Source organism: Liolophura sinensis, chromosome 8 (genome assembly GCF_032854445.1).
Source record: "Liolophura sinensis isolate JHLJ2023 chromosome 8, CUHK_Ljap_v2, whole genome shotgun sequence".
Taxonomy (NCBI): domain Eukaryota; kingdom Metazoa; phylum Mollusca; class Polyplacophora; order Chitonida; family Chitonidae; genus Liolophura; species Liolophura sinensis.
In genome coordinates this window covers 21,490,122-21,551,069 of record NC_088302.1, presented here as the reverse complement: position 1 = coordinate 21,551,069, position 60,948 = coordinate 21,490,122, and the positions used below count along the sequence as shown (strand labels likewise).

General features: G+C 39.2%; 2 protein-coding genes across 2 annotated transcripts; both read left to right on the top strand.

Moving 5' to 3' along the window:
- The first annotated feature begins 533 nt into the window (after window positions 1–533).
- On the top strand, window positions 534–9,313 carry LOC135472880 (uncharacterized). Its single transcript, XM_064752588.1, has 3 exons — window positions 534–736; window positions 2,635–2,671; window positions 9,002–9,313. The coding sequence occupies exons 1-3, from the start codon at window positions 592–594 to the stop codon at window positions 9,144–9,146; spliced, it is 327 nt and encodes a 108-aa protein (XP_064608658.1). The 5' UTR covers window positions 534–591; the 3' UTR covers window positions 9,147–9,313.
- A 13,105-nt stretch (window positions 9,314–22,418) lies between these two features.
- LOC135472879 (Krueppel-like factor 12) lies at window positions 22,419–44,341 on the top strand. The gene is made up of 6 exons (XM_064752587.1): window positions 22,419–23,220; window positions 36,023–36,131; window positions 39,696–39,792; window positions 40,437–40,600; window positions 41,474–41,671; window positions 42,687–44,341. Exons 1-5 carry the CDS (start codon window positions 23,032–23,034, stop codon window positions 41,644–41,646), a joined length of 732 nt encoding a protein of 243 aa, XP_064608657.1. The 5' UTR covers window positions 22,419–23,031; the 3' UTR covers window positions 41,647–41,671; window positions 42,687–44,341.
- The last annotated feature ends 16,607 nt before the right edge of the window (window positions 44,342–60,948 follow it).

The window sequence follows — 60,948 nt, the reverse complement described above, 5'->3', positions numbered from 1 at the left end:
GCGGTACGCCAAGCAATGAAGATAGGAGTGATTGGAGATTCAGCCATGTGGAGGGTCGAGTCTTGCGCTATCTGAGTGCCTCCAATAGTTAAATTACACACACATATGTGGTGACATATGCAGGCCTTCTTTACAGCTTACACTATGTAAGCCTACTGAATATATGGCCGCGTTTACCTAGACATTATAGCACCGACCCTGCAAATGCACGAACGTGCCATAGGCCTATAAACAAATAACATATTTCATACATATACGTACGAATTATTTGTTATCCTAACTCTACAGGCCTATACATACGTACATGTCTAAAGATGTAATTCATGTACACCCTACATGTACAGTACATGTATAGCTTTGGCCTCCAATCCAATAAAAACCGTTAACAATGTAAAACTCAAGCCTCACAAAGAAGAACAAACTTCACACAACAGTTATGGTTGTAAAACGCGCGCTTCTGTTCATAATAAAACAGGATAAGACTACCGTGGGCCTCGCAGGATAGCGCGTGCCTTGGCCTTGTTTAGAACACAAGCCCTGTTCGCTTCTCTCCCCGCTTGCCTGGTGGGTGTGTCTAGCCACAGAGCCCGGATGTTGGGTGTGGTATACATCATCAATATGGCGGATGGAGAGGCAAGGAGAAGGGAGTCTGCAAAGAATTCCGACTCTTCTTGCGCAGCTCCCTTTCTCCGAACGAGAAGAAAGTCCTCCAAATACCAAGGGGACAAGAGTACAGGTAAGGGACTTTCCTCTGGGTTCTTTGTGACCGGGGAGGCCTGCGTCCCCTCGCCGTGACGTCGAGTCGCGTACAGTACGACTGTCCGAGGTTACACCGACGGCTGCGGAGTCGACATATGTTTAGAGGGCGGAGGTGTGGCTGTCACGGCGGAGTGGTAGGTGTAGGCTTAACATGGCCTACTCCAGCCTAGATCTCAGCCAGCCCTTTCTGGTGTCTGTTACGATCATAACCCTGATGATCGACCTATACAATGGCCCCATTTATTTATCCTATCTATTGCTGTGGAATCGAGCCGATCACTTTCATTTTTAGCTCAGGCGTGTCATTCACTCGGTAGGAGTACAATGCAAAATGCATGCATCAGCTGGCGACAGCCTGACAGTTGGAAATGTAGGGTCATTGTGTGTGCCTTATTTTAGGACAGTGTTAGTGATTTGTATGTGCTGCTGCAGTTAAAAAAAGACTTACACACGCTATTATCAAAAAGGAGAAAATTACTTTTGATTGTCAGAAAAAGTGATAATTATTTCTTGGGTATATAAGGGGCATAAAGATGGGATTTCACTGTTGGTTGAGTTGAAAGATAGGTAGGGGGAGTTGCATTTGACTGCCCCAAGAGTTAAATAATGATTTCGGTTCTTTCTTGCCCTCTGGGTGCACTGGGAAAAAGCAAAGTTCTGATTTTGTCACTCACTCAGGTGACATTATTCTGTTACTAGGTAAGAGCCAAAGTAGACACCACTTTTGGACAGCAGCCATTGTTTAGAAAGGACTTATGAATTGGTGTATGGCTTACCATTGGTTCCCCCTGTGGCTATAATACTGCGCTAGACCAATATAAAGAGAAGAGTTGAAGTAGCCACCTGGGGCTGACAGTGACTTGTCCTGTCTGGTGCCTTGCACATTTTTGTGCCAGTGAGACAGTACATATGCTGGCATTGTGGCTGAAATTGTTACAAGGGAACTAAATTGTGAAATGTTGTAAATAGTGTTGATAACAATTTAAAGGCCTTGAGTTCACTTTGAAAAAGTAAACCATTAGTTCATACTTAGTTTTAATATGTTGGCGTTGTGACTGATATTGCTATGAGAAAACTAAAGTACTAAATGCTGGTATTGCAAATGGTGTTGAAAGCAATGTAAAGCATATTGTTCAAGTGTGAAGGAAGCAAATAAATGGATTACTTTTCAATTTCAGTACAAGTAAATATGCTGGCATTGTGGTTGCATGATATTGCTACACAGAAACTACATTGTTTAACTTGTGTCAGCAGCGCTGAAAGCAGTGTAAAGTTTTGAGGTCACGCTCATAGAAGGAACCAGTTAGATTACTTTTAAATTTCAGTTCCCTTAGATTTAACTATGGTTTTATGTGTGGGACTTCATGAGACAACTGGCAGGTGCTTTTCGCTGTATTCTTCCTGGCTTGAACAGGCAAATTAAAGAGAGAAACTTAACGGGGTTCTGAGAGTGCAAATCTCTGCTCAGGATAGATGTGGAAATTCCCTCGCCACATACAAATGTTCAATGCTGTGTCATGTTTTGTGTGATGAAGAGTTGTTTAAAAAATATCAAGAACCTTGGGCAAATAGCAAAATTTAATTCATTGGTCCTAAGTCCAAGGCCTACATGTGAATAAAATTTCATCCAGATAAATGGATAACTTTTTTTGTTTTTTTGTTTTTTTTTTGTTGAGCTACTGGTGCATAGACTACCAGACACACAGGCAGCCATAAAGCCAAATAAATAGCACTCTTTTTGGCAGAGTTACTGATACTAAGATTCAACCGGAGCATCAATCGAATAAGTAAATTAAATCAGTTGTGTGATGTTTGTTGTGTTCAGCAAAAAAAAACCCTATATGTTGTAATTTGAGAATACTTTTATCTTTGCAGACTCATCTCCACAAAAACAAATCACAAGAGGACTTCCGTAAGTATACTTATTGTATTTCTACAGCTGTATCTACATTCTAATCATGCACACTTTGATAAATAAGAAGCAGAGTTCCTCACTGCTTCTTTACAACTCTTGCTACATTTACATCAATTGCCTCTCACCAATGAGGTTGCAGGTTCAAACCCAGCTCTCACTGGCTAGGGTGCAGCTCATGTGGAGCGCTACAGACACCTTCATTCATTTAAAACCTGACGGCTGTCTTACAAGAGAGACAATTCTTGAATGTGTCATTCTGGTGTCATCATACTAGCTTTGACTGAATAAAGTGTTACTGTCATCTCTATTATCTGGGTCCTCCGTGGCCAAGATAGTTAGCATGCCAGCATGGCGCAATGACCCAGGAGCTTCCCAGTAATGTGGTTGCTGTGAGTTTGTCCATCTTATGCTGGCTTCCTCTCCTGCCTTAAGTGGGAAGGTCTGCCAGTAACCTGCAGATTGTCATGAGTTTCCCCTGGGTTCTGCTCGGTTTCCTCCCACCATAATGCTATCCACCGTGGTATGAGTAGAATATTATTGAGTATGACATAAAATATCAGTCAAATAAATAAATGAAATAAAATCTCTGGTGTCAGCAACACAGTGTTTCAGTGAAACAGCACTATAAAAATCTCTCAAGGAAACACGGCCATTACACGGGCCAGTTATGTTGAAATTGGAAAGTCACATTAACCTCCATGCAAAACAAAGCAATCTATTACGTGTACACTATTGTGACTCAAGTGCACACCTGGAGCATGTACAACAGCAAAAGTTATGTCCCTTTCCGAAGCCAAGCGTTCAAATTAAGATGTTTTTTGTAAATGCTGAAGAAGCTGCAAAATGAAAACTTGATTTTATGTCACCTCATGTGCACTGAATGACTAGTAAGTTTTAATTTTTAAGCATTGAGAATGCATGAGAAATTGTTTGAAAGTTAAAGGTATGTCAGAATATTAGCTATGAAAAAAACATACGTTTTGTGCAAAGGTACACGTATATGTTGGCACTGAGGCTTTTAGGTTAAGGAAATATGGGTATTAACAAAGATAAACAAACATCAAGAAAGTGAAAGTAATTAAGGTACAGTGCTTGGAATAGATGCTCCTGTCAGTCAGGAGTAACAGCTCATATGTAGAAGCAGTTACATTGAGGTTAACAGTCTTATGTTTGAACCAGTTTATTTTTGCTTGATTCAAGACAACATGACTGAAAGACTTTGAAAAACCTGACTGAGTATTAAACTTTCTTCTTTGCTTATAGTAACCATGATGTAAAATGGGGTAATTTTGAGTAATTTGGATAAGTTCTGCTAGGCCCTGGATCAGTGTGATTATTCAGATAAAAAAATGGAAGTCTTTTTTTTTTTCTGCTACATTCTGCTACAAGAAGACACAGTATATATGCACACATCTGATGACCCGTCATCATCATATGACAGAAAAATTGTTAAGCACGGCCTAAAACCGCAAGAACACGTATGTAAATAGACAAAGAAGACTTTAAAAGACTTTATATGCTTTTTTTTTCTGTAAGTATTAATTCAAGTTTGATCCAGTTATGAGGATAATAAGCTGACTCAGCTAGTTGCTCTTGCCTTGTGCAGAAGAACAGATGTGTATACTGTTCGGGGGTGTATGTACTTATGTGCATGTATGTTTAGGCAATGTATACCTTCTTATTGTGTATAACAATAGTGATATGACAGAAGAAGTGATCAATATTGTCGCATACAACCAGAATACCATTGCGCTACATGCAGCCCAGTCGTCTAAGCTAGGCACACACAGGTTGAGAATTGCACAGTAGCAGTCTTAATTCCTTTGACCTCTTGGCTGCTTTTACTGACTTGATCTATCGTATTAATTATTGATTAGGCCAAATATTCTTGAGTATGATATATCAAAAAAAAACAAAAACAAAAAAAAAAAAAAACAACAAATCAAATAAGTAAAAGAATGGAAATTCTGTAAAAGTGAAGTCACCTTCAGTTTAACCAATTGAAAAAGAAAGCAAACATGTTGCTATTTCTCAGCTTTTAAAAGAAATTGGCATAAATTATTTTATATTATAAATTACTTTATATTGACAGGAGTATACTTCAGCTGGTTAAAAAAAAATTGGAAAAAGTTACTACCTGCACTTACTAAATTGGCAACAATTACTATTTAAGTGGTAACAACAAAATTATATTTCACCTTAAAAATATGGCTTCCCACCAGAAGTCTGATTCAACTTTAAGAAGAAATTAGCATAAATTAATAACGACAGCCATATATTTCAGCTGTATAAAAGAAATTGGCATGAATTACTACCGGTAAAACGGGAGTGTTTTTCAGCTTTAGGAAAGAAATTGACACAAATTCTCTAGAATTAATCTAGGAATGGCCTGAGGCTAAATGGGGCTTATCACTCAGGTATGGCTATATTAATTATTATAATCACCAGCCTGCAGGAAAATAAATATGTCTCACTGATGGATGATCTTCCCTCAAAAAAGCAATCAGCACAGCTACCTTATTTATGATCCAGTTTATTTAATGGGTATTAATATTTGGTAAACATTTGAACTTTCACAAATTAGCACTTAGTGTTAACGTTCATGTGGGAAAAAGGCTGACCAAAAAAACAATAAGTTTTCTGTTCTGTTTAAAATTATTTTAGGGTGTTTGGACCAAATATATTAAATGTTTGTAAGAGATAAAAGTAAATTTTTCTAGCACTACTGCGGATAATCCTGTATGAAATTTTAAAATATCCTGTGGACATAGCATGGAGAAAGAATTCCCCAACATTAAATACTCAAGAATTGCATTCTGTCCACGTTTAATGAGAGGTTTGTGGTCTGACAGTAACCTGCGAATGGTTGCAGGTTTCCCCTAGGCTCTGCCCGGTTTCCTCCCACCATAATGCTGGCTACCGTCGCATAAGTGAAATATTCTTGAATACGTCGTAAAACACCAATCAAATAAATAAATGAGAGGATTGTCTGCATCTTTTTTAAAGGCAAGGTACATTGTATATTTTTGCGGAGAATCTTGACTAAAATTCAAGCTAATGATTAGTTGTTTTGACACTAAGTTGCTGCAAGGAACTTATTTTGGGGCCTCAGAGATGAAAATCATGATCACCTCATAAATGTTATCTTAATAGAAATTTCCAAATTTCAACTTTCCAATTTCAAAGGGTGCAGCAATCATTGTGATGAGATTTAAAAGTTTGAATTAAATCAAAAATAAGTTTTGTGAAATAGGCCACAGATTTGACACCTCTGGGACTCACATCCTGATACTCCTGTACTGAGGCCCCTCTCTTCCCTCAAACATTATCCTGAGCCTTTTCTCCAGTCACTGATGGGGGAAATCACCACAGGGAGTTTTGGCCTGGTTACATAGGAAGCCTCACATGGTCACATGTGTGGCTGAGGTCATGGCCTTAGGATTAGCTAACTAGCATATGTACTTGGCATAGTGTTATGAAGCTGATGTTCTCCCTCCCCATCCCCCACCCCCACCCCACCCCTCTCACCACCACCCCATGGTCTTATATCCTGGTATGTACTGCACCAGGGTGACCTTCAGCCTTTTCCCCTGTCCACTCACCATAGCTCCCCCCCCGCCCCTCTCCAAGGGCTTACAGCAGAAGACTTAACAGGGGACTGTTTCATATTTAATCATGTACAGTGGGCCGGGGTGGTGCAATCAGCACAGCGCAATGACCCAGGAGCTTCACCAATGCAGTCGCTGTGAGTTCAAGTCCTGCTCATGCTGCCTTTCCTCTGTGGCATGTACATGGGAAGGCCTGGCAGTAAACAGCGGATGGTCATGGGTTTCCGTCATGCTCCGCCTGGGTTCCTCCAACCATAGTACTGTCAGCCATCGTATAAGTGAAATATTCTTGAGTGCAGTGCTAAACACCAACCAAATAAATAACAAAAAAAACCCACGATTGATGTTTTAACATTGCACAAAATAATTCTGCACATATTCAATCTGAGGTGGTCAGAAATATGGTTTAATTAAATAGATTATAGTGGTGGAAGAACACCGTTTGTCAAGGCCTACTGATCTGAACCCCCCAAAAAAGGTAAAAGAGGTAAAGGGGATTTTGCATTGACCTTTGACCATCAGAAATAGTCTGAGTGCTTGCTAAAAAATTACTCTTTCAATCAATATTATTATTGTAATTTATTGCATTCAATGCTCACTGTCCTGTAATCTATTCTGTTACACCAGATTGGACTAAATAAACATACAGAAGTGAAATGTCAGTGTACAGTTTTAACAAATATAATATGAAATATAATATAAAAATATTGTGATATTTTAAACAAAAAAAGTCTTGCATTCTCTAACAATTATCTTAGGATTAAAAGATGGCAAAATATTATAGAGTCCTGGATTTAATTTGCCAGATCTAATTCAAAACTAGATTGGTTTTCATTGGCCAATTTCAGGGCTCCACAAAGAGTACAATTTTATCAGTCAACACAGAATGATACTTTCAGAAGTGGCTTGAATAAACTCCTTGCAAACATGAGAAAAGGTTGAAGAATTACAGGGGTGTATATAAAAATAATGAATCCTAAATGCAGACATAGTATTAAATAAAAAGACATTGTGTTTTCACATTTCTCATAAACCCAAAAACCTGACCACTGTGATATAAAAGAAAAGTACCTGAGTACTGGCAGTGTTATAAACCTATGATGTAAATAAATAAATAAATAAATGTGTTATAAACCAGTGAAGTAAGTAAGTAAATAAATAAATAAATAAATGTGTTATAAACCAATGAAGTAAGTAAATAAATAAATAAATGTGTTATAAACCTATGAAGTAAATAAATAAATAAATGTGTTGTAAACCTATGAAGTAAATGAATAAATAAATGCGTTATAACCCTGTGAAATAAATGAATAAATAAATGTGTTATAAACCTATGAAGTAAATAAATAAATAAATGTGTTATAAATGAATAAATAATTAGAACTTGGTTACCCTGGGATATTTAGTTTTTATTTCTTAAAGTATGATGTATGATGTTGCATAATATTTAAAAAATATAAAAAAGCTTATCAGATTTCTTTTTAGGGAGTAAAAATAGCCTCAAACTACAGTCTTCTTAAGGCCCCAGTGGTTAGTCTGGAAATTAAGCAGTCTGCTGTGGTGACGTCAGCGGTAATAACTGTCAGAACTACTTAGTTGGGGAGAGAGCTTGAATATTTCCGACCATCGACGGAAAATGTGCATTAAATAGAGGGCTTATTAAGAAATGCAAAAACATGCCTAAAAAAAAGGCATATCTTCCTTCATGTTCCTTAAAACGGTACTGTTCATTTTGTAGTATTTTTTTCCTGTATTCTTTAAGTTGTGGTGGTTTTTTTTTTTGATTTTTTTTGTTTACTCCACGTGTACTAAAGGATATTCCACTTATGTGTACTTGATAACGGTTAGGTTTATGGTTGAACAACGCTCGACAAAGCCAGGAAAAAGACGTCAGAATTGGTGAGATTATATCTGTGATCCCTATACATGCTCAGTACACAGGCACTGTTTGTTCTCTGCTCTGAGAACTGACCAAGTTTTCACATCTGTATAAAGACCTTCCGTTTTATCAGGATTGAAAATGTCACACAGCTATTACTACCCCCCCCCCCCCCCCCCCTTAAACTTGTCCACCCGAACCCCACCTTCTCTTTGCCATGGATGATCTGTACTTGTACACCTTTCAATACTCCATGAATTCAAGTGCCTAAAATCGAACAACTAACATTTGTGCAGCAAGCCATGCATTAGGGAATTATACATGGAATAAGGTCATGCTTTGTTTGTGTGATCCATGTCACCATTAATATTATGATTCGGAGTCAGTGTCTCTCCAAACCCCTCCCTCCCCCTGCGGAGCCCCACTGGCACACCCTACTAAGGGAGTGGACCTGTAGTGGAATGGCATGGCATGGCCTCAGCACTCACTAATGGTATTGAATGCCAGTGAAATAACAGCCTTCCTTGTAACTGACAGGAGGTCCACCACTCCAGGAATTCTCCGTGAGTGTTAGAGGGGCGAGGCTGGACCCTCGCTATGCCCTTAATCCAGCCGGGAGGGCTACTGAGTGCAGGGTGGCCAGCCGTGCATCAGGCCCCTCATCCGGGCAAAAGGAGGGGGCCACATGGGCGGACATAGAAATTACAGCCAATTCTCATCTCCTCAACGTTTCCATGGCAACTACCTCTGTGAAATTGATAAATTGTGTAAAGAACATGGGTGTCATTAAGCTGGCGGGATGACAGGCTGAGACAGAGTCTGTTTGTGTGTGTGTTACAGGGAGAAGAGGACACGGCGGTCAGTAGCAGCGGCCGTCGCCAGAGAGGACCACTCAACGTCGCTCCATCCGTGCAGCACAGAGCAGGACAAGCCTCAGGTGAGTGTCTTACTAGTACATTGTCAGGGACGTCTCTTACCTGTGTAGACATAAATAGGTTCACCTCTTACCCTTACATATACATCATTAGTGTCACCCTCTCACAGTCACCTCTCAGGATGGACTTTTGCATCCACAGATGTCTTGCATGTATATTTGTATCACCTCAATAACATTTTCTACTGTCCTCAGTGCATACTGCATAGGTTTCAGTGTCTCGCCCTAATCTGAAAAAATAAGGTTTCAGTGTCTCGCACTAATCTGAAAAAATAAGGTTTCAGTGTCTCGCCCTAATCTGAAAAAATAAGGTTTCAGTGTCTCACCCTAATCTGAAAAAATAATCTGGAAGAGATCTAGACTATAACAAAAAAATCTAGAAGGGAGACTGTTTAGAATCTGACTACCTTAAAACTTTTAACAAATTTGATTAGTAAGGAATGACTTTAAATCCCATTGGAAAACATAACTCATGTAAGATTGTGAAGACTGAAATGTATTCCTAGATAGTGACACATATAAACTTCCCAGAAATTAACAAATTGCATGCCCAAACTAGGTAATATGCCTCTAATGTGCTAAAACATAGACTATATGGCTGAGGTTGAATTTTCGTTGAGGATTCATTTAGCGCAAATATGTGGTGCAAAAAACTGTTTGTTACATTCAAAGGTTTATATGTTCTCATCATCCTCATTGTTTACATAATAGGATATGGTGGTCTCATTTTTTGAAAATATTCCGTCCAGGATTCACTTGTTTGTCACCACCACATTGCAGTTGCTGAAGGATTAGAGCATTAACCTTGTAAGCTACACCCTGGGATTCAAGTCCAGTCCCACATGTATGTAAACCATTAAAGTACTGAAATTCTTCAACCTTTTTGCTTGTTTGCAAGGTGCTATTGTGAAGACATTATTGTGTGTTAAATGATAAAATTATACTTTTCATGAAGCCCTGAAACTGGCCAATCCAACCAATGTAGTCGTGTCTCCAAAATCAAGTTAAAAATATGCATAAATTGCTTTTTCATATGTGTAAAGGTTAAGGAATAAGGGTATTATAATCTTGGTACTTGACGTTCAGCTTTGTAGGGGAAAGGCCTAGTTCTGGCTGGCATGGTGTCCATACTCTATGACAGGATTGAGTGTTGTATCTGCTGAATGGCATTTCAGTGAGGCAACATAATGTGTAAATATGCCGGCAATGGCAGTGGGACTGGTCTGCTGCAAGGAAGGACAGTTAGCATTGACTGAAATGATGTTGAAATTAAACCATATTAAGCCACAAGCAACCAGACATCACCTTCATTGCATACTTATGAAATCTTCTGCTAGCAGTAAAATCTGGATCATAGGGCCTGCTGTCTCGAAATTTGCTAAGTTTCTTAGCTTAAGCCAAAGTATTTAGCTTAAACTGATAGACCCAACCTTTGCGTACATCTACATGTAGTTTCTGACATAAGTTTTTGGAAAGAAATACTCCAGGTTGGACATCACTTTGTATTAAACTGGGCTCTATTTCTGTTGTATTCGGTCATCTGCCCAACCCTCATTGCTTATACATGTACTTTATCTCTGCCCCCATTACAAACTCAAGAACTGTTCATGCTGTGTTCTTATAAATATGAGTCACATGCTCTTGGCCCAAAGATTCTTATGAATATTAAGTATTTCTAAAATATTTCATAAGTCATTGACCTGTAAATTCTTTTTGCTTGACCTTTCCCCTTCATTAGTTTATAATTAAAAGTTTTGCACAGGTATGCATACATAAATATCTCACTGTTTTACGCAGGGAATGCTGGGTGGTGAATTGTTAAGTCCAGTGTAACTCTGTGTAATATATTCCCTGATGAGTGTACAATGTATATGTAGAGTATAGTAAAAGTAGCATTTCCTACATTTATTTATTTATTTGATTGGTGTTTTACGCCGTACTCAAGAATATTTCACTTATACGACGGCGACCAGCATTATGGTGGGTGGAAACCGGGCAGAGCCCGGGGGAAACCCACAACCATCCGCAGGTTGCTGTCAGACCTTCCCATGTACAGCCGGAGAGGAAACCAGCATGAGCTGGACTTGAACTCACAGCGACCGCATTGGTAAGAGACTCCTGGGTCATTACGCTGCGCTAGCGCGCTAACCAACTGAGCCCCGGAGGCCCCCGCATTTCCAACATGTATGATAAGCTTAGTGAACACTTGCATATAGCATGCTCTCATTTTATTTTATTAGAATATTGAATGAGTTCACTTCAAAGCAATGTTTGGAGTCAGCAAAGTGCATGTGCTTCATATAACATCACACAAACATCGTGCTGTCAAACAGACAGCTCAGTTTTATCACGCTATTGAACAGACAGGGGTTTGAGGCGAGCCCTTACAGAGACTTAAATACCTCCTTCTACACCTGCTCATTTGTTCACTGAGCGGTATAATGATTTCTGGCTCACTCATATTCATGAGCAATGAGGTTTTGATGTAATTCTCGTTTTTTATGTTTTATACAGAATACATTTGCATGGACTGGTATGGGAATGTATACGTAAAAGATTATCTGTATGCAATTTTGACTCCTTACTTATTTCATTCTGTAAAAAAAAATCAACTTTGACTTCATTATGTTATTCTTGTTAGAAACAATAAATGCTAAATATAAAGTTGTTTTAATGGCCTATCTTGTAAAGGTTGTGAAATAAATGGCACGAGAAGTGCAGTAAATCTCTCTAAATTCAGTGTAGGAAACGTGCATTGTTGGAGGCAAATATGTCATGAAATATTACGTTAGATGCTAAACCTTTGATTTTTTTCAAAAGGATACCCATCCTCCCTTTCAAACTGTAACCTCAGAGCATCTTTTTAAGATAAATACAAGTCTCTAAAGCTGGAAAAATGTGTGATTTGGGGTATGGCTGAAATTTTAGGTATTCTTAACCTAAAACAGGTTAATTCATTCATATTTGCATTTTATGAAGGTAATGCTTATACAGTGTACTTGTGTGTTCCTTGTTAACAATGATGATTGAGGCCTTTGTCTGAAACACTGAAACAAGTAAACTACAGGTGTACTGGGAAGAACTGTTTACAGTTGATAATGCACATATCATGTTAGGAGTTGTTTGTAAACAATAGTTCCGGGTTTAGAGCTGGCTTTTATGTGGCAGAGCCTGCCCCCCCTAACCTCATCACTGACCTAATTTTTGTTACTCAACCAATCAACAGGCATGTGTGGGATGAGTACATCAGCACTGAGCTGTAGGGAGACTTGCTTATTACACGGAAAATACCAGACTGTTAGTTGTAGTTGTCTCTTAATGCAGGAAACTGCATGGATAGAACCTGTTGCCATGTACCCATGTGAACGTCTTTGTGCAGTGTACTTAGGGTGTCTTCATGTTAAAATCAGAGATAGGATTCTTAGTTAGAAATTATAGAATTCACTATACTCTAAATCTTCAACATTTTCAACCACTAAAGCACTTTTTTCAATGGAATTTATGCATAAATTATTATGAGGTGATGCTTAAAATGATATGTTTGTGTCACTAAATATGCAAGATTCATAAAACTGTGCAAATTATTTCCCCACAGCCAATAGTTCTCTCAGAATGTTTCAAAATATTGATTGTACGAATGGTTGAAAAGGCTCAAATTGTAACTGTACAAATTGTTGAAAGTTTACCTGTGTGAAATACAGATATTTTACATTTTCACTCAAAATCCATGTGAATCCATGTTAATATCAGATGTGTGATTCTTGGATGAAAAATTACAGAATGGCTTTAGTAGGAGTGTGTGGACAGTTTACCTGTTTGAAATACAGAGGTGCTACAGATTCAGTCAAAATATGTTATGAGAAAGAAGTGGATGTGATGAAATGCCAGGTGTTACAAAGTCCTGGGAGCTAACATTTTGTCAGTAGCTTGTCATTATTGGACTGCAACTCTCTCATTTATATATATATATATGTGTACCTAAGCATCACCATAACAGGACATAGCTGAGCGGAACTGTTGTTGGAAAGTTTGAGCAATATTATTTTTAAAATACATTTACAAAGTCAGCTAAAAATAGCTGCTGCATGGCGCTCTAGTGTTTCCAACTTTTTCCATTGAGCTCCAATGTTTTCAGCTTCATACATTGCACTCCAGTGTTTCCAGCTTCATAAGTTGCACTCCAGTGTTTTCATCAGCTTCATATGTTGCACTCCAGTGTTTCTAACTTTTTCCATTGAGCTCCAATGTTTTCAGCTTCATACATTGCACTCCAGTGTTTCCAGCTTCATAAGTTGCACTCCAGTGTTTTCATCAGCTTCATATGTTGCACTGCAGTGTTTCTAACTTTTTTCCATTGAGCTCCAATGTTTTCAGCTTCGTACATTGCACTCCAGTGTTTCCAGCTTCATATGTTGCACTCTAGTGTTTCCAGCTTCATACATTGCACTGCAGTGTTTCCAGCTTCATACGTTGCACTCCAGTGTTTCCAGCTTCATATGTTGCACTCCAGTGTTTCCAGCTTCATTCATTGCACTCTAGTGTTTCCAGCTTCATTCATTGCACTCCACTGTTTCTAGCTTTTTCAGTTGAGCTTCAGTGAGCTTCAGCATTTTACATTTAGTTCCATTTTTTTTTTTACATTGGGTTCTAGCTTTTCATATAAGGCTCCAGGATTTTATATTGGGTTCCAACTTTTTAGGTTCTGCATTTGGTGTTACTGTAATTCTGAAATTTGCTCTTTCATGTGTAAAATGGTTGAGGAATGAAAGTAATTTTTTTTAAATATCTCTGGTTTTATTGTTTGTCTTAATTAAGCTTGGCTGACAGGTAAAAAACAGGTGAAAGTGTAAGGTTTGTGTCTTATACAACTTCTTGAAGTTCATTTGTTTTCTTTTTCTTTAATCCGAGATAAACTGTACTCAGCATTCAGCATTTTTCTGTGCGCAAAGATCCTGATGTTAAGGATAAACTTAGACCAAAGTTTTAAAGGTGAAGAAATATTTTGTTTTGGTGCAGAAGCTTACATTTTCCTGTTAGGGTATCATCCTACTTTCCAAACTTACCCTCACTAATACCTATCTTAGAAATTTGAGGTCATGTACACATGCAGTTAGTTTCGATATGGCTGGAATATTGCAAATGTGGTGTTAAGCCATAATCATTCATTCATTCATTCAAAATGTGGCTTTATGCCAGGAAGTTTGTTAAATACCTGTCAAAGGGTGGTGCTGCATTTGCACCTTCCATAAACCAGATTGCACTCATATAAGGGGAAAAAATTCTAAACACGGGTGTTATTTTTAAATTATTAAAGGTGATAGATATTTTCAAAAGCAGTACTTTGATATTAAAGATACATATAAATATCTGCTGACCCTGAAGTATTTCCAGGTCCTTAAAGAAACATAGCAGTACAAAGTTGTGTATGATTGTTTGTAAATATCGCAGCTTCAAATTTACTTGTCCTGTTGTTTTGTTTCTTAAGTTTGGAATTAACCAGGAGAGTGTGGATTGATTCAATGTAACAAGGGAGACAACTGGAGTATCACCAGATTCTGGGGTTGCAGTCAACACATACATGTATATTCATAGGGACAACCTGAGTGTTGATGACACAATAGAGTTGTTTAGTTCTATAAATACATGTCCCAATGCCAATTGAAAACTTTTGCCAGAATTTTTGGTTTTGTTATTCTCTGTACTGTTGATGGTTTTTGTGTTTTGAATAATACTGACTAATTTGCTGTGAGTAAACTGTTTTAAACTTAAATTTTTTGTAGACCATGACATGTGAAAACTAGAACATGTTACGACTATGTGCATATGTACTGCTGAACAAATCATTGAGAGAGATTTGCCGGACAAGTGATCTAATGGGCGTTCGTTAGATTCCCTGATCATGTATCCTGTTTAAATCTAGTATAAATGAAGTATTTACTTCATTAGCATTTCTCCTGCTCTCAGAATATTGAACTTTTGTTTGATGGCCAGATTTATTGGTAGAGGAAATTGAGCAGACTCCATGGGGAACCATTGCACCTCACCAGTTGCAGGAGCAGACCAGATTGGAGGCCCAATCCAATTCATGCAAGAACTCCTGTAGATGGAACTTAAGATAGGTCTTACACACAGTTGAATGTTTGCCCAAAAATGAGGCAGCATTCTTGAAAGTCGCTAAGAAAAGGCTCATAATTTTGACTTCAAAATACCCTAAAAATTGCACGTAGATTGAAGCTAACGAATGTGAGTCACACAATGTAGTTCCAATATGGCTGCATCAAGTAAATGCTTCTTTATTGCATGATGCCAAAATCCAAGTGACTTTACCAGTTAACCTCTGAAAGCAGTCCAAACAAAATAGGCTGTATGTATCTTGGAGCTGAAATTTCAATGTAGACACAGGAAAGAAAGTAGGATTAGTTATACTTCAGAATAATGGGTACCCTTAAAAAAAGAAATCAAAGTTTTTCAAAAATATTTTAATAAAAAGGACCATATGACTCATGATGGCCATAAAAATTTTTTTTTTTAAATATTAGCCTGGTGATGAAGATGACCACTTGGCATGTGAAGACCCATAGAAATTTTGAAAAATACACATGTATTTAAAGCTAAAGAAATATTATTACAAATGTGAAATTGAAAAACATCTATGCTACCTTTGTGGTTGCCTTGGGTGGTGTGATTATGAGACACAGGATGCAGTATGTATAGTGCTGTTGTATGCCCTCGGGTTCGTTTGTTGACGCAAAACTCATTTGCATATTGTTATGCTGCAGAATTTATTATCTTTTGAGAGCATCGTGGATTTGAAAGTCATTAAGGCAAACTGGCTTTGTTGTCATTAAGGTAGATTTAATTTTGTTAGATGTGCACTAAAGGGGAGAGAGCTGGAACAAACAAAAAAAAGATTTCCCTTTGTTCTAAATAGAAAAGTGCTCATGCATTCATGAACACACAAATTTACCTTTTGAAATCAGTGGTAGGATCAGAGTGAAGGTAAAGCTTTTTTCCCCAGCAGCATGTGGATTTTATGTATTAATTTATTTGATTGGTGTTTTACGCCGTACTCAAGAATATTTCACTTATATGACGCCGGCCAGCATTATGGTGGGAGGGAACCGGGCAGAGCCCAGGGGAAACCCACAACCATCCGCAGGTTGACATGTGGATTTAGAATTAAGATCAGGCATGAAGTAAGAGTATAGATCGGGCATGGGAGGGTAGGGTAGGGTAGGGTGTGATATCCTCAGGGTAAAGAGTTACAGCCTCTAAACCCACCCCCCACCCCCCTTCCTTTCCTTCACAGGTGGTGGCCAGTCATCGCAGGGAGGCCAAGACGATTGGCCTTGTCCACAAGTAAAGATCTGTTGTCCCAGTGTGAGACACTGGTTAGAGTTAAGCAACCATTTACAAGGAGATCCTCATGTTTAGAGGGCTTGGATGAGGGCCTTATTCAGATGACACCTTTGCTTACAAAAACACTGCACACATTTTAGCTGGGTGTGTGAACAGAGTGTGACCGGATGGTCTTTCAGTAGGGTCATGCTCAACAAACACCAGGACCCTGAGGAGCAGGGCTGTTATGATGACAGTGTAAATGAGGTGGGCTCAGAAAGTAAAGCCCCTCTGTAAGACAAGACCCCTGAAGCCTGACTGATAACATCGTCCCTCATTAAACACTAACAAGTTAACCCCGCCTGTCTATTGTCACTCAACGGGATTAGTTACACAGTCATCTGTCATGGCCTTTAGTAGTTGTCATAGTTGTTACCTGTATAAACTGATTTGTTTCTTAACTAATAGTAACCTGTCCATTTAAGCACATCTGTATTCATCCATGTCCATCTCTAGCTGAATTACCTATCCAAATCTATAGTTCTAGTAGAGAGAAACCCACGACCTTCCGCAGGTTGCTGGCAGACCTTCCCATGTACAGCAGGAGAGGAAATCTATCTCTAGTAGAGTTTGTGTTCAAATCTATCTCTAGCAGAATGTGTGTGTGTGTGCAAATCTATATTGAGTAGAGTTTGTGTCCAAATCTATCTCTAGCAAAATGTTTGTGTGTGTGTGCAAATCTATCTTGAGTAGAGTTTGTGTCCAAATCTATCTCTAGCAGAATGTGTGTGTGTGTGTGTGTGCAAATCTATCTTGAGTAGAGTTTGTGTCCAAATCTATCTCTAGCAGAATGTGTGTGTGTGTTTGTGCAAATCTATCTTGAGTACAGTTTGTGTGTCCAAATCTGCCTTTAGAAGAATTTGTGTTTCCACATCTTTTTCTAGTAATAACTCTAATAGAGTTTGTGTGTCCAAATATCTCCAGCAGAAAGTTTGTGTCCAAATTTATCTGTAGCAGAGTTTGTGTGGCCAAATCTATATAGTAGAATTTGTGTGTGCAAATCTGTCTCTAGTAATTTGTCAGTCCAAATCTGTCTCTGGTAGTTTGTGTGTGCAAACCTGTCTCTAGTAGAGTTTTTAGTGTATTTAGCAAAATATCTCATTCCCTACAGCCAAATCTCTTATTAGATTTAAGTAGAGTTAAATTCACCAGCACATTCCCCTACATGGCCATCACATCATCAAGTAGGCCCAGTCGATCTAAATTTCCATGTAAGGCAATTGCTGATGAGAAAATTCTGTCATTATCCTAATGCATAGCCACTTGTCTTCACCTATCTCCTAATGAACCACACCTATGAGCGTGTGAGAACTTTCTGGAAAGTTCATTTTTTGCAGCATTTTCTGTTATCCCCTTAATTTTGCAATGTGTTAATGATTTACTGTATAATGTGTTGATACTGTATAAAGTTTTTTGATGCCCTGTTGAAATTTGCTGAAAACTCAGTTGTACTGTAGAATATTTGCCAACTTCAGTTAATTCTCATTTTCATGTATTGTAGTTGTTTTTATAGTTCTAGCTAAAGTCTATGCTACCTTTCACTTTTAATTAATCAGTAGGCAACATTCTTTGTCAACAATAACGTAACTTGATTATGGTAAAAAATACATGTGTGTGCTTCAAGTGCTTTTGTTTTATTTATTTAGTACCTATTTCCATAATTACTAACATTTACCGGTTTTGGCGGCATGCTTCTTTCACTGAAGCTGGCCTTGCAAAAATAGACAGGTTGTGTTTTGCTTTATTAGGAAGATTAAATTATAGGACTGATTTGAAACTTCAAACCCTTTCATCCCATTTAAACTGGAACTTAAAACCACTCCTAACTCACCTAAATTCCTGATTGTTTTTTGCATGCATGTGGTATCTTCTGACATCTGCTGATAACGTTTGTCCCCAAAAAGTTTTATTTTGTTTATCACGTTAACATATGAGTTTACAAAAATTCATCCATTTGTTGACCAGTGGTAGCTGATCTGCTGTATCTTTTATCCCAATATTTTTTGTGTGTGTTTAATATTTAAACATCCCTTAATATTCTCCTTTAATGGGTGATATTTAAAATATGGACGATTTTTTGCATTTGAGCATACACCCATACATCTCGTCCACTAGGTGGCCAGTGGCAGGTTATGTGTATCCAGAAATGTCATTCGACAGGAAATGGAATCAGTTTAGAAGTTAGGTGTGGTTTCAAAGGTTTCTGTTTCGCCAGTGGTGTCTGGTACGAGAAGGTGTGGTCCCAGCAACTTTCCCTCGATTTTAGACACATGTTGACAGACGGCAGCCCACAGGCTTGTTTATTGGCCCATGCAGCAGCGTCATCCGCAGAGCAGCCCTTAGCCAGGACAGGGCTACTAGTGAGCCACAGGAGGAAGACGCTAAACAACAACAGCGGGAGGGACATGTCAGAGCTCTGACGAGAGCTACAGAAGTGACGTACGTACCTGACAACATCCGCACCCTGCTCCCGCTGCTGAGAGCCTGAGCGTCTCAGTCCTCGCCCTTAGCTAAGGCTATACCTTTATTCACCTGTGTTCGGCTGATTACAGACAGTGGCTAATTAGCACAGGTAACCTGGAGGAGATGATGAAGCCCAGCGCCAGGTATAGCTGCTCAGGGGTCAGTGTATAATGTACCTGTATTGTCCTCTCAAAGGTGCATAGGAAAGAATTCTCTCATTGTTAGAAAGATGAATTCCTTTTGGTGTGGTGGGGGGGGGGGGGGGGGGGGGAGTGAGGGGAAAGGTAGAGTAAAGGGGAGAGTGGAGTTGGAAGGGACAAGGGTTGTAGCTAGGCGTCTTTGAAATGTTTTTTTTAAAGGCTGGTATTTGTTGTGCACATTGATCTTTATTGAACTAATATACATTAGTATCAGTCTTGTCGCCTGAAATATTTTGGATAAAGAAAGTAGTGTGAATTAATCATTAGTGCCATGTTTCAATCTTTTAAGTTATGTTTGTCAAGGTGTGGAAAACTCTGGTAAAAACTAAGATTACCCCCCCAAGTAACAGATAAATTATCACAAAAATGATGTTGCTAGGTCTGCAGCATTTTAAACTTTTTACTGTAAACCCTCATGATTTGTAATTTTGTAAAGCAAGTATACATGTACGTCTATATCAGTAATTGAATATTTCATTCAATAAGTAATTAATTAGTTCTGAACTGTTCCCTCTGTTTTTGTAGGTTTTGTTAACATCTAGTACCATGGCAAAGCCAGAATATTGATATATTGAACATATATTCATGTACAGGTTGCAGCTGTAAGTGGGAAGGTCTGACAGTAAAGTGGTGTTAAATGGTATCAAGTCTATTCTTTAGCAAAGATGTAGTGGCTTTGTGCAGGCTGCTTTTTTTTTTCAACCTTTAACCTGACCACTACCTAAGTGAAATATTCTTCAGTGCTTAACATAAAACCAATTAACAGACTAATTAAACCGTTTGTCTTCAGAGTTTTAAAAGTTGTTAATGAATAACACTCGCACACAAATAAAGTGCAATCTTAGGCCTGAATTATTTCAGTACAAAAGTTTGGTCTAAAGTTTGCCTTTTTATTTTGACGCACCCAAAATCCCAACTGAAAGTCTTTTAATGAATTATACCAATGTGTCTGTCACATCACACTTGTTTCTAACTTTATTGCTCTTCATGTGCAAAGTGAATAGAGGAAAGTTGTCCAGTTAAACGTAAATTTTTGCCATGGATAGCTTTTATACATGTATATAACGACTGAGTATTGTGTGAGAATTCCTTGTGACAGGAATACATGTGTAGAGGTATTTACATTCAGTGGGTTTACTGTTATTTCGCTGAAGTGTGTTGATGTATTATCATAGGTCACTAGTGGCTTAGTTCTCATAAAGCGCTCTCAATACCCTGACATGTACATGTACGTGTGTAATTATTGAGGGTATACACTAGATTTGTGAGGGCCTGTTTTATTCGACGGTTTGTTCATGACTGCAGGTGACAATACCAAAGTGTATCCTATTGTACTAATGACATCTCCACTCAGTGGCCTTGTGGCCAGGGTGAATATGAGGGGCGGGGCTATAATAGTATGAAGTGGTCACTGAAGGTTGGGTGTGTCCCTTGGCCCTGAAGCCTTCCCATGCTCAGTTCCCACTCTCTCTGAAACAACTCTGTATAGGCGAGATGAGGGTTGACTCAGTCACTGGAACAGCCGGGAAATAACAGGACTCTCTCTGCTTACTGTACACGTGTTCATGGGTTTGTAACCATTTTAATCCTGCCTATACTACTTGTTAGGACATGCAAACGGAGTAGAGAACACCAGTGAAATGTCACTGGTCGGGCTTGTGCAGATACACATTATACTGAAGTACAGCTTTCCTGTTAGACAATAATAGAGCAGTGTCAGAGAAGATTTGTCCTAGTTTTATAGCCCACAGGCTAAAGGTCCACCATACTGTCCCATATATAAAAGGGGTGGGGCCCAGCTATTTTTGTTTTGGTACAGTTATATTAATGGGGGCCTTGTCTAACTAATCTCACTATATCAGGGCCAAATGAACTGGGACATTTGCGTGTGCGGGGCTGTACAGGTATACATGTAAATAGATATACTTATCAGGATAGTGTCTGTGTGTTTTGGATTTTTTTTGTTTTTTTTTTTGTTTTTTGTTTAGCGTGGGTATGTGTCTAATAGTGACTCTGCCTCCAGGCATAGGCTACCCATGTTGGCTGGCCGGCCCACTATGTCTGCTTAATTGATTGGGATAATGAAGAGTTAGGAGTGGTGCCTATTGTACATGTATGTAGAGAGAGAAAATTCAACCAGAATTTCAGCTTCAGTTCTTTGATATAGATCAGCAGGGTGGAGCTGGTCAGGTCCATATATAGATCAGGAGGGAGAGAGACAGGCTGGGACGAGGCCCCACACAGGGGGGAGAGGAGATGTCAAAGGCCTCTGATGAATCCCTCATTATCACAGAATATTTCATGCATGTACTTGTAAAGTAAACCTTAGGGTGGAGTGTAATTTTAGAAATCACATACACACTAAAGTAAAAGTATCTCCAGTTTGTCACCTGTCTCATGGTGGAACAACTTGATGTGGAGATAGCGATGAAGGAGGGGCCCCTCTGGAGCCTCGTGACAAGAGAAAGTGATGTGGACTAGGGTGCGGCTAAGTGGCGGATGCGACTTGACGACGAGATGTACATTATGTAGTGAGGCTTGTTGATTGCTGTAACACAGGCCTTTTCTCTCTCTCTCTCGGTGAGCCAGCGAGCATCAGTCTGCTCCTCCACTGCCACTCCTACCGGAGCTCCCCTCTCTCCCCCCCCCCCACCAGTTTACCTCACAGTGTGTCCTCAGCTTTAACACTACCTAACGCAGCCTGCTGGTTGGTTGGCACGCAGTCTTGGAGTAACACATTTGATCAATACTATTGATTTGCTGGTCACCTTTTATAGATTTTATTTATTCATTTTGTGTACTCGTCTACACAAGTGTGAACTCTTCTCGCCTCAATTCTTAGGGACCCCTATTGAGAGAGTTTGGGATATTCAGTGCATGTCTATGTACATTGTGTAAGTAGAGGTACTCAAGGGCTGTGTGTGAAGAGAATTTAAGTGAATTTGAAGCTGGATGATGGAGAGTGTTCTATGGCAATGTTTTGCCAGACAGGGTGGAGTCTGAGCAGAAACTTGACACTGTTAGTTCTTTGCTAACACCTACTGGGATAAATACTCGCAGAAAATACTGATCATTTGAGGCGATTTACCCGTAAAGCTGTTTCAGTATATTTTTTCTTCTTTGGAAGTTTATTATTTTTATTTTTTTGTGAAATTTTTTTTTTTTTTTTTTGAGGTTTTTTTCACCTTAAATGTATAGTGAGTCAATCAGGAAGGAAGCATATAACGTCTGTTTTCTTTATGTTTTTCAGAATACTGTGGCAAAAAGATGACAGAGGACACCACACCTGTACCACCCCCACCTCCACCTGCTGACGTCAGCGCTAACGGGCAGGACAAGGGCGTTGCCCACAGCAACAGCCAATCTACATAAGTCAAAAAACTTAAGTGGGCCAGGCCACCCAGAAGAAGACGATGTGACAACGCATCACAGGTCATCCCAGCTAAGAGTTCCAGAATTCACCAAGAGGAAAATCCATGACAACAGTCTGCGTGGTGATACTGCAGCGGAAGTGGCCGAGAATGGCTCTGACCACGAAGTTGACGTGATTAGTAACTCTCCAGACATTGCGCAGGAATTCGTAGAGGGGTTTGATGTTAAACGCGGGGATTATGACGACGAGGAGGCAGAAGGGGAGGTAACTTGCCCAGTCTTAACTTCTCGTCTGCCTCGTCGTGCTCCTTTAACTCAGTCGCTAACTCGGTTCAGTCTTCTTCCTCAGACCCCTCTGATACCCACCCTCAGACGTCACAAAACAACAACTACAAGTCACTCTCCCCATCACAACATGACACTAAAGTGCCACTTATTCGCTTAAGTCAATCAAGTCTGCCTTTGTGAACCGCGGGTGCAACAGGCCCGCCACTGTAGGACAGATGTTTGCTTTGAAGAAACGGTTGAAGGAGTCAATGAACGGACATGGTGAGGCCGGCGAGAGATTGTCTCCCAGCCTATTGTCTACCGGAGACCCCTCTTCTGATCACTCCCCAAGTCCTGTGCTTCCAACGTCCAATGGCGATGAGCCGCTGGATTTCTGTCCAATTAAAATTGAGGATCCAGTCAAGGTAGGTTGGTTCTCTAGAGGATTTTCCTCAGCATTGTTTCACAAGGCTGGTGTGGTTCTCGCATGCAAAATCTGCAGATGAAGGCCATCCTTAAAAAAATTTGTTGGCCAGGATTTGACACCATCAGATAAAATGGGTAGATCAGTTGGCATTTTTTTCTATTCAGGCTAATGAAAAAGAAGCAGATGGTAAAAAAAATTACATCATTGAGAGAAAAACTAAACAAAAAACTTCTGTCTAAATCTCAGTAAAAAGTTTAGAATAAAGCTCTGAGTTCTGCCCAAGAATATATTTTTAATAATGGCCTTATAGCTAATAAATGACTGTACCTGTACATACATGTGTGTATAATTTATTTATTTATTTATTGATTGGTGTTTAACGCCGTACTCAAGAATATTTCACTTATACGACGGCGGCCAGCATTATGGTGGGAGGAAACCGGGCAGAGCCCGGGGGAAACCCACGACCATCCGCAGGTTGCATGTGTGTATAAGAAAACAGACAAGGTGATAATACAGTATATAATAATAATATAATATATTATTATTATATTCTGTATTATTAGAATTAAATTTGCTTTATGAGTGTGTGTGTGGGATGTATAATACTGAAGCAACTCCAGGTAATAAATTTTTATAAACAAGTGTTTTCCTCAGAGAGTAAGGCCGCCTCCTGAAGCGGGGTCAGCTTAGTTTCTTCTCATGTATTTAACCATCACCTCTACAAGGTCACGTTTGGGTCTGGCTTTCACTGGATCAGTGACTCGTTTCCTCGAGATTATTTCCAGGTATCTGGCGAGGTGCCTAAGTTTCCATTTGGCTCTGTTAGGTTCCTTCAACTTTGTGGGACAGTAGTACATTTGCTCCAACGGAAGATTTCTTGGCTTTTGTATGTTAGTGCTTTTCAAGCAATGCGTCTCTCTTGGAAGAGCAGTATTTATAATGATCAGTGATGATTTAAAATCTTAAAAAATCATAAAATCAACTATATCTTAGCAATTTGTAACGAGTGTTTTGAAATAGTACGAAAAGTGTTTAAATACAAAGTACATTAAACTACATATATACCACCCACTTCCATGCAGTTTACCCTCATTTAATGAGATTGCTCAGGGTCATATCTAGAGTAACTTCAGTTCTGACTGCTCCCAAACTGTTGGTTGCCCCAAAGTAAACAATCTGTATTAAAGCTAACAAGTAAATGAAACAAAAATATGATGGTTTACCAACAAAAAGTTAGGTTTTCATACAAATTTCTTTCATTCACAGACTTAAAAGCTTTTAAGAAAAGCATCATTTTGAGGCACATTTTGAAAATTTCTTTATGCACGGTCATGACGTCACCATTAAGGTTTTGGATCAGAACCTTTGATGTTTTTCTGGATATGGCCCTGATGTTTGATAAATGTTACGGTCTGTCAATCCATGGATGAGCTCGTAAGACGTGACCAACCATCTGGAACTGTTTCAGAGGCTAGGGGCTTGCTGCTGGCAGTACACAAGAAATCCGCAACGGATTCAACCACCTACATGTACATAGTACACATTTTGACTCATTAAGATCACTGTTCCATTATTTGGGCAGCTTAAGTGCCCTTACTTGACCATTTGATTTCAATCTTAAAAGTGTTTTCAGATATGTCTTCAATCTTAATCATAAAATTTGATTCTACTTTACTGGCCGAGTTTGTTGCAGATTTAGTGTAGCTTACCTACAGACAACTTTATAGAACCAGGCCTGAAAGCGCCCTTGAAAAGGACTCTTGGTTACGGTGGTATAAAATCAGATGTAAAAAACCGATTAAAAGTCAGATTTTAACTATTGAAAGCCACAGATGCCCTGGACAGGTTTTATCAAATAAGTTTCCAGACACAAATTTCAGGATCCACATGTAAATCTGGTACACACATGTAGATGTACATGTACTTTACACCCTTCGTGCACATCTGTTTTTGTAAGTTGATAATGCCCAAGAAGTAAAGATACAGGTACACCTATGTGTACATTGTGTGTCAAGCTTTGTACATTTAGGATGCGTGGTTTCACATATTCGTAAAGGCTTTAAATGTGGGAATCCAATTTTATCCTAGGGTATTTTTTGGTCGGGGAGTCATGTTGTAGTTTTAGACCTTATGTCAAACAGATTCTGAGAATCATGTCAGCTGCAGGTACATGTAAAAGTATGAATGTAGACTGGTAGCAAGGTTTTGCAGGTATATATAGATGACGTGGTATGATGATTAGCCGATGGCCTTCAGGTTGACAAGTTCTATATTTATTTCATGCTATTGGAAGTATTTTCAGCCGTGTTCTGTAGTCTATATTTCAACACTTGTAATTCCAGCTTCAGCAGTCAGCTCAGCTGTGAAAGTCACAAGCAACGTTTGCGACGTTTTAAAAATTGAACAAATAACCTTTGGGTAAATGAAAGGAAGTCAAATAAGCAGTATTCTTCCATCAGTTCATGTGAATCCCGAAGCATTCGTCTCTCATCTCAAAACACAAGGTCTAAATAATGCCTGTATTGTTAATATTTGTCTGTTAACTAAGAGTTATGAAAATGTTATTTGGGAATATTTCATATGTTTCTTGTTAATAATAGGCTATATATTTTATATATACACATATATATTGGGGGGGGGGTCCTCCGTGACGGAGGAGGATAGCATGCCAGCACTGTGCAACAACCTAGGATCCCCCCATCATTGCGGTAACTATGAGTTCGGCCACCTCATTCTGGCTTCCTCTCCCGCCGTAAGTGATTAGGTCTGGCAGCTACCTGCAGATGGTCATGAGTTTCTCTCGGGCTCTGCCACCATAATGCTGGCCGCCATCACATAAGCCAAATATTATTGAGTGCAGCTTAAAACACCAATCAAATAAACAAATCAGTTAAAGCCTGTTTGTACAAAGATCTTGGCTGTTGTTGTATGAGTGAAATATTTACAAGTACATGTATGATGTAAAACACAGTTCAGATGAAGATACAGATTCATGAAGTATTGCAAATCTCAACCTGACAGTGGTTTACCCAATTCAGTCGAAGACAGCATTGCCGACAGTCTCGCTGGTAATAAATTGGTAACTTAAATGATCATTTGTTGTCATGTGTCACCTCTTGTGATCATTGGGAGTTGTTATAATGTGATGTTATATAGGCTGAATTGTATATTACATGTACAAACTGAAAACCAGGACAAAAAGAAAGAGGCAGTTAGGAGCTATCAATTAGGTCAGTATTCCGTAATTAATGCCTTAGCCTGTTTTGTAATGATCAATGCTTATACACACTATGTGCTATACATATACATGTAAGTCACGGATGTGTGCTGAAGTTATCTCCCTTTGCAAACAGCTTACCTACATGGTTCACATCCTGTGCCCTGGTTTTTATTTCCTGGTTTGTTCATTGACTTAGTCACTTTTTTTCCCATTCTGTAGTCGTGATGACGACAGTAACAATGAACTGTTTCTGTTAATGAATAGAAGAATTTCCACACGCTGACAAGTAATAGCTAAGTGTTACAAAACTCATTGGAGAGGAGCTGATTTTTTTTTTTTTTTTTTTGGATGTGTATTGTTAGATTTCTGTTTGTACATGTAGCATGAAACGTGTAGCTGAGTCAACTGAGATAACAGAGACACGTATATACATGTACTTTCTCTATAGAACTGTTTAAAGCTGGTTGTGAATACTGGAGGTGCACATGTAGAAGCCAACATATACAGAGTATTAATTTTCATGCGAAATTGTAAATGGAATATCAACGGAAAATAATCGAAAGTGAAACATAAAATCTCATTGAACTTTATTTTCTGCTCATAATGTAGGTAATGTAGAGATTTGTTACCTTAATGTATGCGTGTTGTGTGTGTTGTCATTTTCTAAGAAATTGTGATTTGATTTGATTGGTGTTTTTGCAATACTCAAGAATATTTCACTTATACGATGATGGCTAGCCTTATGCTGGGAGGAAACCAGGCACAGCCCGGGGGAAACCCATAACCATCTACAAGTTGCTGGCAGACCTTCCCACTTACGGCTGGAGAGGAAGCCAGTATGAGCTGGACTTGAATCCAAAGTGACCGCATTAGTAAGAAATTATGAAGTGTGTATCTGAACACAACTAAAAGCCAATGATCTTTTACCCAATGTTGTGAAGTTTTTGGACAGAAATTATCACTGAAATTGAGGATAAAATTGTCCAGAGATTAGGCTAATGAAACTTTTACCAAAATATTCATGCAGGGAACAATATACATGTAGCTAAGTGTCATTCACCTGTTCAAGATTTAATAACTGAATAGAAGATGAACAAGTTGAAATGCCCTGTAATTGTATAAATCACATTTAATTTTGACTCGTCAAAGTTAAAGAATTTAAAAAAATTAAAATCAAATTATGTGCAAATTCTGTACTTTGTGGAAAGGTAGCAGGTGGCCACAACCACATTAGGGAGTGGGCAGGGGACTAGCATCCACCTGTAACAGGGTGGTTATGGGTGGGCAGGTACTCTCAGCCCCTCATTCACACACAAATACCATGTCCTGGAGACCATGCCCCCTCTTCTAATTGCGTGCCAAGAGAAATGTCAGGTGAGACTACATGCTTAGCTATGTGACCTGGTCTACTCTACCTGTATACATGTACAGGCATATGTAAATGAGGTTGACGAATTTTGCGACCTCACCTGTGGCACCTAATAAGGTAGTACAGAAATGGTTGCCGTTGTTGATGAACAGTACATCCTGGTAGAGACTATGGAGGTGTTAATGCTACATGGAATTCTGAGCAGATGTTGTGTGTCCCTTAAGTATACTATAGAACTCAATTTTGCACTCACGCACCTGAGTATGACAACAGGTGTGAAAGGCCCGAGTACATTGAAAGTTAATTTCTTCAAGAATATAAATTTTTTCTTCGAGACATGTCTCTCTTAAAAGCTTTCTCTAACTTTCTCTGAAACATTTATTTATTTTATAGATGCAGTGTTTGAATTCTATGATTCAACTTTTTGGATCAGTTCAGAGTTGGATTTTTTGGGGGATGTCACAAACTGTTTTCAAGCTGAAAGACATTATTGTTCAAATTTTTGATTAGCAGATACTGTAAATACAAATGAATAAAGCTATTGTTTTGGATATATGGTAAATGAGGTAGAATTTTCCTTATGAACGGGCGAGTAAACATTATGTTTGGTGTTGACACTTACATTTTTTCAGTAGAATATCACCCTGTCTTCCAAACAAAATCTCTGAACACTTCTCTGAGATAAATAGAACACTCAAAATCAGACAAAAAATGCAACTTATCCTAAGTGACCATAAATTTTGTCCAACTTACCCATTTTTTCTGATTCTGAGAGTTCTGTTGATTTTAGAAAGGTGTTTTGAGGTTTGCTTGTAACAAGGGATTATATTCTGCTGGAAAAATTGTTTCATCACCGAAAAAACACATTGTGACATTTATTTGACTATGAAAACGCCCTTTTTTTGGCGAAATTTTAGGTCATTTGTTGTCGTCGTGGTCGAAATTTTAAATCGTACATTTTAGCAGTGTGTTCAATTTAACGGCGTGTTCACTAATGAGTATTTATAGTCTGTGTCTGTGATAGTCTGTGACTTTAAGAAAAAAGTCATTTGCAAAACACATATAGGATCTGTATCATTTGTAAGTGAAAGTACCGCAAGTATTGCATATATGTATAATTCTTTGATATATATTTGTGGTACATGTAAATAATAATCTGTAGAGATGATAGCTTTATAGGTGAATACTCCGCTCTGCATGCATTTATGGTATCAATGTGTTTTTTGTTTGTTTTTTTTTTGTTTTTGTTTTTAATTGTTGATGATTTGTTTTTTGGAGTTGTCCAGTTATCTGAATCTTAACTACACAGTTTGGGAGTTTGGTGTTTTCATGTGTGTAATGCTTTGGAAACTATGCAGGCTAGAGTACATGTTCCTTGGATTTAACGGCAGTATTTTTTTGCATTTTCTTTTCGGTAATATGAGCTAGGCTCAAGTCCTAGTAGTCAGGCTTTGGAATTGACCGGTTCCTTAAAGTCTTGAACTAGGGGACATTTAAAACAAATGATAACACAAGGAAGCGAAAATTACAGGGCATTAACTGAACAAACATGAAAGAGACTTGGCCGGGAGCAGACAACTGGACTTCCTGTGGCGGGTGGTGTGTGGCTGTGTACAGGCGCGCCTCGGGGCCCGCTACTGCCAGGTACCAGCCACGGATTACTGCTTGTGGCACACACAACACACCCCGCTTGGCTTGGCTACCGGCCCAAATCTGCCCCTAATCTCCCAGCACTTTGAAGCGGGCCGATACAGCAGTCACAGCCTCGTACATGACCCATATCGGCAAACATTGGACCCGATATGGGGTTGGCTGTGAACTGGCATCGGCGCACGTGCCCGAGGTGGCCGGCGTTTACATCGTAGGCTTTAGAGCAGCACTGGTGCTGGCCAACCAGCCAGCCGGCCTGTAGGTGTGGCAAGTGATCAATGATCAGTGATATGGCGTGGGCTGAAGCCTCATCCTTGAATACAAAGGTCCCAAAGACATGCTATATACCACACTAACTGTTTGTCTCCATCACTTCTAAGTACATGTATATACTAATGAAGTCAGTTCTTTATCCCCGTTTTTTTGGTGGGGTCTTTTTATAGTTTTTACGAAATTCTTGTATGAGCTTTGTTTCCAGCTGATATTGTTTTATATGCACTCGGAACTTCTTAGCCCTGCCCTAGCGACAAACACTGTGCATCGTACTGCATGGAACCCTCAAAAACCTCCACCCTCTTTGCACTGCACTGACTTTCGCTCAAACTCAATTACCTTTAAGAGGTGTCTTGGATTATTGCGAGTGCTGGGCCTCTTCTGGCATCCTGTCCAGTCCCACTTTGAGTCTTGTCTTTTGATCAAACTACATGTATTACATATGACTACCCAGCCTCCCCCCCCTCAGATAACTGTGTCGATTGCCATGATCATTTCTTTTGATTTGTCTGTGGAAATCGGAACTGACTTGCATGTACATTTTCATGACATGTTTGCCAAATTTTCAGTTTATGTAGGTGGTTTCATTTGATGGAAAAAAAATGAATACTTGTTTAAACATAATACATATGCAACATATTTTGTGGTGTGTGTGTGTGTGTGTGTGTGTGTGTGTGTGTGTGTGTGTGTGTGTGTATTATTTTCTTTGTCTAAATGTAACATATTAATTTGGGTAGTTGTGTAGTAGGTTTTCAGTGGAGAATTTAACAGAGGAAAAAAATAATCTGGTGTGACCTATCCAGTGTGTGAAATGTTGTTCATAAGGCCCACATTTCAGAGCAATTGACTTTTTTGTCTGAATGGAAAAATATGTAGTGTAATTCTTCAACTTTTTCGTATGTTTGCAGGGGGTTTATTTAAGCATATCCCGAATGTATTATTCTGTGTGGACTGATAAAATTATCCTTTTTGTGAAGCCTTGAAATTGGTCACTCCTGCTAATGTAGTTTTGTCTTAAAATCAAATTATAAATGCGCATAAATTGCATTGAAAATTGCTCTTTCATATGCGAAAAGATAGAGGAATTAGGGTATATAAAAAATATGTATCGTGTGAATTTGCATTTTTTTGTGACTTGTATGTATCTTGTATTAATAACAAAGTAGCTTTGCATTGGGAAGGCAAAATTGCAAGTATTTGAACATGAAAAGAGGCTGGAAAACCTTTGTTTCTCTGCATTTTTCTGCGATATGCATGAGGATTATGTGATGCCACGAGGATTATGTGAGGACCCCTAAAGAATTAAACCTTAGGGTGATCTATTTTCCAAACTGTTATAAAGGTTTGTTATATCACATTTGAGGTGGTAGGAATGGTTCACACGTACAGCGAATGACTTAAAAATTTCTGCCTAAAAAGTGCATTTTCAGAGGCAAATAAATGTGATTAAATATTAGTTTTGTGCTGAAACTCAAATTTTTCCAATAGAATATTCGTGTACCTTACAAGTAAACTTCAAGACAAATTCTTATGATCCATAGAAATCTCAAAACGGGCAAAATCAGTCATGAACGAAATTTTAGGTCATTAACCGAACATTTCATTTTATAGAATTTCAGATTTTATTAGTCTAAATCCTCATGAATGAAGTACCAGTGACTGTGATGGGCGAGGTCTGTATTTTGAGGCAGGAATGGAGGAATATGGTGATTATTCAGGAAGGTGTATATGTGATTGCATCTGGGTAAATATGTATAGGTGATGCCCCTACAGACAGTGTGGTAATAGATTCAGTTTTGTGGTTGACTTCAGACATGCATAAAAGGGTCCTTTTGACAACGATGACTTTAACAAGAAAGGGGATGTTTGAATGGAGAAGTGTACCAACGCTTTTTTTTTTTCTTTTCTTTCATAAAAAGGATTTTGAGTAAAAATGCATAGGTAGAATTGATGTGAAAAATAAGTGTTTGACTTTATGGGTATGGAAATGTGAAAATCAGCATAAATTGTTTGAGGCTGAGTTTAAATGTCGGGCGGGTGAAGTGATGAGAAAGGAGTTGTTAGGGGTGGAGCAGATGAAAGCTTTGTGTTAAGTTGTTGAGGGTGTACTAGTTTAGGTGTTAGTATACAGAGCAAGAGGCCACTGAGGAAGAAGACCTCTTCAATGTGAACAATTTTTTTTTCCCCCCTTTTACATCAAGATACCTCTGTGAAACTGAGCAGTCGCCATAGCAACCGGTGTATGAGGATGTGACATTTCAGGGTGGGGAGTGTCTTGAAATTGATGGCCTCATTATTACAGGTCATAACTGCTGACCCTATCCTCACCTTCCCCCTCCCCTCTCCCAAACCCCCTCCCTCCCCCCATCTTCCCTTCCTCAGTCCATCTCATACACTTTCTTTTTCACTGGTCACTGGTTTGGATGTAAGGAGCTAAACTAGTTCTTAGTTCTCAAGACGTCTCAGGTAGCTCCAGCTGTATACCTGTGTGGGAAGAGGTGTGCTGGTGACATTTGTTCTCATTAGCTCCGCAGGTAAAACAACTCAATTTACCTAAGCGTCTGAAAGGCTGGTGATGGGGAGAATGTGGGAGAGCAAGAGAAAGTCTACGAGAAATAGACAAGGTGAAAAAGGCCAGAGTGGTCACCCAGGACAGTTAGAGCTCTCCGTCGTGAGATCCGTTAGCTTCAGAGACCCTAGGTCCGATTAAAGAGACAGGACGGATTTCCAGCCTGTCAAGCAGTCAGTATCTCAGGTGGAGGTGTGTTCGCTTTGATACCAGTCCAAGTTAGCCTGAGGCCTTTGTGCTCGCTCACTCGCTGCACTTTCGTACGAGCCCTGGCAACAAGTGGCAAGAGCAAGCAGAGATGGGAATGGTCCTCTGCCATCATCGCTGATCACTTTTTGCCAGATACTTGATTTGGGCTTGACAGCATCAAAGTAGACCGATCCATTGTGCCCTGTGCACAGAGGGGTGTCAGTCGGCTAAGCCCAGCACTAACCTGCCTGGAGGTGATGTAGTTTCCGTGCTAGACGGGCCCTTCGCTGGAGTGAGCACATCCGTGTGTTAAGTGTCCTTTGTGTTGTATGTATAAGGTGGGGTATGATGTGTACCGCCGCCTAGTTAGCAGTCTGCTAAGACACATTGGAGCGGGATGCACACCCCGGCTGCTGTCATTAGTATGGAGCTCCGCTGGCCCTGCTGGGAACGCCTCTGCCTTTTGAGAGATTCACCTACAGTAATTGTATGTCCATCTTAACTCATCAATATATATATATATGTATACATATACATGCTGTTATCTTTACCTTTTCCTTGACCTTAAGGTAGATCTAATTAACTGGAAAACTTACAGGTAGTTACTATTATCAGCCACTGTTTTATAGAAAAGGGATTTGTTTCAAGGAAAGTAATGACACTTTAAAATAATTGTAGACTACCTAACTTTAGCGAAAAAAATTCGCTTTTCTCAAGTATGTGTTACTTTATTGATTTGAAATAATCAAAAATTTTTAAACATTTTTTGGCCATAACAAAAGTTTGATTGTAACTACTTTTGATTTGTACCTGTTTACTTCCAAGAAACTTCTTATATAGTAATGACACCTCAGCTGTGTAGATAAGTTGACTAGGTAAACCCTCATGTAGGTAAACCCTTATGTGGGTGTACACATACAACAGAAGTAACTAATCCCATCCCCTGTATGTTCATATACATTGGCCTTCTGAAAGTATCTGTTACCGACCCCCAGGAGACAGTTTTAGATTACATTTGTCAGAGATCTCAGCATTATATATGCATCTATCTTAGGACTTCAGGGGCTTCATGTATTGTCATGTGGAAGGTGGCACGGGGCAGGGCAGGGCTGGGCAGGGCCAGGCCTGGACGGATAACTTCCTTGTCCCAGGCTGACATTACCCACTCGACAAGAAGAAAACAGCAGTAAAATACAATCTCCTGTGCAGTGTTCTGTACATGTATCTACGCTATTGTCTATTCTGTCCTATTATGTTAGGGTGTTTCAAGGTTTTATTTTGTCAAGTAGGTCAGACTTTATTTTTTCCGTGCTGTATCAGGGTTCACTATATCACTAATCTTTGAACTGGAGAGAAGTCCTACTGTGAATAGTGCCCATATAGTAGTTTAGCACTGATCTACATTTGGTTAGCTGTATTTTATTGATTATTTATTTATTGATTATTTTTTTATTTAGTGAAACATACCACTGTGAGTATGATCATTTAATGGTTCCTCTACAGTTAGATATTGGCTCCAAGCTTTTCAAGATTTAATTAAAACTTTATTGATTGAAATTATCATGACTGGGGGAAACTTTTCAGTGGTGTCTTTGGAAGGCTTTACTCATGGAACTTATTTATACCTGATTCAGGTATACTATCTACTTTTTTCTTTCTGCAAAATTATTCATTAATTTAAAAATGATATTCATGATTAATTTATTGTTTTATTTCCAAGAAAATATCCAGTTATTTACCTGAGGCCAAAACTTCTCAAACTGATATACACTTAACAGACATGTATAATTGTCCACTTAGTTATTCTTTGGTAAGAAAATTTGATAGTAACTGTCAAATTTCCATTTTTCTATGCCTATAAAACTGACCACCCTCATACAGGTGATAAAGTTTTGAGGATGCGATTAAACAACATAAGGTTAATAAATAACTTGATTATTATTTTATTTGTAATATCTTATAAATTATGACCTTTTATAAAAGATATTATTTGGAGACAGACATAAGACAGACTGCTGTCATGCAGGTGATAAATTTTTGAGTATGCCATTAACCAACATCAGATTAAAGAACTTGTTATTATTTCAAAGGTGTTATTATGACCTCTAACAAAAGATATTGTTTGAAGGTTGCTGGTATAGGAGCAAATGTCCAGTTTTGTACACACAAAATTGACCATCATCATACAGCTTAATTCTCAAATTCACAAATTCTCAAGCGTACCATTAAAAACAACATCAGACAAAAACAAATAAATTTGTCATAATTTTATTAGTTTTATTATGAACACTTCGAAATATTATTATTTAAAGACCTCATATATAGGATCCCAAGCTCGCATGTAGTGGTGTATAAAGTGTTGAGAAGGCTGGGAGACAAGGGAGTATATATGCGTTATCAACTGTAGACGGCCATTCCTTAAACATTGGAACAATGGGGTGTTTCATCCAGCCCAAAAAGCTTTTCTTTTAAACATCTAAATTTAGGTGGTGACAATTTATGTAGTCGAAACAATGTATGAGGGGCTAGTGGAGGTTTTTAGCTGGGTGTCTGCCTGAGAACTCGTAAGGTGAGTTTTGCAGGCGAGTTGACAAGGTGTTGATTGACCGAGGTGTAGTTAGGTGTGCTGTGGCCCAGACACTGTTAGCTACTCAACCAGGCTCTGTCAGTAGCAATGTCTTTTAAGTGTTTTGATTTTTTTTCTTTTTATGGTCTTCGCTCAGATAAATGAAGCGTTTTAACATGCCAAACCAATTTGGGATTGTTGTCTAGTGGTCCAAAACAAATGAATCTCCTGTACTGTAGCGTTAATTAGAGCTAAGGTCATAGGTTGACACGAGTTCAGACGGGCCAAGCCCATGCACCAAGCCTTCAGGTTTTAGCTCGTTCTCTGTGGTATGCGGAGTTAAAGAAAAAATTAAGAAAAATTGGCAAAATAAGACCATGATTCTAGTTAAGGCTTATCAACGTATGTTTATGAAGGCCTACAGACTATCTGCTAATAATTACACACGATATATTCCAGTAGATATTTCTTAGCTTTTTAAAGTCTAGAAAAGACATTTCAGTCTGCGAGTTACAGTAAAGTGTAAAAAAGTTTGCATAGACGATTTATGATTATTAGATTAGATAATTAAGTGTTTTCATTTTGATTGTGTTTTTTTTTTTTTTGTTTTTTTTTATTACGGACCTAACAAAGTTTTCACACACGCGTTATCTCTTTCTACCATGGAATTAATCTTTATTTTGAAGAAGATATTTTTGTTTTGGAGTGTGTGGGAAGACTGGAGAACAGTAAATTAAATTGTTCACATTGTTCTTATGTGTGTGTTGATGGAGTCTACTAGCACCTTGAGGTTTGTTGTGGAACACTTTAGACCACTCCTCCACCTCACCCCCCAATTCCTTCCCACAAACCGACACTTGTTTTACTTCAGACTACATGCTTTTACGGGTGGACTAGAAAATACAGCTTATAATGTAAAAAAGTTATCCAGATTACTTTCACTTTCATTTTCTATTGACAGCCTGTGCAGACAGAGCCAGTGGATCTTTCCCTCAATAAGAAGGCTTTCGGCGGTAATTTTGGGAGTCCCCACCATCACCAAGGACTCGACCTTCGCATCAGCAGGAAAGGTGAGTTGCATTGTCTCTCTAATTACTACATGTACCAGTGAGCTAATCTGGGAGTTTGTAGTCACCAGATGATACTTTTTTTTGTATTTATACAGCTTGTAATGGGGCACTTAAACAAGTTTTTAGCTTGCCATTACAAAGTAAGGTGAGGAATTGTGTGGCAAAAAGAGGCAGTGTTTAGCATGTATTTGATTAGTGTTTAGCATGTATTTGATTGGTGTTTAGCATGTATTTGATTGGTGTTTAAATATCTAAATCTGGTTCTGAAAGGTAGCTGGTAAAATTTCGTAGTTTTCTGTGTGATTTTCAGTTTCCACCGCCTGTAAACCTGAAAGATGTACATTTAAGTAAAAAAAAAATTTTAATGACTGTATTAAACCTCTATTAAATAAGTGAAGCCGTGCGATATTTGCATCTAATTGTACGTGTTCAGTAATGCATGACATTTTGCTAAAATGGTTTTTTTTTTTTAAAGATCATTTTGGCTGTGAATTTGGCTGCTAAATTCTTTCTCATTTCAAGTTTTGGCTTAGATTGGACGAGTTTAGCTATCAACAAGAAAATTGGAACCTTATTTTATTCAGCTTCTCTTAGTTCTTCCTGGTTGCGGTATAGACGACATAAGAGTGGAAAAGATAGCAGAACGTTACAAAGCCATTTCAGTTGTGTATAGAAAAATTAGATAAAAGCTCCTGTGACATTTTTGAATACATTATTATGATTCAATGTTGAGTAACCAGTAATAGACGTGGGTTTGTCAGAGGCCTGTAGAAAGGAAAAGTTTTATCAGCATAAATATATTTTTTTTTCAGCAAACTTTTTCTAAACCTACACCTGTAACCCATTTAATGTTATGGAGCATATTTAAACTATGGTCTACACCCCGTATTAAGCTAGAGCGCATACTCTATTGAAGGAATAAACATTTTGCTTTTTACATGTGCTAACAAATGGTTTTATGTTGTTTTTTGGGTTTTTTTTTTTTTACCTTCTACGTCTATTTTCCTGGAGAAAATATTTGTACTTTGGTGTGACTGGTGTAGACAAGTGGTGGGGTGGGGCATAGGCTTTAGCCAGTCATAATCCTAAGAGTATGGACTTGTGCCTAACTCTATTCATTTGAGGGCAGCTTTTCACTTCACCTCAGCTCCAGATGGTATTATTTCAGATTAACACCTTTTTGGGGGTAAAGTTTTGTTAACGCAAACTTTCTTATCAAACTGAAGATGAGTCCTTTTTATTGCTAAACACTTAGTGATGAATACTGTATAGGAGTTTTAGCCAGGCTATAGAACTGCCGTGTGATGTTGACGGAGGCCGTGTTTGCAGAGATACACGGCTATTGCCCGCTCAAAGGGAATGTCTGCACATAGATTAACCACCTCCCTGTGGTGCAAGTACAGGGTTGGGTCCCCTCGACCTCACCTGACTGACCCCTCCCCCAGCTGATCATTTACTGAAGCACAGGTACACCAGAGAAACTCATTATGTTCGTACACGTCCCCTATTAATGTAGTTGTTAGTTCCGAAAAGGTTTCGCTATACCCCTCTTTATGGCTATGGAATGTTACCAATACGATGTGGCACAGTTTTGGGTGAAGTTACTCGTTCAAACAGAACATGCTGACATGAGGCAAACAGGTGGAGATATTTTATTACCTGTGTGGTTATTAGATTTAATCTCTTAATTGATTTCAAATTTCAGGTGTACTTCAAATAAGGTCAGCGTATAGAACATGTAGTTCTTCATTAAAGTCATAACAGAACCACCTGTGAAATATAAACTGTAATAATTCTCAAACACCTTCCTTAATTTCTCGCTGTTTCATCAGGAATTTTTCGCCCATTTTTTTTTTTTTTTAGAAAGATTGTCACTTTTAACCTTAACATTACATTTTATTTTGGCCTGAAACAAGGATACAATTGATTCAAATTGTATCCATATTTGATTGTTGTTTTATGCCTTATTGAGAATTGTTTCTTGAAGATTGTGGTGTAACCCACCTAACTTTGACAAGATCCAGACAATATTTCCCACATGTGACAAACACTCAAATTGGCCTGCCTGTGTAGATTAATATCTATATATAGATTTTAGTTTGACGAGTTTAGCTTTTGCTTGCCATCATATAAGTGAAATATCCTAGAGTGTGGCATAAAAACATCAATCAGATAAATAAATCAAAACCAATTTTTGCTTCTCTGTGGTAATATAACAAATCATTTAAATTACGAAAAATTTGTACATCTGTGGATTAAGATCAAGGTATAACACAAAATGTCTTCATATCAGAATTTTGTCTCTCGTGTATGGACAGCGTTGAGGGTTAGGGCTTGAGTGGTGATGTGGATCAACATTATAGAGGTAAAGGTTGTACAGGAAGATACCGAAAGACAGCTACATGTAGTTGTGAAGGGTTCTTGTTAAAGGCTACATGAAATACTTGTTTTGTATTTCTTGACACTAAGTATATGACCTGGATATATTAAAGTACAAAAAAGCGTCTTAGTTTTGTTCTTGGGGCAGAAATATGGCTTTAAACTGGTTTGCTTAAGGCCACAACAGTCGGTACAGGTAATAAGTGGGTTGCTGTGGTGACGTCAACAGTGATAATTGTCAAAACGACCTTGTTTGGGGGGTGGGGGTTGTGGTTTGGGGGAGAGCCCGATTTGTGACCCTAAGCTGGTCCTGCAACCCATGAATGTTCATCAATGACGTCATTTTCGAGCATTTCTCACCATTGACGGAAAATGTGCATAAAATAGAGGGGTTATCAAGTAATACAAATGGCGTCTCAAAAGTGAACATTTGTTTCGTCCTATCACAGTTTTTTTGTCATATCTTTATTTTCCTTAAACCGTACTCTTCAATTCACAGTACCTTTTCACTTATCCTTTAACAGTAAAGGTAAGGCAACATAAAAACTATACAGCTATAATTAACCTGGTCTCACTGCCTCAGAGACTGATGTTAGATTTGACTGATCTGCCTGGGGGAGAGAGGGAGTAGGAGAATATGGAGAGGTACATGTGGGTGTGCCAACGGGTGAATTAGTGTGCTGGTGTTACAAGCCTGGCTCCGTAAGGCCAAGGACAGGACAGAGGTGGTTGGAGGGGGAGGGGAGGGGGGGAGGGGTTGGTTGGTTGTTGCGGTACGGGAGAAATACTTACAGGATATGTCAAACCCCGCTCACAGCACTCTGTCTCTATTGACCCTGTAAATCCAACCCATCTGACACTGACACGCATACTCAATGAGGAGACTGTAGATCTATATGTCTATGCTAATTAACTCTGCCACACCTGAACACCTGTGCTAACGAGGGCTCCCCATGCTCCAGATCTACCTGCCCCACCCACCTCGGCTACCAGGCTTCATTAACTCCACCTTTATCCTCATTTATGTAGACATATTTATTGTTGTGTTTTTGTTGGTTTTTTGTTTGTTTGTTTTCTTGCTTACATGATGCACATGTCTGCCACATGTTTCTTCATGACATTGTTTTTACCTGTACATTATGCCTTCAGGTGGTTAAATCTTGCTCTGTTTTTTTCACCCCTTAGGAGAACAGGAAGATCATCCAAATGTCACACTGGATACAGTCAATAAAATCGGATCAGCAGCACTTCTTTCCTTGCAGCGGATTAAGGAGGCCTCAGAGTAAGTACAACAGTGATGCATTTCACTCTACATCAGTTTGGCCATGGGCTCAAATCCACTTCATTCTATTTTGTCTCTCTGGTGTTTAGTTCAAAATTCTGAATTATTTCTCACTGTCAAAGTTTTTAATGTTGAGGTGCAATTATTTTTAAGTGTGGCATTGCAGATGAATAAAATGTGTCAGTTAAAGAGGTTGTCAGAGAGAATCTAATTGAAGTTTTGCTATTATGTATATTTTAGAATAGCCCAAATAATTACCTTTTAATAGTACAAATAATTACCTTTTAATAGCCCAAATAATTACCTTTTACACAGTATCAGCTTCTTCTGTTCATGCGTTACCTTTCCAAATTGGTAGTAAAGTTCCGACAATTTGCAAGATACAGTATATTTTTTTCTAATGTTAGAGTCATCGGTAAATAAAGAAAATTTGATTTTTTCAGCGAATCTGGATTTTTGGAAAAAAGTCTTTTGTATAGCCTTTGGCAGAAAGTCAGATTCCGTTCATAGAGTGTTGACTTTAGCATCATTCAGTGAGCAATGCCATTAAAACGTAGTAAATTCGTGAGAATTGTAAACAAGGAAACAATATATGCAGTGACTGGTTCATTTCGCTTCAGCTTATTTTTCCATCTCATTTTCAGGCAGTTCAAGTCATATGAAAATGGAGCCAAGCGGCCATTTCCAATGTCTTCCATTAACGAAGAAACGCAGAGAAAGCGACGGGTACATCGTTGTGATTTTGATGGCTGTAATAAAGTTTACACCAAAAGCTCTCACCTGAAGGCTCATCGCCGCACACATACAGGTATTTATATTGCTGCACCTGCTACGTGTATATTGTACGCTTGCAAACACTCTGTGAGTTCAAGTCCAGCTAATGCTGGCTTCCTCTTGACCCATATGTGAGAACGTCTACAGCAACCTGCAGATGGTTTATTGATTGGATTTCGCCCACCATAATACTGGCTGCTGTTGTAAAAGTGAAATATTCTTGAGTACAGCGTAAAACACCAGAGAAAGAAATAAATAAAATTTAGTTGCAAACACTACTTTTGATTGTATTATTTGTGCAAAATTTTTATTGTTGCTCTATCAGTATGATGTGTGAATTGTTATCCTATCTGGACTTTCTGTGAATTGTAGCCATTTTAGTGTGCTCTGTGAATTGTTGCCATATTAGTATGCTCTGTGAATTGTTGATATATTAGTGTGCTTTGTGAATTGTCGCCATATTAGTGTGCTCTGTGAATTGTTGATATATTAGTGTGCTTTGTGAATTGTAGCCATATTAGTATGCTCTGTGAATTGTTGATGTATTAGTGTGCTTTGTGAATTGTTGCCATATTAGTATGCTCTGTGAATTGTTGACATATTAGTGTGCTTTGTGAATTGTTGCCATATTAGTATGCTCTGTGAATTGTTGCCGTATTAATGTGCTCTGTGAGTTGTTACCATGTGAATGTTATGTTTGAGCTATTGTCATACTGGTATTGTGTGTTAATTGTGCCTCACTAGTATTCTGTGTGAATCGTTGCCATATGAGTGTTGTGTGTGAATGGTTGTCATGTCAGTATGCTGTTGAACTACATGTATTGCCATACTGGTTCTTGTATGAATTGTTGCCATGCAAATATTCTGTGTTGGTGCTGTACCTGTATGCTGTAATTTCTTTCCCCAGGCGAGAAGCCATACGTGTGTACCTGGGAAGGCTGCACCTGGAGATTTGCCCGCTCTGATGAGTTAACGAGACACTACCGTAAACACACAGGTGACAAGCCCTTCAAATGTCAGGTGTGCGAGAGGGCGTTTTCACGATCAGACCATTTGTCTCTACACATGAAACGACACTGAGACCTCCTGAGACTGGGGACTTAAGGTCAGTGATTAAAACATGCTTGAGCGCTCTTTTAATTACATCAATCCTGATGGTAATTTTTTTTTTCATGTTGTTGTTAATGCCATAGTCAAGAATATTTCACTTTACAAGGTGGCTTCTGTAAAATGGGTGGAGGAAACAGGAGTAAAGAATTGATCTTGAGCGTGTCATACTGGTAAACGTTCCCACGTGACTCACGGATGTCTCATTGGTGGAACACGTGGTCCACGGCAACAATCATGGATGGCTTGTGAAAGAGAAACATCAACTGCTCCTTGCCACTACGGCCTAGAGAACAATGAAAGCAGGAGAACCTTGAAAACTCTGAGAATGGTTATGAACTGATATTGGGGTTTGCTCTGAACAGATCATCCACATTGTATTGCAATTTGTGTATCATTTGGTGATAGTTCAGTATTATGTTATACAACTGAAAACAGTGCTATATTGTACTAAAAACACCCCAGTCATGCTGTACTCAAAACAGTTCATCCACTGTATGTTGTTCTCAAAACAGCTCAGCCATGTTATATTTTACTCAAAACAGCTCAGTGATGTTATATTTTACTCAAAACATCCAAACCACGTTATATTGCACTGAAAACAGCTCAGCCATGTTGTGTTGTACTCTGAACAGTTCATCCACTTCTATTGTGCTCTAAAGTTCCTCCATGCTACATTTAAATGGTTCCTCCAAGCTGTATTTTGGTTCATTTATCTTGTATTCCACTCACCATTTTCTGTCTACTGGTGGTTATCATGCTAGCGCAGCACAGTGACCCAAGAACCGCTTACCCATGTGAGTTCAAGTCCAGCATATGTCAGCTTCCTCGCCGGTGATTTGTCGAAAGGCAACCTGGGGATGGTCTTGGGTTTTCTCCAGGGCTTTGTCAACTTTCTTCTTACTATAATGCTAGTCAACCATCATACAAGAGACACTTTGTTGCGTACGGCATAAAACTCCAATCAAAATAAATAAACAAATGTAACAGTTTCTCATGTTGTGTTGTTGTAGGTCTCCAGCTGTCTGTAAGGATGAGCCCAGTTCTCGTGTAGAGATAATGCTCAGTCACACAGGAAGTTTCAGAGTCTCGCTGATTCTCGCTCACTGCGCCAGGGACCTTCCTCTAAGTGCTGAGCTCACACAATATGCCGACAAAATGTGCCAAAACCCCTGGACATCAGCCTGTAGCTTTGTGTGAGCTTGTTATGGGAAAACGTGTGCTGAGGATAGAACAAGGAGAGCAAGCCTGATAGTGTTGGGAGCCTGGGCTAATGGGCATGGGATGTATAGTGTGCTCACCACAACTGTACTTGTGAGCTCACCAAATGAACTCCTTCGTGAAGTTGATGACACCAGCTCACCCGACCATGACAGTGTTCTTACCAAGTGAACTCTTCCAACACATGGGAGGGTGTAGACTGCATCTTTCAAAACGGGCTCTTCACGTGGATTCCTTCAGAAAAAATAAGGAAGAGCTCACAAAATCGACTCCTGTATTGGTGGTGCTTTTTTACCAAGCTCTAGGGCCGCCATATAGGATACAGCACCCAGGTCCTTAGTCATTCCTAACACGGTCTGGAGAGGCTGAACAAGACGAAGATGTATGCCACAATCGTGAAGGACATAGCCTGCTGGTGCATGGTGAATAGATGTGGATTGGTCACCCCTGTTGGGGGGTACATGCCTTGTTGATTGTTGGAAACCCTTGCAAACTTGAAGGAGACCCCACGATTCAGGATTTGTTTTGAATTTTCTCTGCTGACTTGGCCCCCTCTACACAAACAACGAGGCTTTTTCTTGACCCGGGGCAGTCATATTGGTGCTCTTCCCATGGATTTGTCAGTCCTCAACCTTCAGTATGGGCAGTTCAACCTGCCTTTCTCTGCATCAGAATTGGAACTGGCATTGTGTCAGAATATGGTGCTAGATCCCGTACCAAAATACTAACTGGGCATTTATGGAATTTTATCAAAAGCCTTAAAACACCCACCTCCCTTCGCTGGTTTCCCCCCGTTCACCGAGTCAGTTTCTCAGAAATGCTCTCCTTGCCACCCTTCCTGTGATTAAGTAAGTTTCTACATAGAACCTCTTTACTCTCAAAATTCCCACCTGTCACCCGAGTTTTCCCTCTACAAGGGTCTTATTTGGAAATCAAGGCTGCCAAAGTGAAGACGTGTTGTATGGTATAAAATTTGAAACACCATCTTCATACGACAGGTCCCAGTATCTGCTCCAGCACCCCCTTAAACTACCACCCAAACCCCATTCACTCTAGACCCCTCCCCACAGAGAATCTATTCACTTCCCCCATGTGCATATCATCAGTTACTGATACTCTGTTTGGTGCTCGCACCACTCCAGTCTAATCCGGTGCCTGCACCACAGTTCTGTCGTACACTTGGTACAAAGTCCTCTGCTGGAGACCTTCTGGTCACATGGCAGTCATGTGACCCTATAGCCTCTTGTGTGATGAATATTCATAAACTCCATGATGGAACTGCTAGTCAGTATGTGAGTGCCAGTACACATACCAATGTTTGTTGACGAGAGCTGGTCGTACCATTTGTTATGTGTTGTCTGTACAGTTTTTGTGTATCATAAAACCTATATCACTGTTGGTAATGTTATTATTTTGTCACCTTGTACACTTCTATTCATACATACATCTATACATATAAATATATATATCTATACATATATATATATAAAATTATAAAATACATTTTTATATATCCATATGAATGATTATTATACATAAGGAATTTCTTCGGTACATGCACGCAAAGTCCATGTATATTCTAGTTAATAATCATGATGATGAGCTCTTATGTAACTTATGTAAATACCGAATTGTGTTTTCTGACATTTGTGAAAAAAAAAAAAAAATACACTTCATCTCATTTGTATGTAACTTCATGCCCCGGAACATACGTATAAACCACACCTTTTTACATTAGCACTGGTTAACTTATCACAGTTGGTAGCAGATAGGCTGGTATTGGAGTTGTCTTGAGTTCTTCTGCAGTACATGTTTATCCACTAATTAAAACCTAGTTAAAACCATTGTACACCTGTGGAAGTCTACCCTGGAGGACTTTGATTGAAATCAGGTGAACACCTTTTGGGACACCAGGGCCCCGCCTGCTTGTAATTTAATCCCAGGTGCGCTCCCGTCTGCTACTGAGATATTGGTGTTCATGTTCAAAAATCAGTGGTAAAATTCAAGGAGAACGAACATGCTTGATGACGTAATTGAATGACTACGTACAAAACATTAACCAAAGCATTTCAGATGAACATCTTAAATCCTAAAGTTTTATTTACTTTAACAGAATCAAACACACATACAGTCTTTTATCTTTTTTATTCAGCTTTTGAATTAGCTTGTACAAAGATATTTGAATCAAAACCTCCAGTGTAATCAGGTGAAGTAGACAACCTCCAATAACCAGCATGTCCTGTCTTAACCCAAATTTTAATTGATCTCTACCTGAATGCTTTTTCTTGCCAGCTTTCCTCTCATGTACATGATCATTGTATAGGTGAAGATAATAATCTAGTAAATGCTTTCACGATAATTTTACTGTTAATCACTCTTAATCTTTGGAGAATGCAGACCTCAGCATTTTTAAGTGAAACTCTATGTTGATGATGATTTTTTTTAAGCCATGTACCAACCCTTTTGTGAATATGAAATTGATTCCTCAACTCTTTGCTCTATGACATGTTTAAAAAAAAAATAGTTTTTATGCAGTTATGCACACTGGTGTAGTGTGCTTTTGGAACACAAATTCAACTGGCTTGACTGGTTGCCCTTCTGGTAACTGCTTGCTTGAGTTGTAATTTCAGCTGTGTCTACAGAAAAGATTGTGGCATAAACCTGAGATCACATCCTACAGGTATTGTATTTCACTGGAACTTAAGCATTTTTACCGACACATTTTACTTGATTCTGATCGTTTCCTCATCTTATAATCCCACTGAAGATTTTTTAATGAAATTTGATTAATATCTTATGAAGGCCTTTGTGGGCTTCTGAAAATGCATCTTTACGCAGCAAACTTCAGGTGAAATACAATATTTGGATCATGTAACCAACACATTATTCGCCAGGTTTTTTCTGCATCCCAACTGCATCCTATATCCTGATAACGCTGGCATCCTATACAAATTTAGATGGCAGGATGGTCAGGGAAGGATTGTTGAAAGTATTCTATCTGCATCCTATTGAAAGGATTTTGCTGTCTGCTATGATTTGATGGTAGAAACAATGTACATCAGTGAATAATTCCTTTAATGGTCCCAGTGAATATAGATTCTTGTACTCAGGCCAATGTATAATGATCTGTTCAGAAGATGGAGTTTTCAGTTGTATAAATTGGATTTAAACTTAACATTTTTTTGAACATGAAAGAGGGTGAAGAGTTTTTAGTTATGCTGTAGAAGCAGATATTTTCTGTGTCGTGTTTGAGTGTTCACACATGAAGTGGCGAGACATTGATGAGATAACGGGGTAGTGGTTGTGTGATGGTGGGAGTGGACATTGTCACCTGGATGACCGGCTGATTACAGTTAGACTCTGAGCACACAGGTACGCCGTCAGGGGACAGGCAGGGGTTCGATCACTCCGCACACACCCCAGGGCTGTTTCCTGTGTCACAATCAATAGTGTACAAGCATCATTGGCTCTATAGACATCAAAAGACACTCAAAATATTTGTGCTCCAACTGTCTGTAAATGTGGCTGTTGTTAGACGGGGGTAGAGAGCTAACAGTGCATGGCTGTTATGTGTGCCCAGGTCTTAACTCACCTTAACCGGGGCCTAACACTGCTCGTTACGGGGACATCCCGCCCTACAGACCTGCCTGTTTGCTTGCGCCCCAAAACACCCGTTTATTTTCAAGCTTTCTTCCCTTCTCCCTGGGATAACCCCTTGCCGAAACAAGGAACGCCTTGTGATGAGTACAAGTACTAGTCATCACGTGCCTGTGCAAAGTGGAAGAGAATCAATCCCTCCAAATTCAGTCAATTTATTGTGAGAGCTTGGATGTCCTATAGCATGTATATTGTTTTTGTAGTCTTGATGTATTATATACTTAACTTGACAATATGAAAGAGCTACCTCAACATATTGTAGTTGATGCAGTTAGAAACAGTGCTGAAAATCTTGACAAACCAAGATGGCACTCACTGAGAAATTTTCCTCTCATCTTTCTGTTGTGAAATAGCTGTTTTGTGGTCAGATGAACCAGAATTCTCTTTTTAATTTGTGCAAACTTTTTTTTTTGGGGGGGGGGGGTATTGGGGGTTCATCAGCAGAGAAACCAGATTAGAGTTTGATTTGAATGATGTCTGTCTGTTTTGCATTTTCCAGTCAACGCTTGTGTTGTACAACTGTGTCCTAGGTGCACAGAGATAGTGTATTTCATTCATCTACCAGTGTTTTAGGATATTGTTTCAGGATACAATACTAGCTGGCTTCTGTATGTGCTAAAGGTGTGAATCATCCAGAATTTCACACAGTTGTTATGTTTTTGGGGATCGTTTTTCCTGCCTTTTTTTTTGTAATTTGATTGTTACAGTTGTGCGAATCATGGTTTCACACACGCTATAAAAATCTTCCATTTGTTTTGTTTCTGATTATGATATTTGCTTGTGTGCCAATACAACTTCTAGGAAATGTTTTCTTTTGTTTTCTTTTTTAAACAAAGAGAGCTTCCTTGGGCATGTGTTGTTTTTTATGAAAACAATTTGTACAATTTTATTACTTGTAAGGAACAGTTTGCATTAATGCTGGACATAACAGAATGAAGTTGTGAGCTGTCAGTTTTTCATTAGAATGTAACAAAATGTTTGTTTCAAAATACTGTGCTCTGTAGCTTCAAGATTTGTTAAAATGTGTTATGATTTTTCAAAATGGTCTTCCTATAATTGTTGATAACATTGTGATGGTTATCAGCATCTTTTGTAACCTGTGGCCATTGCCCAGGTAACTGGCGACTGCGATTTCTCTTTTCTGTTCAACTTGTTCAGAACTTCTTGACGTGCTGATTTTATCTTGCTCTTCCTAACTACTCCAATTTCAAGGTTGTTTTAGCCTTCGCTTTTAAAAAAAAAAAAAACATGTATGCTGTTCAACTGTAATTTTTGTCATCATACATTTTTTTTTCAATTGTCTTTTAAAATAACCATGACTGCAATCATGGTTTTTGTTCACATTTTAAAAGAACTTTTGTCTGACTGTCACTTAATCGTCAGATGTTTGCGTTGGTCAACTGCTGAACTATCAGATGGCCTTTTTCTCTATCTGAATGATTTATGCCGAGTATTTCCATATGTTATTCCTGTATTGACAGTTTTAAAAGAATTAAAGAGAACATTTTAATACCGCTCTGTTGTTCATTTCATAACACAAAGCTAGTGATTTGTGAATGAGAGGTAATGCTGGCCACGATCGTATAAGTGAAATATTCCAGAGCAAGGCGTAAAACACCAATCAGATAAATAAATGAATGAATGAGGGCTCTCTCTATGTGGATTGCATCGTTTACGTCACCTACGTGTTGAAGCCACGGTCATTTTGCTCCCATGACTCCAGGTTCCAGCAGAGTGGAAAAAGCCGTGAATAGCAAGTAAATAAACAAATAAAAATAGTGGCTTCAGCTTGGAAACCGATGTACCAGGTGGCATTTGTATCGTGAAATGCAAGACTTTTACATCTTAGTGTTGATAAAGCCATTTTCAAGAGTGCCAGCAACTGCTTTCCTTCTGCACTGTTTTTTCCCCACCCGTCGTCTGAGTGAAATATTCCTGACTAGTGCGTAGAGTACCAATCAGACAAATAAATTCGTTTAGTGTTATCAAAGATAGACCAAGTTGTGGTAGGGTTTCCCATCTGTTGTCGGCACATTTCGAATTTTAGTCCCATTTTAACGTACCGGACGAGGATTTATCGCCGAGTTGAATTGACAGTGAAGTAAGTTCGCAGTTGGCAAATACGCATGGGCGTTGCACTTCGCCAGGTAATTACACGACGTAATACTGGAAGTGACGTAAAGCCCCACTCAAATGAACGATCCATTATCGTGTCCCATCGTGATAAGCATCAAATTAGCGAAGTGCCAAAATCGTCGACTATCAAAAATCGGAATATCCTTCTGACTCTAATTATGATGGAGATTTTTACCTGAATGAAATAACACCATATTGTGGGATTATAACACTGATAGTGTTCGATCATTCGCAGGTTGCTGGCAGACCCTGATAATACTGATGGTATTATAACATGAACGTGGCTTTGATCGATATCGATAGATTGTCTGTGGGGTAAAGATTCTCCTCAGAAAAATTCTTGAATTATGACTTGTTGGTTATATAAGCGGAAAATAACAAGACTCAAGCACCAGATTATGTACTTTATGTCCAGCTTGACAGTCGACATTACAAGGCGTATATATATTCAAGGAAAAGGCATCTCAAAACTGAAGTGTATAAGTATTGTCAGATATATATAGAAAAATATATACAAAATATATCTATTAAAGTAAGAGTACTTTTACTCATAATTTTAGGCTTTTGAAACGAAATTAAATACATGAAAATACCTGCATTCTAAGGTGGCTTGTATTGACCGTACTATCAGTGACAAGCTACTCTGACGTAAAGTTACCTGTTTTTCTTATATTCACCTCCAGGCGAAATGTTTATGAACATTATTTAAGTAATCATTTGCTCATAGATTATTACAGCTATTCTGTAATAATGTAACTAGAAAGCTGTGTTTGGAGTGGGAAAAAAATTCTCGCGACGCCAGAGCACTTAAACACCGGTTATATGTGGCCCATAAGGCCCAAAATATAGAATTCAGTCAGCTGACTGCATTTAACCCTTTCTAAACAATCTTTATATAAAAGCGAACAAGATAAATGAAGTCATTTCCGTGAGGGCGCGGGTTCGACCACAGCACCGTCTAGATTGCCACACCTATACGTATTTTATTCATTTGATTGGTGTTTTACGCCGTAATCAAGAATATTTCACTTATACGATGGCAAAATGATTATAGTAGGAGAAACCGGCAGAGCCCGGGGGAAACCCACGACCATTCGCAGGTTTGGGTATAAGCCTATATATATATATATATGTATATATATATATATATATATATATATATATATATATATATATATATATATATATATATATATATATATATATATATATATAACTAGACTCGATGGATTAACCTGGTCCGTGAAACTGAAATGCAATGGAAATATCAGAATACAGTTATCAATATATTATGGCCAAGTAATTAACCTGAAAACTGCTGGTGGTTTTTCCCCATGAGTCGTTACACGTGCAAAACAGCGTCTTTCATTCTACTATTTTCACAAATTCTTCAGTTTCGGTTTCAGTTTTACCCGATAGCAGATAAAAAGAATAAGTTGTATTACTTCAGAAAATAAAGTAACAACATGTTTATCTTGGGAGAAATTAACCCCTGAGGGATTTATTCTTTCCAGAGGAACATCGGATAAACATCAGTCCATCCATCCACCCATCCATCCATCCATCCATCAATCAATCAATCACACAAAGGACGTATGATGAGTATACACAGAAAATAAACATATACTTCATATACCAGGCCAGGCTGACGGCATGCACGTTTGAAGATATCGTCGTTTTACCATTATTTTTAATCATTTCACGACGACAAGTCTTGATACATAGCTCATACAGGTCAGTCCCTTGGAATGTCGACGTATATAGATAGGCCTATGCGCTGCTGCATGCTGCCTCCCTGATGCATGAAACACCCCCCTTGGCTAGCTGGATCAAATAGCTTTACGTCAGATGGTTGATCATTTCATGCATCTATTTATTTATTTAATTATTTTTTTTATTATTAATTTATTGTTCTGGTTGGTTTCCCAGAATTTTTCTCGTGTACGATGGCGGTCAGGTTTCCCATACATGGAGGTAAAGAAAACAAGTTCGCCAGATCTGCAGCTTAGGGTCCCCACCGACATAGACTCTGACAGGTTGATTCGATCCCTCCGCGAGATTAACAATTTAGACGATTCAGCCAGCGAGGGTTCCGCTTTCTTTACACTGACCGCTTACGGAAGTTAAATACATGCATTTCGTTACATCAGATTCTTTTCAGTAAATATATACGCCACGTTTAATTAAAGATGGCCAAGTTTAATGTATATAGTGTGCACAAATAGGCAGAACTAGGCGCGCGCAGTTTTAATCAAAGAGGGTGTGTTTGAAGGCGTAAATCATTGTTTTCCGGATATGGGCGTCCGTCTGTATATACGTGGTGTGAATTTCGTTCACTCGTGCAGGCGAGGCCACATCACAGGGTAAAGGGGCTGGTGAACTTGTCGAAAATGCGTGTATCATAATGTTACCGGGGTGTGCCCCCCCCCCCCAATCCACACTGCCCTCCAATCTAATGGAAGCTAGTTAGTCTGATTTTTTTTTTAAGATGTTACCTTGTTCAAATAACTTGTTAACGTCACGTCTTAACGCTGCCGTCTTTTAACCGGCCGCGTCTAAGTGTCACCACAGGCGACACGATCGCTGCATGGTGCGACTCAAGTCACCGCCGCCAGGCCGAACGCGCGCTTGTTTTCCTGTTCAACACCCTGTGGCGACCGTGAAGCCGGCCGACAATTTGGGCCCAAAAGACACGGCAAAGTCGTGCTCGGATGTCTTGCTGTGCCGGAGTCAAAGTTAATTGAATGAGTGTGTAACTGTGTCTTTGTTCACTGCGTATGTATAAGTTCTTCAATGTTACATGAATAAGGAAAAAAGTATATATACATACATACATATATATTTATATATTTAGACACCGTCGCAACTAGAATGACGTCATGCTATACAGTCGTACAACCCTGCAGATAGATTTCCGTCGTTTCGTAATTTCAGTCTTGTGAGTCACGTGTTCACGAGCTGGGTTGGTAATCGTCCTGAATTTCAATTTACTTAGTACTCTTTTTTTTTTTTTCGACATGGCTTTGTTTAGAATCTGAAAGAAATATTTCAATGTCACTACATTTAAACTCTCCCACAAGCCGAAGACATTCTTGGGGAAAGCATTCAGCGGGGACCAACATCCCAAGAAAACTAAATCAGCGGAAAGCAACATCCTAAGTCAATTAAATCAGCGGAAAGCAACGTCCCAAGTAAACTCTATCAGTGAGAACCAATGCCCTAAGTAAACCTAATAAATGGAAAGCAGCCACTCAAGTAAAATGAATGAGTGGGGAAGCAACGTCTACTCAATCAGAATGTAGCAACGTTCCAAGTAAATTCAATCAATGAGGATCAGCGTCCCAAGTAAAATTAAGAATGGAAAGTAACGTCGCAAGTAAACTGAATGAGTAGGGAGCAACGTCTACTCAATCAGAATGTAGCAACGTTCCAAGTAAACCCAGTAGACCAATGACCAATGATTCAGTAGCCTCTCACCAATGCGGTCGCTGTGAGTTCAAGTCCAGCTCATGCTGGCTTCCTCTCCGACCGTAAGTGGGAAGGTCTGCTAGCAGCTTGCAGATGATCGCGGGTTTCCCCCGGGTTCTGTCCGGTTTCCTCCCATCATAATGCTGGTCTCCGTCGTATAAGTGAAATATTCTTGAGTACGGCGTAAAACACCAATGAAATAAATAAATAACTACATCATCGAGCAGCAACGTCCCAATTGAAATCAATGAGTGAGGTACTATGTGTCCTGTAAAAAGTATTCAATGGAAAAATTATTCAATGTCCCCTGCTAGTAAATTCCACGTGTGGAAAGCAAAGTCTCAAGTAAAATCAGTCAGTGGAAAGCAGCGGCTAGAGTAAAATCTGTCACAAGGAAACAACTCCCCAAATACAATGAATCACATGAGAGCAACATCCCAAGAGAAAGCAATCGCTGGGGAGCAACGTCTCAGGTAAAACCAGTTTGTGTTAACCAACGTGCTATGAAAAGTCAATCAGCTTTGAGTAAAAACATCCAAGTAAAATCAGTCAGTAGAGGGTAAAATCAATTAGTGGAAGACAACGTTTCAAGTAAGAACGGAGTGATGGAACAATATGACAAGAAAGGTTATAGTCATTAGTGGGGAGCAACAATTCAAATAAAACTGGTAATGGAAAGCAGCCTTCCAAGTGAAGGCAGCCAGTGGAAAGTAACGTTTCACGTTACAGCAGCTGACACGGAAGCAACGGTCAAAACAGAAGGCTGAAAAGTTTGCAAGTAAAGGATTCACTAAAGAATAACCATGTAAGTAAGATCGACAAGAATGGAGCAACCTTAAACAGCCAGTCTGGGAAAAACAACGCATTCTTATGGGATTAAGGAACGTTCCAAGTGAAAGCAATCAGTGGAGAACAGCCTTGGAAGTAAACGCCAAGAAAATTGAAGAATATTTCAAGTATAATTATTAAGTGAGAAGTTTAGCCGGACACCACTATAGCCCCAGTCACTGAGTAGCTGGAATTAAGACAAACGGACGGTATATCTTAATCCCAGATTATAGTAGTCTGTGACACATCTGCATATACATGTATATCAATGGTGGTTTGAATACTCAAGAATATTCCACTCATATGATGAATGCAACGTTTGTGGGTAGCCAGGTCAGCCGGTGATTCGCCAGGTATACCTGGCACCCCTCCCTGACTTAAAGCCACAGCCTGAAATTCGTCGGAGATCAATGTGAAAGCATTGGGCTGTCCACAGCATTACAATGTCACTATAAAAGCATTCGACGGTCAACATCATTACAATGCCACGGTAAAAGCATTCGACCGTGAACAGCATTACAATGTCACCGTGAAAGCATGGACTGTGAGCATTACAATATCACTGTGAAAACATTCGACTGTGAACAACATTACAATGTCGCTGTGAAGCATTGGGCTGTGAACAGCATTACAATGTCAGTGCGAAAGCATTGGACTATTAATAGCATGACAATGTCACTGTAAAAGCATTCCACTGTGAACAGCATTACAATGTCACTGTGAAAGCATTCGACTGTTAACAGCATTACAATGTCAATGCGAAAGAATAGGACTGTGAACAGCAGTACAATGTCACCGTGAATGCATTGGACTGTGAACAGCATTACAGTGTCACTGTGAAAGCATTCGACTATGAACAGCGTTACAATGTCACTGTGGAAGAATTGGACTGTGAACAGCATTACAATATAAGCGTCATGTCCGACATTCGTATACCATTCGTAGTCCGTAAAGGGCGTTTCAAGTCGATAATCGCAAGATCCGTTTCCAATACAACGTTTAATATTAGCTCCTAAAGACAAAGGTATGTAAGAAATTATACAAATAGGAAATAAAACCGGTAACACACAAGAGAGAAGCGGTGATCAGTTTTCAATGATGCCGGGCAGACAGTGGATATTCCAGGCATGAATTCCATATCAAAGTTCAAGTTCGTAGTCCATGAATGAGTTCCAGGTCAAATAACAATTAAACAAGGTATCTCAGTCGCGCTTTGATTGCAACTGTTCATAAAGGCATCATGCAGATGTAATGAGCATGGCTGCCTTTACGGTCCCTAGCACCGGGTTAAGCGGTATTGAATACAGTTCGAAAATGACGAGCGTTACAGACCTAAATAGGCATAAGCGCCGATAGGTATGTACATAAGGATAACAGCGCCGTCTGTGTGGTTTATCACAATGCAGATCGCCAGAGATTCTGAACGCTCTGTCCATACCTGCCATCGGGAGTGTTATAATCATTGTAAAATTTGAGAAACTTAGAATGAAGGCGTTTGATGGAGTATCCTTGACAAACTAGTTTTGGAACTAGCAACTTGTGACGCAGATTAAAGTCATCACAATTAACGCAAGATCTGGCAAATGCTACAAGGCGAGATATGTATACGCAATATACAGGACCCTTTGGTATATTGCTATGCAAATAATAAAGATAATTTACAATATCAAAATTGAAATTATCCCTTTTGACGTAAAGGCGGAGTGAAAGGAGACATTGTTCGCCTTTGTACAAACTTTGTTCGACTGTGAACAGCATTACAATGTCACTGTGAAAGCATTCGACTGTGAGGAGCATTACAATGTCACTGTGAAAGCATTCGACTGAGAGGAGCATTGCAATGTCATTGTAAAAGCATTGGACTGTTAACAGCACTACAATGTCACTGTGAAAGCATCCGACTGTGAGGAGCATTACAATGTCATTGTGAAAGCTTTCGACTGCGAGGAGCATTACAATATCATTGTAAAAGCATTGGACTATTAACAGCGGTACAATGTCACTGTGAAAACATTCGACTGTGAATAGCACTACAATGTCACTGTGAAAGAATTTCACTGAGAACAGCATTACAATGCCACTGTGAAAGAATTGGACTGTGAACATCATTACAATGTCACTATGAAAGCATTGGACTATTAACAGCATTACAATGTCACTGTGAAAGCATTCGACTGTGATGAGCATTACAATGTCCCTGTGAAAGCATTGAACTCTGAGGAGCATTACAATATCACTGTAAAAGCATTCGACTGAGAGGAGCATTACAATGTCATTGTAAAAGCATTGGACTATTAACAGCAGTACAATGTCACTGTGACAGAATTTGACTGACAACAGCATTACAATGCCACTGTGAAAGAATTGGACTGTGAACATCATTACAATGTCACTGTGAAAGCATTGGACTATTAACAGCATTACAATATCACTGTGAAAGCATTGGACTGTGAACAGCATCACAATGTCACTGTGAAAGCATTGGACTATTAATAGCATTAACATGTCACTGTGAAAGCATACGAAAGCATTACAACGCATGCATTCTGTAATCATTCCAGGGTGAGCAATACTCTGAACATGTAGGCCTATATGAGAGAAATATTCAGGGCATCGAGAGCAACAAAATTAAGAATACCTTAAAATTTAGAGACTTTTCTATTTATTTGATTAGTTTTCCAGAATGTGTCACTTCTACGACGAAGGCCAGAATTATGATCGGGGGGAAAGCGGTGAGAGCCCGGGGGAAACACCACGGCCGCGGTGAAAACGTTCCACGGTGAAAAACATTTTGACCACATCAAAGAAGGGTTCAAGGGAGAGCACCACAACTGCTAAAATATGAGCATGCATGTCACTGGGAAAGCACTGCATTCCAAGCAACGTTTCATACACACGAAGAAATACGAACGTAACTAACAAAGCCAACAGGAGTTGAGGAGCTCTGCCATTGTGAAACCATTCCACGGGATGCAACATTCTAAATATGTATATATGTAAATGTATTCAACGCATAATATATGGAGCAACACAAAATGAAACAAAAATATACGGGCATTTTTAAAACCAGACAAATTAATGCAAACTTCAGTTAAAATTCGACAATTTAATTCAGAGCAACATTTTGATTTATTTATTTATTTTGATAGGTGTTTTGCGCAGTTCTCAAGAATATTTCACTTATACAAAGGCGGCCCGCATTGTGTTGGAAGGAAACCGGGCAGAGCCCGTTGGAAAACCACGACCATCTGCAGGTTGCTGGAGACCTTCCCACGAACGGCCGGAGAGGAAGCCAGCATGAACTCACAGCGACCGCACCAGTCGCTCTTCGGTCATTGCGCCGCGCAAACCCCTCGGTCTGCAACATTTTGAGTACCGGTACTTACACGAAAGAAGCATTCAACGGGGCGCACTTTAACAAATATAACCGTTCAAACAAAATGGGAAATCTTTTGAATGAAAGATAAGAATAATTTAAGGCGGAGCAAATGCTACCGTGTAAGTACGAAGCCGTGACAGTGTGAAATATTGAGGTGGGGGAGCACTGTATATGAAAGATTAGGCAAGCAGTAAACGCCTTACCAGAGAGCAGATTCACGTATATAAGTAGTTCAATTTGGTGAACAGCAGTATGTGTATATACATTTCATGTAGATAGAATAACATTCCGCGAATAGAGAAATCTTGAATAAAAGTGGGACAGATTCAGTTAGTTAGAAACTCACACTTCTTCACAGCGCTCGGGGTTGGTAGTATATATATACCGTTCTATTACTTACATTGTAAATACCTCTTTCAACGATATGAATATTCTGTTTATGTGTTATTCCAAAGTACACTATACTTATTTGCACTGACAATGCAGTCGTCTGCTGTTAAATCAGGCGATTTATGTAGGCCATACAACAATATTAATATAGGAATAAAAGAAACAGAAATAAGTCAAAGTGTGAATTTTGGCCACAATCTGGTTTTATGTCTGTACTGGTAGACTTTATAACATGATAGGCCAGTATAAATTAATATGTCTTCGGGTCATAACTGTTTTATATTCAGTAAGGTGGTATTTCTTTATTTATTGATAAATTTTAGACAAAATTCTTGATTTAATTGTGCAGCGGACCAAATCTGGTGTCTGTTCTGCAGCCGACCGAATTCTCGAGCTTGTTTTGCAGCCGTCCTGATATTTGTAATAGTTGTGGAACACACCAAATCCCTTGTTTGTTGTGAGGCCGACCAAATCTCGGGTTAGTTGTGGGGCCGATCAAAACACGAGTTAGTTTTGGGGCCGACTAAATCTCGAGTTAGTTGTGCGGCAGACCAAATCTCGAGTTAGTTGTGCGGCAGACCAAATCTCGAGTTAGTTGTGCGAAAGACCAAATTCTCGAGTTAGTTGTGCGGCAGACCAAATTCTCCTAGCTGTAAGAAAACTTCACTCCTTATAATGATAGCTATATGTGGTCCACCTATACATGTAATTCTTGAGTTAATTATGACTCGCCTAAATGGGGTGGGACAGACCATCCCCCTTTTGCCGTGGGACAGGCCTAATTCCGGTGATAGTTGTTGGACATACAGGCTACTCATCTACAGTCGTGATCAGACAGATCTAATTCCCCTGTTTGTCGTGGGACAGTTAGATTTAATCTTTAATGATAATGATGAACACATAGATATAAGTCTCAGGTTAGAAGGCTGGCCAGATCTAACTCTGGTATTTGTTTTAAGCCATATCTACTCCATAACGTGTGCCAGAATTCCCCACAAATGTTAATTTTGGGGTCGGCTTAATTCTTAAAATGTTACCTGTGGACATAATTCCTGTTTCAAATGTGGGACGTACATGTAGGTTGGAGAAAAGATATAATTCTTGCGTCAGTTGTAGAAAAGATCTAATACGCGTGTTAGATGTGGGACCGACCTAATTCTCCTGCTAGTTGTGGAGCAGACCTAATTCTTGTTGAGGAACAGGCCTAATCTCGGGTCGGTCATGGGACTGGCCTAATTCTTGTGTAGGTTGTGGAATAAACATGCGTGTAATTCTCCTGTCAATTGTGGAACTAACCTAATTCTCGTGTAGGTTGTGGAACAGACCTGATTCTCGTGAAATTTGTGGAACAAGCCTCATTGTCGTGTCAGTTGTGCAACTGACCTAAAGTTGTGAGACAGACTTAATTCTCGTGAAACTTGTATGACATAATTTCGCTGATACTTGCTGGGTTTATATGTTTAAAGTGCTGCCTCACTATAATGTCACGGAGAGACACTGCACAGTGCATCAACTAATCACAATATACTTGCACCAGCCAACCAGTATTTTGTCTGTCCTCTTGTGAGTGAGTGAGTAGGCCTACCTAGGGTTTAACGTTGCACTTAACAATTTTTCAGTCATATGACGACGAAGGAGTCTTTAGAGTTCATGTACGTGCAATGTTCCTCCTTGCTGCAGAGCGGTTTTCCACCGCTCTTTTATCTAATGTTGCTTCACAGAGAAGATTTACCGAAGGCAAGTAAGCCGCCCCGCCCGAGTCATTATACTGATACAGGTCAAACAGTCGCTGCTGAACGTCGTGTGACCCGATCAAGGTTTGACCCTGGGTCTAGGGACCGCCCTCGAACCGAACGTACTACCAACTGAACTATCGAGGCCATTCATCTTTGTGTCGAAACAGACATTCGTACACCAGCCGTCAACGAATAAGGACGTTCCAGGTAAACAATCACAAGACCAATTCCCAAAACGAAGTATAACACAAACCACCAAAGAACTAAGCAAGAACTAAAGTACGAAAATAGGACGGATTCATGCAAAGAGAAGCGGTCAATAATTTTCAAGGAAAGGGGCAGTATGTTTTAGGCGACTGAGTGAAATCAGTATTCATTATACTAGAATATCAGTTGTCAAAGAAATGCATAACATGTACGGGTACCAGTAATGAGATGGCACAGGTAGGTCCCCCCCACTCATGCACATTTGAGGCTAACTCTTTACACCGCTCTACACCAGAGAGGTTCAAGTGTTGCCACATTCACAGCATTACCTGATTACCTGGGCCTTCCCTTTTTTGACACATGTCCTTTACACTTCTTTACAACAGTTCGGTCCTTGTGTTGTTACATACACAGGCTACGTAACATATAGGCCTCCGGTCACTACATTAAATGGGACCAAGTGCCACATTTACTGCTTTATGACACCTAAGCCTTCCCCTATTAAAGCAAACACGATACACTTCTTGAAAACAGATGGGTCCCATTTTTCCTACACTGTCTGTGCTTCGTTACCAAGGCCTTCGCCTTTTTGATACTTTTTACACTTATCTATACAAGATGTGTCCCAGTAATGCCACATTTACGGCGTGACCACCTATAGGTCTCCCACTACTGAGGCAAACTTTTTACACCATGTGGATCCTTTCTCTACACCAAATGGGTGTCAGTGTTGCTAGATTTACAGTGTTACGTCACCCATGCCCCCTTTTTCTGAGGCAAACTCATTCACACTTCTAAAGCACGACCTCACCTAGGCCTTTTAGTATGTATGTAAGGTAGGTATAGATGTTATTTAGAAAGTGGAATAAGTAACAGTATTATCGTTAATAGGGATTACACTTCCTGAATATATCACAGATTCTAGTGCTGAAATTTGGTTGACACCACTGCGGGTTTCGAACCAACGACCTCAGAGTCAGGCACCTAACCACCAGCAATACATGTCAACCGTCTAGACCACTCGACCAACAGGCCTTCCACAAAAAATGGAAGGTAGTTGACCGGTAGACTTTACAGCGAACATGCATTATCCCTCTGATGATCACAAACGACTACCTTCCATTTTTAGGCAGCGGAGGTTGGGTGGGGGGCAGCATATCTTCCCCCCCCCTCCCCCCACCACACTTTTTGGGTTCCGGAAATTATATACATTGTAACACAGACAGGCCCCAGCGCCGAATAAAACATCACACTATTGCAAATATATTTTCTCGATAAACTAAACATGGTAAACTGCAATTTTCTAACAACGCATTTATAACGGCTGCTTTATGCAGTTTTAAATAAATATATTTACATGAGATAAACGTACTGTGCACTTATTGTGGCTAATGTATACGTCTACACAGAGTGCAATTTTTCTCATGCGTTTTGCTCGGCTCAAAATAATCTTTAAAATAAATGCAACCACCTGGACATGTTTCATGGAGTTTAACATATAGTTCATTTTATTGTTTTCCTTTCTTTTTTTATGAGAATTATTTAGCGTAGGCGGTTTTTGCAGTATGTTTTCAAATGTTCATGCCACATGTACTGAAATAATGGTCTTTTTTTTAAATAGTTTTTCTGCAACGTCGGTTTTGTATTTTGTGCATCCATTCAGCCATGGCAATTGTCGTAAGGTTGTGAATTTTGATTATTTCTCAAAGATTTTGCTTTTCCAGATCACATGATATAGTGTCACGAAGTTATATATGTACCTGTTTTTCCAAACTGACAATGTGCCAAAATTACACAGGTTTATGTAGGTTGTTTTAATTTTCAGTAACCATATGGAAGTAGCATATATTAATATATACAATTCTCCCATGGAAGGGCAAATCATCTACAGTGTAATTTGACAAAAATTTGTCTCCAAACACAATCTTTTTTTTCTAATTTAGTGACGTTGCAGTTCTATTTAGCCCAAAAAGCAGAATAATTAATATATTTGTACAATATATGCACTCATCAGTGTTGAGTTATTGGTTTCATTATGGTTTATCGTCATTCCAAGATCATTTCACTCAGGACGGGTTGCAAGATTCATCAGTGAAGGAAAGATAAGAAACCGTTGTAACCACCAACTTTGGCGCGTTACTGACAATTCCCCTAAATCAGACGCACACCTTTTTCCTGAACCAAAGGCCTGATCAAAAAGTTTATGTATACATGTGAGTGACATTGATTGTAATCTAAAGCAAGCCAACGCGA

Coding starts and splice junctions, on each gene's coding strand:
- LOC135472880 (XM_064752588.1), top strand. CDS start 592: ATGTTGGGTGTGGTATACATCATCAATATGGCGGATGGAGAGGCAAGG. Junction 737..2,634: donor CCAAGGGGACAAGAGTACAG/GTAAGGGACTTT, acceptor TTATCTTTGCAG/ACTCATCTCCACAAAAACAA. Junction 2,672..9,001: donor CAAATCACAAGAGGACTTCC/GTAAGTATACTT, acceptor TGTGTGTTACAG/GGAGAAGAGGACACGGCGGT.
- LOC135472879 (XM_064752587.1), top strand. CDS start 23,032: ATGTTTGCTTTGAAGAAACGGTTGAAGGAGTCAATGAACGGACATGGT. Junction 36,132..39,695: donor CCTTCGCATCAGCAGGAAAG/GTGAGTTGCATT, acceptor TTCACCCCTTAG/GAGAACAGGAAGATCATCCA. Junction 39,793..40,436: donor CGGATTAAGGAGGCCTCAGA/GTAAGTACAACA, acceptor TCTCATTTTCAG/GCAGTTCAAGTCATATGAAA.